Source organism: Glycine soja, chromosome 17 (assembly GCF_004193775.1).
Source record: "Glycine soja cultivar W05 chromosome 17, ASM419377v2, whole genome shotgun sequence".
In the NCBI taxonomy this organism is placed as follows: Eukaryota; Viridiplantae; Streptophyta; class Magnoliopsida; order Fabales; family Fabaceae; genus Glycine; species Glycine soja.
In genome coordinates this window covers 6,639,050-6,700,414 of record NC_041018.1, presented here as the reverse complement: position 1 = coordinate 6,700,414, position 61,365 = coordinate 6,639,050, and the positions used below count along the sequence as shown (strand labels likewise).

The window sequence follows — 61,365 nt, the reverse complement described above, 5'->3', positions numbered from 1 at the left end:
TGTAGAAGATTTTTAGTAGACTTGTCAACTTATATATAATAATAAACTGACAAGTCAAATTTACTTTATACGAGAATTTAAAATGAATTAATTTCGTTTAAAACAAATTACATAATTTAATTAACTTGTATTGCTCTATTAAGAATTATTCAAATGCCTTTTCAGCCCCCAAATAAATTTGAGACACTGTGGAATAATTAACACTTTGCCATGTTGGACCTCAACGTGTGATTATGGGATCAGAAACGTATACTTTGTAATGAAGGCATGTGCAACTTGACAACGACCAAATTAATCAAAGGGTTTGCTATGGATGTTAAGTTTTGTTCTTTTAGCATCATGATGTGAAGTTATTCTAGTTTAAGTAATCACATCAAATTTTAATATTAAATATATATCGTTATATTAAATACTTAAAAATAATTTATTTTTTCTATCATACTATTGGTACAAAATATTTATTATTTGTATTAATGATTAAATTTCGCTAAAAACCTAAATGACTATCTTGAATGAAATTTTTCTCTTAATTACCTTTTTTTTATCTATAAAACTCGTACTTAAAAAGAAATTTTTGGTATAGACAAAATAGTTTTGTTCAAATAGAGCAAAATTAAATGGTCTATCGTGGAGGATCCTAAGGCCATAAACCCAAAAAGAAAAACAATCTATTGTCTAACATACTGGACCGCTGGTTGGACTTGGGAGGGGAGATAGTGACCTATCTTGATTGCAGCAAAGTTGAGGCTGAAACCAATTGTAATTAGGGGGGTTGGGTTCAAAATTCTCACCATGAGTGAAGTTGCAGTACTGATCCGTGGCCATAATAAAATTGGTCCCGGGTCTGTGCTCCTCCATTCTGGTGCTTTCATAGGGCTGATTTCGTGGACCCTAAATCTGCCAGAGGTCCAGGCCCTTTGTTCTCTAGGAATGCAGTTGTCTTATCCCTTTCACCATAATTCCTGAGAGTGGAAGGAGAAAGATCGATGGGTGGGGTTATTAAAGAGACAACAACAAAAGCATGAACTCTCATTTGATGCCTTAAGCTGGACCTCACTTGACCAACTTCGTAAAAATTCTGAACTTGTTTACACTTTACATTTTAATTTTATCATCTTAATTATAATCATGGCAATGAGATTGACTCAAATTTTGTCACACAGATAACAGAGATTATATCTTCAAGTTCATTTTGTTTTGTGTGTATTGCTTTCGCCACATTGCATCAAATTTTAACAAACAATTTAAAAATGTTGACTCAAAAAAAGAAGTCATCAATATGGGTACGAGGCAAAGTTGCTTTATTACATTTTCACTATACTTATTACTCATTATTTTATCTTTTGGCATAGAATATGAGATGAAGAAACCACGATTTGAGACAAAGTTACATGCAATGCGAGTAGAGTTTCCACAAGTAACAAATTGGTTGGATCAAATTCTCAAGAGTAAATGGACTCAAACCTACGATGAAGGAAAATGATATGACCATATGATTACCAACCTTGTCGAATGTATGAATTTAGTTTTGAAAGGAGCCCGAGCATTATCTATTACTGCCTTAGTCAATGAAACATTTAATAAAATAAATGATTCATTTGTTACTAATGACATCAAAATCATGAATATGATAAAGGCAGAACATAGGTACTCTAAAGACGTATATGCCATGATACAAGAAAATTAACACATTGCTACCTTCAAAATGACTACAAACATCAAGCAGGTCAGTCACTACTTGAATACATGAGATAGACGAACCAATTCTAAATAGACCTAAAAATGTTCCTTGTGTAAAAGTGAATGACATAATCGTACTAACTATTCATACAAACAAGTACATGACTAATATAGTTTATACTTTTTATGTTTTTCTTTCATTTGTATTATGCATTTTATATTAATGTATTAATTATGTTGTTTTAAATTTTATTATGTTTTTTATTAATAGATTATCTAAATTTTAAATAAATAAAAACATTTAAATAAAACAATATTAAAAATATATAACATATTTTAAATAATAAAACCATAAAAAATATATTATTAATAAGTAAAATTAAAATTATTTATTTTACATTTAAATAATTTTCTAAAAAAATTAAAAAATTAGAAAAAATAAACCGTAAAAAAATTATAAACTTTGAAAAAAAAAACTAAAAACTTAAACATTAAAAAAAAAGAGGTTTACGACTTCAAAGTTGTTAAAAAAATTTCAACTAAAGTGATAATAATTTTACGACTTCAGTAAAAAAAATAGAAAGTCATAATAAGTGTTACAACTTCTAACTCAGAAGTCGTAACACCTGTTACGACTTACTCCCTCTTGAGTTATTTTTTAAAACTCACCCCTATTAGAAAATTATCCTTAAAAATACCCCCTTTTAATAAAAAAGCCCTTTTATAAACTAGATGTTGGGCCCGTGAATAAGAAAGAAAGTATGAGAGTAGATAGATTAAAAAAAATTAATTATCCATTTAGTTACTATAATTTTTAAATTTATCTCTTTTAGTTCTTATAGTTAATAAGTATATTTTTTAACTTATGAAGTTTACATTTTAATTCTCAAGAGGTCTTTGTCGTTAAAATTCTTTAACTAATAGAGTTAAAAAAAATTTAATAGCAGTAACCTTTTGAGAATTAAAATGTAAACTTCATAGACTAAAAAATCTACTTATTAAACTTAAGAGACTATAACATCCACTTATTAACAGTAGGACTACAATGAATATATTTATAAATTATAGGGACTAAATGAGTAATTAAACCTAAAAAATAAGAAAAAAATGTGAGCCCACCCACACCATACAAAATAATGACATTGAATTTCTTATAAATAATTATCGATATATTAAAAAAGGCTCAAATAAACTTATGAAATTATCCTATATTCTTTATAAGTTTTAAAAACTTATTTACTCACATATTATAAATTAAAATATATAAATTTTTTTATATTATAATATTGGTATAAAGTATCTATCAATTTTATATTCGTTGAAAAACTTAATTGATCATCTTTAGTGAAATATCTTATTTTAACTACTTTTTTTTCAATCCACAAAATTTAAACGGTAGATCTTACTTAAAAGAATTAAGTAAAAAGTCACTCAAATAAGCAACTTATTTGATTATCTAATATATATTTACGAGGTTAAAGTGACAGAAGCTCTAGCATTACGTTGTGCTATATATATGCAATTGGCATTAGTTAGGTCTTTTCAAAATACGATTTTTGAGACTGATATCCTTCTTTATCAGGCGTACGTGGACATTAACCAACTCATCTGCAAGGCTTTTTCATATAGCTATTTATCTAGCTAGTTGTGTCACTCGCCTTTGACATGGGAGGCCAAAGAGCAAAGTAATTATAGCTTGAGTTTTATGCTTATTAAAAAAAATTATTACTGATTTTTTAAAATAAAAAATTTTATACAGGTTAACTAAAAGACTTTACAGATGATTTTTTTATTTAAAATAAATAAAGTTTCTCTCAAATTTTACTTTAGACTTCAATTTTTATTGAGTTGTTGAAAACTTGAAATGTTAATTTAGTTGTAGACCATATAGCAAAATTATCTTTTATTAATTCAGATCCTTGTGTGTGGCAGCTGTAATGTCTTAACATTTTAGATCACAAGTCTCTTGCTTTTTTTTTACTATGTATCTCAATAAGACATTCTTAAAAATCATCTCCAAATTAAGGCCTTCTTTTATTAGCTAGAAGCCAAACATGATCTCCATATTAATATGAAAAATCTTAAAAAAAACATTTGATCTTGGAGCTTTATATGATTTCATGCTCATGAAAAACCCTATACACCTTTTCCTTTGTAACCAAATGAGTTAATGTCATTCTGTCTTGCTTCCTCTGTCAATTAAGTATATAGGATTGTATCAAGGAGAATGATATACTATTTCAGCCTCAATTATAAGAAGTAAAAAATGATTTAGGTTAATTAAGAAAGTTAATTAACCACATTTAATTATAACATTCTTAATTAAAAACTATTTTTTTAATTTTTCTTAAATCTTGTTGATATAAAGAATAAAAATGAGTTATTGAAATTAAAACTTCAACTAAATAAAATATATTTTTTTAGAGATAATAACATATAATGAGGCAAATTTAATCAAGATTTTCTTATATTTGAGATTAAGAAAATGTGATTTTTTTTTTTATATAACAAGTTTTGAATTGCTGGACAACCTTCTCTCTCAAAGCTTCCCCCTCATAACACCAACCACATGAGGGTAGATGAAAATAAACTTATCTTAGATAAATTACCTTCAATTACTGCACCATCTTTTTTGTTATTAACGAAAGTTTCACCTCCTTCCTTAATTTCCCCCATTATTGTTATTTAACATATTGAATTCATTACTATCCGTTTTGACACGCTTGATTGACGCCCCATCATTATGGTTATGGCCTTTAAAAGTACACTAGTATCATGTTAGGAAGATTTGTTTATTTGTTTTCTTTGCATAAGAACAAGACAATGCTCGTAAAGATGATTCTAGCTTTTGTTATTACTTTCATGGTTAGGGTTTGCTTGTTCACCCTTGTCATATGCACATGCTTGACTTGCCTTTATTACCTGACTGGGATGCTTTAGCCACTACTAAGTTGGCCACCATTCCTTGTAGTATGACCATAGTTGCCACATCTCTTACCCATTTTAGGATCACTTCGTTCTTGTAGTATGATGGTGTTTTTATCATGTTAGCGAGATTTGTTTAGTCATTTTCCTTGCATAACAACATCTTTCCATGATAGCCATTATTCTTGAAACATACTATCATTGTTGTAACATTTAGGCTTGATCCTATCGCCATCCTTAAACTCTATATGTTAATAAGATTACTTCTAAATAAGATCAATGCAATCACATCTTGGAAAATGTATGCCGAGAATTTGGTAGTTTATCATGAAATGAAACTTTAAAAGGAATATAACCACTCCCTCTATCCAACAGCTTCGACGAATGTGAAAAAGGGAGAGTGCAAAAAGGTGTATTCTCTCTTTCAAGACAAACCATTCAAGGATTCTCTTTAAGATCGAAAATATGAAAATGGGTAAGAATATAATTTGATAAATAAAATAATATATGTTTATTAATTAATACTACTTTCGGTTTTATATATAAAAAACAAATACATAATTTGCCAAGACCTATGAAACTAGTTAATTATAGTAATTAATATTGTCATAATTTAATTTTTATTTAAAAAAATTCATAGCATTCGATGGTTTAATTAGTAATTATTATATTTAGTATTACTCATAATTCAAAGGGTAATATTTTCAACTAACGGGTATGACTTATACTCTTTCCATTTCAAAATGACCGATGTTTTAACATTAAAAAAATGTAATGTTTTCAATTTTCAATTTCTAATGAAATATTAAAACTTTTCTTCCAAATTTGTCCTAAATAAATTACATCAATCTAATTATTTTAAGTATCGTGTCCATCAATTTTTGAACCACCACTATTAATCACCTAATGGTTTTCTTTTTTTACAGGTCACCTAATGGTTTTCTTTTTTTACAGGTCACCTAATGGTTTATAAGTAATAAATTTATGAAGAATAAGAACAATTTAGTAAAATCGTTTCAATAAATAACTTATTTATTATTATTTTTAATACGTGTTAAAAACTTAAACATATTTTTTTTTTTTGCAATGGAGAGAGTATCGTTAATAGCGGAATGGAAGCATTTAGTTTCATGAGAATGAATGAGTCATTAATAAACATTTAAAAGTATATCTAATTTCTTATAATTAACATTAACTTTTATAATAATTATTACCTTCAAATACAAAGATTTTGCATTGGTTAATATTGTAATTTCACACTAGAAGTACTATTAAATTCATAGTCCTATTTAATTATTAAAAAAAAATTATATCCTTCTCATTTCTCAGGTGGGTTCACTTCTTATAAAGTGGTTCTTAATCCATTTTTAGTGCATTCCACATGATTTCATTGAATAAAAAAAAAGTATATCAAAAGTCAAACTGTCATCTTAATGTTAAACGTAAAACATAAGGAACAGGACAAACCTTTTACTGAATAATAATAATAATAATAATAATAATAATAATAATAATAATAATAATAATAATAATAATAATAATAATAATAATAATAATAATAATAATAATAATAATAATAATAATAATAATAATAATATTTAATTATTCATTTGGTCTTTATAGATTATATTTTAGTTCTTTTTTAATCTTTATAGTTTGAAAGTGATTTTTTTAGTTCTTATGCTTTATATTTTAATTTTTTTTAGTCCTTATCATACTAATATTATTTATTACAATTAACTATAAAAATATTAACGTAATTCGTAACTAATTTATCACATGATAATTTGTAATGAAAAATAATTAATAATTTATAATTGATTTGTAACTAATTATTTTTATATTTTTTTATAATAATAATTAAAAAGTAATTAAAATAAAAATTATAAAGATTAAAAATATCACTTTCAAATTATAAGAACCAAAAGATAATTAAAATATAACTAAAATATTATTTTCAAACTATAGGAACTAAAAGAGAATTAAAATATAAATTATAAAAATTAAAAAAAATTACTTTTAAATTATAATAACTATATAAAGACATTATAATAAATAAAAGAATAATAATAATAAGCATGTATATCTATCCTTTTTTCCCGGTGTTATATATAGCTTCTCACTACTCAGTCAAATATTTGTTTTGCTGTGATAGTAGTAATACCACGCAGTCAATTCATGACAAGTATAGCTTTACTGTTTTCAAGAACCAGCATCGGAAAGCTGTGAATTTCCTGGTAAATCCAACTCAGGATTTTTTTATTACTGTGATAAATAATACTCAACTATACTGTCTGATAAACTTTCTGCTTCCATTCATTCTCACACTTCACAACCATTCCCCCTCCCTCCCTCAGACCACAACCTCCTCATTTAATTTTTAGGAATGTATTATTATGAAGTGACTTTTATTCCTTACTTTGCTTCAGCCATGCTTTCTTTAATATTATCTTCTTTGTCCATTGCCACTTATGATCATCAAATCCCGCAAAACTTTTCTGAAGATTTTGAAGACTGGATTCAAAATCTAAGGCTCCCTCTTTCACACTTTTTCTGAATTTCAGGCTTTCTAATTAATTCAAAACCTTTTTCCGTTTCACAAACGATTCCTTTGAATTACCATTCAGAAGAATAACGCTTTTGGTTCGGGATTTCATCAGCATCACCGCCCCGAACCGCTATCTTTTAACATCTCCACCGAACACTTGTCGCAAGAGCTCTTTATTGCTGCCATAGTTTGTTTATTGAGTGAGTTATTTCAAAAGCAATATAAATATAGACCAGACCCTGTTCACTCCAAGGTGTTATCTGTCTCACAAGTTGTGTGTTCTGTTCTGTATCGATTTCAGATTTTAGATTTCTTCTAGTGCTTTTGTGTTTTGTTGGAAGATGGCAAAGCTTGCAGTTCCACCTTTGCTTTCTCTAAGGCACTTGCTGGTGCTATCACTTGCTTTGAATGTGAGTTTGATTCTGAGGACTGTGTATTATGAGAGTGAAAAAGGAAGCAAAGGGTTTTGTTTGAACAAAAACATGATGGCGGATGCAGATTCTGATGATAGAGAGGGGCATCTTATCCACAAATCACGTTTGGCTATGTCCTCTACTTCGTCTCTCGTTAATTCTACTCGTGCAGATCATCCAGGAGGAAGGGAAACAGTGATCAACTTGGATCAGTAAGTGCAACCTATGATTAATGTTTCTTCTTCTTTATTTGTTTCCTTTTGATCATGTCGAAATGTCTGCATTAAGGTTGCCTAAGGTAGCTAATTTAAGTGTTGTTTGGGTGAGCAAAGCAACTTTTTTTAAGATTTTTTTGCATATTCACTAATACCCTTTTGAGAATTCCTTTTGATCTTCACATACACAGTAAACATTTTTTACCTTTTGGGGGGAGGGGGTGACGGGTGTGTATTTCCCGGTGACAAAAGCATAGGGAATTAAGATTAGGGTGATGTCACCGGTTTTTCCTTTTTCTTCTTCAGCAAAATCTCCGGCTAAAAAATATTAAGTTCAGTATTGAAAATATAAAAATATTTCTTATTTTCTTAAAAGTATTTAGATATTTCTTAATACTAATACTTAGTTAAGGCTTCCGTTTTATATTTTATTTTATGATTAAAATTTGTAAGTCTTGGTTTTCGTCTTCTTATGTGGGTGAGAGAGAGATTTGGCGATTCTGTTACTGTTTCTCACAGGGCCCGATTGCTTACGTCGTTCGTCTGTGCTTTGCTTCCTGCTCTAGTTCCTGGGAAAGACAGGGACAACTAGAGTCTTTACTCTAAATGACTTTTTTAAAATGTCACTGACCCTATATATATATAACTAAAGAAAAGATCTTACTAAGGAAATACCCTCCATTTAAGTTGCATTTAAGAACAATGCTCTGGTCCAATGAATTTATTTTAAAAATGAATAAATGAGAATGTTTGTATATTCAGTTTAATATAAATTAGAATGTATCATAAATACATGCCATTAAATTTAACTATAAATATATTGTTATTTAATTAATAAGAATTTTATTTTAAAGATATTTTTAATATTCAATACATTTGTACTTTTTAATTATTAAAAAACATTAAATATTTTATAATTCTAATGCAATAAAAAATTTATTTTAGAATTTGAATTTCAAGATCAAAATTTTATAATTGAAAAAATATTCCGCAAGGGAAATTGAGTCTAGTAAAAGGTCAGTCTCTCACATGTATTAAACTATTGATATATAAAGCTAAAATTTAATATAAAACATATAATAAATAGATGTAAAAAATTAAATAATATATATTATGATAGTTTGATTATCTGAATTAAACATATATATATATATTGGAATAACTAAACCAATATAATTTTAATCAGATTGGTGGAATTTGAATTAGTGGTAATAATTTTCAAAATCTATCAATCTAATTAAATACGACTGATTCAAATTTAGTTTTATTATAAATTTAGACTAATCATACTCATAAACACCCATATTTGCTCCGCTTATTGGAACTTGATCAGCCATGAAAATAGACCCTGATCAGAGCGCACCACCCATTGTTAGTGTTTTGTCATCTCTGTTCCCGAGTTGGAGGGTCGGAAGTTTGTTGGGGGGATATTTTGATTGTTTTCGGTTAGTAACAAGAAATAAAATAAAATTGATAATTATATTAATTAAAATAAACTAAAACACTCGTTTCCTTTTTTTATTATAAAATATTTATTTATTGATTATACTACTCAATTTTGACAAGGATAAATTGGAACTCATATTAATCAGTTTTTTTACAATTGTAGCAAATTAAATATCCTAGAAACAGCCTCGTGCAGACAATATGTCTTAGCAGCACTAGACACAACACTAGTGCTGTGCAATGTGGAGTCTAACGTAGCACCATGGGAGGTTCTAGTATTTTTATTTTACCAACAACATTAATATTATTATTATGTTCGTTAAGGTAGTCGTGGACCTCAAACTACTAAAAGCCTACACATCGTAACTGGGGCTTTTAAGAGCACAAGAAGGGTATAGAATAGCAATATGGACTGGCACAAACATAACATAATAGTTCTTGGAAGAAGAATTCAGTTGGTGGGGGCCATGTGCCTGATGCGCACACTGCAATACCATTAAGTATGTATAAGGACATCCTTATGGTGCCCTTTGCTATGAATGAAAGTGCGCATTGGGTTGTGAATTGTGAATTGTGATTTGTGATGAGAGAGATCTTTACAACTTTTGGCCGCCCCAATTGTGAAACACTCAAATGTTGCTGTTTATATGTGTCTTCTTTTTCCTTTCCTTTCCCTCTGTCCATATGGATCAACTACTTCGTGGGCCCTAAGTAAATGGAAGTCCATGTCTAACGTATTTTGTCTTTCTTTTCTTACCTTAGCATCTGCACTTCCTTATTTCTATCCTGCACATATTTTCTAAAATGTGTTTTTCAGAATACAATAAGAGGTGTTAAATTTGATAGTGGGAGTGCAGGAAACAAATGTCCTTAGCATACCATGCCACAGCCCATTGATATGATGTATTTCAAATGTCAAATGCAATCATCTACCTATCTATCAATAATCTACTATTATCTATTCTTCTAAGTTCTATCTAATCCTATAGATCCTTCGACCCAACATTTTCCCCTTTTTTTTCTCTTATCTTTTCTTTTCCAGTACCTTACCCCTCATCCATAATCCATGCAGCCATTAACTCAACGTTGTTTTCTTCAAGGAGTTCATCGATCACTCCTCCTCCTTTCTTTTCTTACCTGCCCCACTGTGCTTTTACTGTTTTGAAATCTACCCAGCTTATTTTTAACATATACTACTTTTATAGGGCCAAGTAAAGATTGTTCTAGGCCATTTATTCATAGCACCACGTTGTTTCAGATTTCAGATATCAGATCATGCCCTACATCTACATGGGTCGATTATATTATATTAGGCACTTTACAAGAAGGAAATGACAGATACAGCATGCTACATTGCTACATGCTGGATGGAATAAAACAAAACACGGTGCAATCATATGCCAACTTTATCTGTAATAATAGAAAATGATGATGAGCACAACATAATTAATAATGAAAAAAATGTTGGTAATTCTTTTAGTACATACACCTGTTTTATGTTTTGATTATTTTCCCTTCACGGCCATGAATTTTAATAAATATAATTAATGATGAACCTGTTACCTATTAGGACATTTTGTTTATATAGTTTGATTCAAGATGTTAATTAAATTTAAAATGCTGATGGTATGCAGTGGAGACCCAACCATATATGAAAGATTTTGGAGACAAGTGGGTGACAAGACCACAATCATAATTCCAGGATGGCAATCCTTGAGTTATTTTTCTGATGGCTCAAACATTTGCTGGTTTTTAGAGACCGAGTTTGCAAGGGAAGTAGTGAGGTTACATAAAGTGGTGGGGAATGCTGTGACAGAAGGTCGCCATATTGTTGTTGGGACAGGTTCCTCTCAGCTAATTCTGGCTGCCCTTTATGCCCTGTCCTCGCCTGATGCTGCTGAACCAATCAGTGTGGTATCTGCCGCACCCTATTATTCGGTGAGTCATATGCATGATCTAAAAGTATGCTATTAGGGTGATTGTTTAAGAGAATTTAATATTTCTATAAACTTTTTTATGTTATTTTAAAGGAATTCTATAATGTGCTCACTAACCAAAGTAATAATAATATATAATAAAAAAGGACTCGGCATTTTATATTTTAAAAGGTTAAACAGCATTTCTTTTGTTTAAATTGGTAGTATAAAGTGTTTGAGAGAATTACCAACATCATGTGTTATAGTTAGTAGAAAAGTAAATAATTATGTTTCTTAAACATGTGGTCAAAGATTTAATATTAAGAGAGATGAATTGTTTAAATAGATCTCAGTAATAGTTTGAAGAATTAGTCTTCGACTATCGACCTAAGAGATATTGTATTTCTGGCAAAAGAAAAAGTGTTTGATAGAATTTAGTATTTCGTTACTATTTTGAAGTTGTTTGCTTCTCATGTGCTCATACCAAATCTGCCTCCACTTTTGGTCCTTCTCGTTGTTTGCTTCACCAATGCCTTTCCCTTTCTCTCTATCTCTCGCATGGGCCTGAATCTGATCACATGAAGACTTGTGGTGAACAGTCGCATGTGCTGAACTGAAAAGGAGTAAAATTTAGCTACCAGACTATCAAAGATATTTTGAATCCAAACTAAACGGTCATTCTTGCAATTTATAAAGTACGTAAAGGATAAAAAAGGGTCTGGCTAATTAATTATTTAGAAAGTAACAAGCTATGCATATGCACCCCCTGAATTTTTAATAAAAAAAGGTTTATATGACTGGCAAGTGGCAAATTTAGATGCATTTAATATTTGGGGACAACATAAAAGCGTTCAATATTTCTATTACTTATATTTAGGGGAATGATTATGTATTGATTATCACCATTCAAAATTATTCTTTCTGATTTTGTACATGCACTTGCAGAAGATCGAATAACTCTAAATTTTCGTAATCAATCTTTCTAAAATTCAATAAAGGTAGTATTAAATATTTTCATGTTTTTAACATCTCAATTAAATACTTCCATTTTGTTTTGGATTATACTTGTTTTGTTAGCTAGGAAGACATAGCAAAACTCCTTGGAGAATCCTAAGAGTGTTCTACTTCTATATTAAAAGTAAATTTGTTACCTTGTTTTTAGTTTGATAATAAGTTCATGGTTTAATGTTGTATTGAATTACTTGCAGTCCTACCCATCAATGGCAGATTATCAGAAATCAGGCCTTTACAAATGGGCTGGTGATGCAGAGAATTTTGACAAAGAGGGTCCTTATATTGAGCTTGTTACTTCTCCCAATAACCCTGATGGACATAGAAGGGAAGCTATGGTCAACCGAAGCCAAGGACTATTGATTCATGACCTTGCCTATTATTGGCCTCAATACACTCCAATATCATCCCCTTCAGATCATGATCTCACTCTTTTCACTGTCTCAAAATCCACTGGTCATGCAGGAATGCGCATAGGGTAAGTTGATAACAATACTTTTTCAGCCTCAATTGTTCATGTGGACTACTCCTTTTTAGAAGTTAACTCAATAACATAAAAGAGGATAATTAAGGATAGCCATCTGGGCATGACTAGGATCTGGTGGAAATTACGATGTAAAGATCTGGTATAGTTTTACACAATTATTGTTATTACATCATTAAAATACTTTTCATTTAAAACCTTTTGACTATGATAATAGTAATACAATAATACTCATCCTAGCCCCTAGGAATATACTGTTTAATGATGAAGTAAAACATGACAAATGCTTAAATAATAGTGCATAAGATTTTTATCAAAATTAAACTGAAATGTAATTGATGATATAAATAATTTTCTTAATTAAAATTTTCGCATTTATTTTCTAGGTGGGCTCTTGTCAAAGATAAAGGGGTAGCAAAGAAAATGACTAAATTCATAGAGATAAGTACAATCGGTGTCTCGAAGGATTCTCAACTCAGAGCTGCCAAAGTTTTAAAGGCAGTGTCTGACAGCTGCGAACATGAAAACTCCCAATATGAGGAATCATTTTTCATGTACAGCTACAACATAATGTCACAAAGATGGAAGCAACTGAGAGCAGTAGTTGAGGCCGGTGATTTGTTCACTTTGCCACAATTTTCTCCTGCATTCTGCACCTTCTTTGGTCAGGAGACGGAGCCTCAACCAGGTAATTAAATTAACAAATTTGATTCAGAAACTTTGTCTCACCATGTATTTTCATGTGTGGATGTGATTTTTTATTCCTTTGTTAATTATTTTGTACCTACCTTGCAGCTTTCATATGGCTGAAGTGTGAGGGAGATATAGAGGACTGCGAAAGCTTGCTTCGAGAACACAAAATTATATCAAGAAGTGGGAAACACTTTGGGGCTAGCCCAAAATACGTAAGAATTAGCATGCTGGATACTGATGAAACTTTTATACAGTTAATAGATAGACTATCAGCCATACAACAAGGAGAATAATGAAAAATTTATCCTTGATGTATATGTATAACGAATAAAAAAGTCATAGTTCAAATATAAATATTCGGCCGTGCAATTTCTCATTCCATACATAAGAATATTTTCTCTTGGGGTTCAAATATGGGATGCTTAACCGATTCTAAAGAATCAAAACAATCCTAATTAACAACATATGGAAGTTATCATCTCAATGAATAGAAAGACTATATGTTCTGGGTCACGCTATGGATTTAAAATCAATGATGGGTGAGACAACTGATTGGATCATTTAAAAACTTATTTTGGTGTTCAAGATATATAGAACTTTAGTGTGGTTATTCGATCATATTTTAAGTGAACAATAATGAGTTTTTTTTTTATATTTCTCTAACCGTAATAAATTGCTGTATGAAATAAAGTTCTCATATAAAATATCTGCAGAGCTCTATTGTTTTAGGTTTTTGATAATTTTGTGAAAACTTGATCTCAATCAACTAAAATTGAAATTGAAGTGTAGTACACTTTACAAATTAAGTAACAGTAATTGGAAAGCATAAGCATTGCATTGCATTTAAACTCTATTGCATACAACACACTAGGTTTAGGTTTACTACATACTAATACCAACACTTTGACATCACAATCCACAGTAAAGCAGGCTTTAGAATAGTTACACTAAGGAAACCCTCTTTTCCTTCATGGGTTAAAACTTTCCGCACTCCTATTGTTACTCCCTGCACTTCCTGTTGTATTATGAAAAGCTTATTCCAAAATAGGAGTTGCATTTCAGAATGAACTTTTCATAATGAAATAGGAAGTGCAGGAAACAATTTGGGAGTGCATTAAGCAAAAGCCTCCCTCATGAACATGACTCCTTCGTGGCCATAGCATAACCGAACAAACTCACTCACGAGGTTGCTACGCTTTCTTTGTGGGCTTTTCTTGTTTCACTAATGTCTTTCTGGGCCTTGGTTGCGGTCTCTTTTTGGGCCTGATGGACTGTTTCCTGGGCCTGACGCACGGCTTCATCGGTTTTCTGGGCCACGCGGTCCGCGTCGTCCCGAGGACGTTGCGGGTGTTCCGGTGAGTGTGAGCGGCGGAGATTGGTGGCTAACCAAGCAAAGGAAGAGATGGAGGTGATGCCGAAGACTCCGGATGTGAGGAAGCCGGCGACGGCGAGAGCGATGAATAGGGCCGCGGGGAGCAAGACGGGGCTGAAAATGACGAAGAGTGGGGTGACGACGGTGAGGCTGATGACGGTGGCGGAGAGGGTGAGGCCGACGAGGATGAGAAGAGAGACGCCGAAAGGCACGAGGGCGGCGAGGACGAGAACATTGGAATTGGAAGGCTTTCGCTTCATGTAGTTGTCTTGTTGCTGTGGGTCTGCCATGGGAGGAATTGAAGCTAGCTATGTATGTGTAAGAGGGATTGTGGGGTATGGAAAGCGAGAGAGGGGTGGTGATGAGAATTTAAGGAAGAGGAAGGTGGTGACACGTGGAGAGGGTGATGAACACTTGGGAGGAGGCTTGCATGGGAAGAGGTACATGTCGTTTGATAGCGAGGAAAGGTGTTAGCGTTGCACTGTGTCAACAGTGAACGTATACAATGCTGATCCATCGGTGCATGCAAATTCATTTATATATTCACCGCATTATATATACCGTCCTTTGATGAAAAGACAAATATATTGTTTTCTTGGTCATAAAATCTCATATAGTCATACCTAAATAGTTTGTGTTGGATGTGGATTGTTGATTATCTTTCCCTTTTCATATTTTTGCAATAGACTTATGTGACCCGAATCTTTTATGTACTAATTATTAAAATATTTATTATGAATTATTGAAGATATAATAATAATATATGTGAATTACATATTGTTTTAGATGAAATTAAAGATAAGATTGACACCCTCTAATGAGTTGGGCGAATCATCCAGAGAATGGTTCATTGAGAGGTTCTTATCCATTCTAAGAGGATAATAAATTTGTTATAAAATTAAGTAAAAAAAATTTTAACACTCTATGACGGTCTCTCTTAGTCACGTTCTCCCGTGGAAAGTGAGGAGTAATCCTTTCAAGGATTTCTATGGTTAAGCTACACTCATGGGGATGAATGTGAATCGAGGTTAGTGTTTCATAACCTTCTACGTTTTATCATTATACTCACATGTTATAATTTGTATTTATGAGATGATTGTCTTATTATTTTTCATCACTAACAATAATTAATAAATAAAATTTGTTAATAAAAGAAAAACAAAAAATTGCTCATAAAAAAAAGAAAAAAAAATCGAAAAAAGAAGAACAAGCTCGAAAATTTATCTTAAATAATCTTAGCCTGTCCATATTCTAACCGTCATAATATACAACAAATGTTATCTCTGGATACTTAATTTGCTTTCTACTTTGTGTATACACTGCACCGGAGTCATCTATTATTGTTTTTATAATGATTCATCTATTGTTATTTTGATATATTGTGGAGAGCTAAATAATTCGAAGTGCTCTAATGTATGTTTTTGGTACAAAAGCTTAATTTTTTTTTTATCTTAATAACGATATTATTTTTATATAAATTCATATAAGGAAATGAGTTTACATATTCACTATTTTTGTGTCTTTTTAATTTTAAATTTTCATTATTCTTAATTTTACAGGATGCAAAAATTAAACTCATGTATAGCATTTTTCTTGCATTAATTGAAGTGGTCGCGCAATAATTATAAAAAAGAATATATTTTAGTATATATTTTTCGAATGAAATACTAATAAAAACTAGTCAGATAACTTCAGGACTTACTTCTTTTTAATGTCAACATCAAAATACTTTATATTAAATTCTTAACAAGATATATAAATTGAAATAAACAATATTTTTATTTTTAAGTCTGATAATTTTTATTCTACATTCACGTGTATAAAAAAAGTGCACAGAGGAAACTATATAAGAAAAAAGAGGCTCTTGGCCCAACTTTAGAAGAAGAAATGTCCAGTGTTTTGATCCATCTAATTCTTTAGTTAATGGTATCAACCCCTACCTGCAAAATTTAAGCTCATGATTTTGAACCCATATGTCCAAACCAAGTGTTCCTTATTTAACGGGAGAATTGGGAGAATTTTATTTAATTTTTATTGTGTATAAAATTTTGTTAGACCAAATAATAGTCACCAATCACGAGTGAAATGAGACAAGTGCAAGCCACGTTGAAATGACCCATTTTCTTAATTATGTCAGAATATAAATGGCCGGATATCATCCGGCATCTTTGATTTCATGTTTCGGATGTAATACTTTACATTTCAGATATATTTTTTAGAAATTAATAATTATAATTTTTACATCTCAAACCTAATTCTTCCATACTCAGTTTTCAAGCTCATAACATGTGTTCTCAGAAAAAAAAATTACGAGATATTTTTTCTAAGATACAATCAAACATTAAAAATATATATTTTTTGGACAAGTATTTTCAACTGTAGTTGGTTGTTTGTAAAAAAGAAAAAAAATCCTTCTATTAGATTATTTATTTATGTATAAATTAATATTAATTAAATATTTATGAAAACTGTATATACTATATAGGTTTGTTCCGGCCAATACCTAAGAGGCACAAAATTTATTAAAGCATATTGACCCATTAATTAAGCATTAAGGGGATGCACACATGGATCACAAAAAAATATGAGAAAATATTAAATATCAATCTCTCTCAAAAATTATAAAAGGCGGGAAAAGTGTATTAATGAGCAATGCATTTGATGACACCCCTCACAAGAAGTGCAGTATAAAAAGAAAGTAGAACAAGTATGGTAAGTATGAATCATTATCAAATTTGTTGGAGTCTTTGCAAGTGACTTCAGCTACTTTGGAGGACAAGAGCAACACGAACTTCGAAGCTCTAGCAAACTTGCTACTTTGCTAGGCAACACACATTGAGACCATTTGGTTGGTATCGAATAGGGCATTTATTTGAAATCAATCCCAACCTGATTAAACACAATGACATATGGAAAAAAAGTATAATTTTTTAAATAGGTATATATATTTTTTTGGGTGATCATAAATAGGTATATATTAATAATAAAATTTCTCAACTTAATATATATTGTACTATTTTTGTATATATGATATGTTATTTATACTAATATTATTTATCTTGAACTGTAAAAAAATATTTATCTTGAAATATATTTTATAAATATACATTAATTGTATTTTTATACTTATTTTATTATGATATAATTATATTTAATGTTAAGATAATCATATTCACGATCTGACCTATGTATATCAAATTCAAAATATAATAGAAATTAAATTTAAGAAACACCCTGAAACCCAATTTTGTTACAAGTAGTCCATGTAGACGCATGCCAAAAAAGATGACAAACACAACAACTTTTTTCTTTAAAAAAAAAAACTAAATTGGATATGATAATTAAAGATATGTTATCATGCGAGAACCTAGAATCCTTAAATCATGCATAAATATGATACAAATTAAAACTTATTCATCAATAGACAAGGTAGGAATACATGATGACTATCTTCTTCAAAAGAAAATCCCATCACACAAGACATATGCCCTACACTTGAGGCAATATTCATCTTACATAGATTAACTCGAGTTAGCAACCTATCCAAAATAACCCGCCAAGATAATGTGTAAAAACACTTTGAGTATAATAGAGCTCTTCCCAAAAATTTAAAGATAAAAGGAGAAGAGTGCAAACTCCTTTATATCATATATGTTAGTAGAAAATTGTAAGCTGATTTAACTAAATAATGTTCAAAGGGGTCTTCCTTTCATACCAATTAATCCAGCAAACTTCTATACAAAGAGAGAGATCTCAAGGACTAGATCCATGGGTACTCAGATTGATGTTTTCTATGACTCGTAAAAAGTAATGTCAGGTTTAGAGATGTAAGATCTCTCCCCACTCCTAAACTTGTTCTGATGACATATATGAATTAAGATTTTTCTTATGCCTTCATTTTTTAAAATTATTAAAAAATAAAATAATTTTTAATAGTTAAATAATAAATGTAAAATTATAGATTTAACTTATAATATAATTCTTATTTTTTTATTTTTAAGTCCTTTGTTATTTATTAATTTTTATATATCATTTGAATTAAATTATAATTAATATATTAATATATAATAATTTATTTTAAAATGCATAAATAAATCAAAATTTTTTAAAAAAATTGTGGCGGGTGAGTTTCTTCTGACCTCATAAAATCTGATAGATATGAAATTTGAGTTTAAAAATCTCAAACATACCTCTTTTAATATGAACCTGCCTTACCTTAGTGAAGGAGAGTAGAGAGACTGAGAGCCTAACTGCTCCGTTGTCATGCCTTGATTGGCCAACAACTTCTCTTGGCAGACACATACAAAAAAAAAATAAAAAATCCTTCCTTCACTTTCAATTATTATGAAACTACTCACCCATTTCAGCCGCACAAACCTTCCCTCTTTATAAGGACTTGATACAAGAGTGGGAAAAAGTGCATCAGACTGATCATATAGGCTGATTGCACTGATATAAATTATTGGAAGACTACTGTTTGATTCTTAGAGGCAGAGAAGAAGAAAAAAAAAGTTTGACTAACGACTTAATAAGTGAGTGATAAGAACTGTACCATATGAATGATCTCGGCGTCCCCCTTCCTCCTTCAATAAATATTTTGATTTTCATTTATAGTAAATCAGAAATTAAGAACCAGTTTCTTACAAATTAAAAAAATGATTTTGATTTAAAATAATCTAGTATTTATTTTTTAGAGATTAAAAAAAACTAATTTATGTTTATTTACCACGTAAAATTCATTTTTTTTAAAACAATTGATTTTATGAGAAACTATTTAAAATAGTTTCTGATTTTAATCATTTTTAGATTCCTTTAAACTTATGATTATTTTTAAAAACTGAAACAATTCTATGAAAAACTTCTAAAAGTGATAAAAAAAATTAAAAAAAATAAGTGATTTTTACAACCAAAAAAAAATGTAACCAAACGGGTATAATTTATATATATGAATTTCCTTAAATCAAGTTCAGCCATTTTAAAATAAAAATAAAAAAAAACTTAGATACGTTTGTGTAAATAAAATTCATAAATTTCATTAACAATCATAACATTATGGAAAGCTTTATAATTGCTCTAACCTAAGGATGGAAAAGTTTCATAATTTCAATAGCAAGTAGCAACTATCATGTCATCTAAATGTGTATATCATGTGCTAGTAAAACTAGTCAATTTCCTTATATAGACCTCCTTTTTTGTTTTTTAGTCTAGATTTATTCCGGATTGGGAAGATTTTTCATTTTTAAATGACCTAATACAATGCGATAGCTTAATTATGAACAGCCCTTTTATATAAACAAGGCGATATGTAGAGGATTAATATTATTTGATCTTTACATCAACAATAGCTTAATTATGCATTTGGGATGATTTATTTGTTTACACTCATGAGCATTTATAGATGCTTCAATGACTAGGACAAAATGTGAAGAACTTTGAAGGTATGCATTCTTCAAGCCGTATATAAAACTTCACATGCATAAATTTGAAATGAATTACAAGGGTATGAAAATGATGTTCAAATGAAGATGGCAAGTGTAATAAAACCCAGTCATGATATATACGTTATTATCAAGACTCACAGTCACCTTATGAATGATGACCAATTTCATTAATTAGCAGTTTGAGTTATGCTTTTTCAGACCTTGGAATATTTTTGGTACATACAATTGAAATGGACACATCATATGTGCACGTATACTTGTCTCAACGACTGTCTGTAAATACTATTAGGGTGACAATAGACTCGTTTGTCTCTCTTGACCATAATGTGACGAATGACGAAGTACATTAGTACACATGTTTGGGTCTGTGTGTGTGTGAGAGAGAGAGTGTGTGGAAATTAAACCACATAACGCGAAAGATACAAGTCCCTGGACCCATTGTGGGCTTTTCTTAGGTGCACGAGGACATAAAGAATTTGTTGTGGGGGCTTAAATAGGGATAGGACCCCCCCACCCCCCTCCCCACATGCTTTGCTTGTCCTTTCTAATAACTTCACCCTGCAAATTTTCACCTGCTCTTTGCTTCTTTTCCACGTCTTAGTACTGCAGAGAGTGAAGAAGATTGATGGGTTTGATGGATTCTGAAATTATAACTATTGCATTCATTCAGAGAAACAACAAGTTCAGAAAGCCATACTCACTTTTTTCTCTGAGCCACAACAGTGTATGTATATATAACATTCACACCCCTTAATTTCCTTTGGTTATTTATTCATTCGCCAAAAAAAAAAAATTATTTATTAAACTTTTTATTAGTTCCAACCGCAATATTGCTATAATCTAATCTTATTTATACCCATTAAAAGGGACTTGACGGTGTAAGGGGGGAGATATTCTGAGTGAAAGTTGATCAGGGATTAGATTTGCTTCACAAAAAATTCCAAGAAAGAAAAGGTTGAGGCCTTTGGTGATCTCGAGGAGGAAAGCCGGGTCAGGGTGACTCTCACAGTCATAGTCATATCATATATTATAGAGTGAGAAAAGAAAGAGAAGGTTATGAATTGGAGGTCTTAATATGGATGTGACTCTCTCTCGCTCGTGTCCCTTATATTCTTTCAAGCACAAGAGAAGAGAGGGTGGGGGGAGGAGGGTGGCTTCTGACTTTTTCTTGATTTTAATGAGAGTAACAGTGTCTGTGTGCTGTCTGCTGAGTGCTGAGAGAGGGTGTAAATAAAGTGACTGACAAAAACTGAAGGGAGAAACAGAAGATGTTTTCAGCATTTAGCTCTGTACTTACCACTGAGACTGCAAAGACACATGAATATTATTCATAATTTAGAGAGAGAGAGAGAGATAAATAATCGAAGGGTTGTTCCAATTTTCATGATTTCAATTGAAGTTCTCCTCCTCTTTCTTTCTTCTTATCTTTGGAAGAAAATAAAAACTATACAATTAGGCTAACTTTGTAGCTTGATGATTTATAATTACACGTATATAGGATTAAATGAATGACCCGCTTGCTTTCTTTTGGTAAGATGAAAGGTTTCGTTGCTTTTCTTCAGGGAACTGAATTGATCGTGGAAATAAAAAACCCTAACCCTATGCCTAGCTATATTTTTTCACTGGGATTAAGATTTTTTATTTTTTTTTAATGCTGCAACTTCTGGGATTCTGATCTCACCAGGATCGGATCAGAATTTTACCTGCCAAATTGCAAACTAACATTTGCCTAGATAAAAACAATCCAATGAAGATGTATAAAGGCAATTAATGTTTTCCAATTATATTCAATGAAGCTACGTACATAACATTTTTATATCTATATAGTTACAATCTAAAATAATTTATATTAATTTGAATGCATGCAAGTTGTTGTCAATGTAGCTGCAGTATATGAGAGAGAGGGAGAGGGGGTCACATTCATACTGTTTCACAGTATTGTCTGGAGGTGGTGTTGGTGGTGGATAGCAACAGTTTCGAAGGGCTACCCTGCAGGGTACATATATATATCTTCGAAGGATATAGATGAAAGAGAGAGAGAGAGAGAGAAAGAAAAGCTGAAAACCCTAAGGATGTATGAACTACTACTAGCATTACTTTATGTATTGGATCCAACAAGGACAGCGACTGTGGCTCACTATTTCAGATATTTTATGACTAAAGAAAAGTGGAGATGGAGCTAAGCCTCAGTCTCACGGGAAGACAATGTTTTAGACCGAGATATTCATCATCTTACCTTTTTCTCAGTACATGATGAAAACTACAATTCAAACTAGCTTAGATTACAGCAGAGACACAAGTTCAGAAAAAACACTGCTCGTTTTTCCTGTTAGTTGAGTTCATCGAACACCATACCCGATGCTACTAGCTCAATGTATCTCTTCAAAATTCTAAAAGATATGGCTGGCTAGCAACATGATGATGTGTTGGATTATATGATCAGGAAGACATACTTTTACATGAAAACTACATACATGATAGCTGAACTGGAGCTTAATATCTTGTCTTTGTGTCTGCAGTGACTGTGACATTTATTATATATTGCAAGTAATTAACTCGATCCCCTCAAAAGTCTTGACAGTATTAATACTTGGGGAAATTACTAAGGCAAGGAAAATTATAATTTTATGTGAACTCACAACGGATGGTTTAAGAATTCGAATCTAGGTTAGAATCACCTATATAAACCTGGTAATTACTAATTAGATGTAAAAACACAAAAATAATTAAAAGGGTGGTCCACAAATAAGACTAGGAAAACCAGGCAGGAATATATAGCCTGAGTTGGACCAAGAGTCTAAACCATAGTTTTTACTTATTAGGCGTTACAACTAACTAATGTTACTGCTTACTTGTTTTTAATCATAAAAAACAATATGACCGAGAAACATGTCAACTCAGCTTCACATTGCACATGCCTAGAGTTGCATCAATACACAATAAGAGGTCTAGTAGCCACATACATTACACTATGCATGTTCTACCAACTTATTTTAGGCTCTAAAGAAAAAGACTACCTAACTCCCTGGCTACAAGTTTTTAAACAATACAAAGTCATCAAAGGAAACAAATAAAATTAAGAGTCTCATAGCTAGAAGTAGAAGAGTCCAGCACTAAGGCTACACAGCTAGCCAAGAGTCCAAAATAGACACATATAATATAATAACACCACACCATCATCAGAATATTGCAGGCCACGCCTCAAAAAGCATAAAACCCTAGAAGGGTTAATACTGCAAACTTAATTTTCACAAATTACCTCCTCCTCCTGCTCCCTCACTGATATCCTCCGAGGAGGTATCAGTCCAAGGAAGAGCATAAGGAAAGGAATAAGCAGTAGCAGTAGTAGACTGGTGGCGATAAAACCCACTTGCTAATTCGTTGCCAAATCTTGCACTAAACTGCCTCTGGGGAACATGGTGAAATGAAGCAAGTCCTGGTGGCACAGAAAGTGATGCTGGAGTGATGTCAGTGTAAGAATAGCGTAGCAGATCAGCATTTGCAGCATCAAGCTCCTTTTGGAGCCTTTGGACTTGTCTCTGAAGGAAAGAGATGGCTCCTACACAGCCATAAACTGGGTCCCTCACACGTGCCTCTGCCTCATAGGCGAGGGAGTTCACTGCATCCTCCCTCTGGTGAGGGAGGAGTTCATTGAGGAGCTTGGTTACGTTGCTGGCACCAAAGATTTTGTGGACGTTTGCGAACTTTTGAGGCTCTTCGGGTGGGAAGTATGGCGCAAAGATGCATCCTGGCATGCATTTCCTCCTCAAGAACTTGCAGGCTGCACATGGAGAGTTGTAAGAGCTGGATGATGCCATTTTCCCTGCACTAGAGAAAGACTGGCATGAAACCAACAAACAACAAACTTCATATCTATCTCAAGTTCTTCAGTAAGCAGTTCTATATTCTAACTTCTTAATGTATATCAAAGATGAATATGGTCCAAAAACTGGATCTGATGCAAGTTTAGTTGCACCTCTTAATATGTATTCCACTTTTTTTTTTTAATATAAGCCTTAATGTATTCCACTATTCTTTGTTCTCGGATCTTCATTATTATGGTTGCAGAATACATATATCAGTGATACTATAGTAGTCAGAAAAAGCTTTTCTAAGGACTTACAATTGGAATAGTATTAGTCCTATTATATATCATTAGTGATTACCCTTGAGGCTTTTATTCATCTCTCCAAAATCTTCCCAGACAAACAACCCTTAACTCCCACTCTTTCTTTACATATGTACATATATACATGCAACAAGATTATATATGCTGGCTAGCATAAATTCAAAGATTCGTTGTCGCTTTCAAGTATAAAATATTATATATGATTATCTTTATCCTTGCTTATTTCCTTTTCTGAAAAAGATGTGTTTTCCTTCTTTCCTCTTTTTCTTTTTCTTTTTCTGTTCATGGCAAAAATAAATAAAAAAGAATCAGTAAAGAATTCTTAATTTTAAGCATGTTATCTTCAAAGTGTTACTCTGAATTTCTCCTTAAGTTTATGGGTTTGTTTCTTCTGCTTTATTTTTACCTTATCTCAGGAAACATTATATATTGAATGTTTATACACTGCGGTGAAAATAACACTTTATCTGTATAAATGTTTCTTCTGCTGAAGAATTAATTGAGCTGCATGACGAGGTAGCAAGTCATAATTTCCTTCTGAAAATATTAAATAAGTCGATCAAGCTAGTAGGGATCTGGCTTCTGCAACAAGCCATGATAGTATTTCATGACTGCATACAAAAAAAACCATAAAAATGGAAAAGCCCTAAAAAAGCATCGTTTTACTTACTTTACTTGAAAGACACACAAACAGAGAAAGAACTATATATGCATAAAGAAAAGGAGTAGAGAAGAAAGCAGCACAACACATAAACATGATTTTACCTGTTTTTGATGTAGGTTTCTTTGGTATATAAGATGAACTAAAAGGGAAGTACCTTTTTTCCCTTGTTGGAGGTCTTTGAGAAGCTGTTCTCTTTTTCCCTCTCGAGACAAAGTAGCCTAAAGCCAACGAGAGGTATAAGCCTCAGATTTGTTAAAGGATGGAGCACTCCTAAAGAGGAAACCCTAATTGAAAGTGAGTCACAAGGGGAGAGCGACAAACAGATATAGTGTGTGTGTGTGAGAGAGAGAGAGAGAAAGAGAGTGAGTGAGAGAGTGATGAAAAGCTGATAATTAAGTGGTAAAAGGTGATAGTAGTAGAGGGGGGAAGGCAAACAGCATTGAGTGGATGGAGAAAGAATGGATGCAAAAGACAAAGGTAATAAATGGAGTTAGACTAGAAAGAATAACCATGACCTTGCATCCAATAATAATATGTATCAGGAATGTGGGTGGGGATGTTTTACATTCTCCATCCTACTCCAATTCATGCACTGAAACGGATTTGTAATTTTGGAGAAAAAAAAACCATCAAACCTCATTTCTTAACACAGGTAAAGGGCATTCACTAAAAGGCCCTAAATGGTGTTTGAAAATCAAATGAATAGGAAGGGTTAATAGACTATAATAGAAAGAAAATAATTAACACCGTAAAAAAGAGTAAAAAAAAAAGGGAGTGGTGTCACATATATTATTGAGGAAGATCGAATTGATAATTATTAACACCGTGACCAGCATATTTTCAAGCCTGTCGAGAATTGCTTAGTGGTTTGCTTTACTATCGTGTTGTACAAGGCCACAAAGGGTAACAACGATGCGTGTGTACGAACGATCATTTTTGGCACCAGGAGCAGAGATGGTTGGACTTTTGTGTATCAATAGATCATAATCTTCCCTATACTCTAAACAATGATGATGCAGTTGTTATTATATTTGCAAAATCCGCATGATATATACATATGGCAATGTGTTAAGTACACTGCACCCCAACTGCCCTCAGTATTTAATTACATAATGACAGGAAGTAGCTTATTTCCACAGATTACTACAGTAGCCGGGAGATTGGCCGAGGATAAAGTTTCAGAATATCTACTAATTGATCGTTTGGTTCATTTCTACTTTTATCTATATTATTATATGTAATCTTTTACTATATATGTGTTTTAATTTTTAAAATATTGGATAGAAAGAAACAGAAACAATCAGGAGTTTATTTATTTTTCAAACCTTCAAGAAGCTAACTAAAATTGGATCATTTTCTCAAGAATTATAATCATTTTAATAAAGTATCATATTATTTGAATTATTAATTTGAGTGGTATTGAATTTGATTTCCGTAAAAATAAAATTTTAAATTCAAGTCTTTTGAATGAAAAAAATATAAATAAAAAAAAGAAAAACTCACTAAAAATTATTAGTCTATTTTTTTTAGGAAGATTAATTATTATCAAAGTTGATAAATAGTTTATACAATAATAAAATTATAATTATTTGTTACACAATAATATATGTGATAGAAAAATTAATTAATTAATATATATACACTTGCAGGCAGTGAATATGTTGTTCATTAATATATAGTAGTACTTATGAATGAATTACGAAAATGAAAGTACGTAGTTACGGAACCTCATTTACGTTGATGGTCGAATATGGAGAGAACATGACACTAAAGAAGCTGCTCCTGTCAATTTAAGGCACTGTTGTCTGTAGGCAATCTAGTGAAGCCAGAAAATCTCTTTCCATATCTGAGTGATGAATAATTTCGTATATGTGTTAATAAATGCTGCCGGAGTTGAAGCTCTAGGTCAAATTTATTGACTGCGGCTACTCCTATATTACACCCGTATTATATAACTTATACTCTTCCTGTCTTATAGCAATTGCCATCGTAATTTTTTTAAAATATTTAATAAACAAATAAAATAATAATAATTTTAGAAAAATTAATTATATGATTATTAAATTATTTATAGTTTCTATTTCATATTATTAATACTTATAGAGTAAAAAAATAATTAATATTCTCTGTGTCTCATAATAATTATTATGTAAAAAAAGTCTAAATAATCATTATTTCAACTTTTTTTATGTAAAATAAATTATTATTTTTTTACTTATATCCCTTAATATACTAATTATGAGCAACAAAATTAATAATCCAATTAAAGATAATAAGATTAATTTTATAAAATTATCACTTATTTATTTATTTATTAGTTTTTCTTTATCTGCATAAAAAAAATTAAAATGACAAGTTTATAGGACATAAAGTGTATGATAACTATGAAATTTGAGTTAAATTAATAATCAATTTTAGCTAAGAATGATTACAATTTCTTCACTTTGACGATGTTTTTAATGAAATAATGAAGAAATTAATATCATTGTAATTTTTTACCAACAAAATTCAAAAGAAGAAAATTGATACAAAAACGTAAAGAAAAAACTTTGAAGAAAAAGTTAAAAATTGAGACAGCTCGCTTAGTGCGCAAGACAGGCTCAGCGCATCTCCTCGCTCAGTGGTCAGATCAGGCTTAGAGTGAAGAAGACCCACAAAGAAGTTCAAAGACGTGTTTAACGCAAACTCCACGCTAAACGCGTGTTCATCATCATATTCGCTAAGCCCAAAAGGCCCGCTTAGCGCAAAGTTGGGTGAATTTTAAACTACCTTATAAGGCAGTAGGAAGCAAAGGAGAAACACACATCGAGTCTCAAAGTTCTCTATTGAAGATATTCAAAGTCTCAGTATCTCTAATAGGATAAACCTTCCTTTTCTAGCCATTTTTCCCTTATTTTCTTTTAGTCATCCAAACCTTTCTTTCATCTACATTAGTCCCTGAAGTGTAAAACCTTTCATGGTTATGAGAGACTAAACTCCATCTATTGGGAGGCTATGTTAGCTCTTTGGCAAGTGTATCAAATCGCTCGTAGTAATAATTTCTCGATAAGCCGAGTGTCGTACCACAGGGATTTTGTTGCACTTATGTGAAATACTTTTTAGTTTATAAATTGTAAATTTAGTAAATATAATCTAAATCTAGCAAGGTATAAGAAATTTAAAATAAAAGATAAAGATAATAGATAAGATAAGATAAAAGAAATTTAAAATTTAAAATAAAAGATAAAGATAATGGATAAGATAAGATAAAAGATTTAAAGATAAGATTAAAAGATAAAATTAGAAGATAAAATATTTAAATTGCGATAAAGATAACTACTTCTACGAAATTCAAATAGATAAAATCTAAATCTACTAAATCTAAATACTTACTCCTAAAACCCAACAGTAAAATAAGGAATAACTACTTCTAAGAATAACCAACAATAAAAATAGGGAATAAAATCTATATATTAAAATCGCTAAAATCTGAGAAGTCTAATTAGACTAGATATATGGAATCTGGATTTGTCTGTTATCAATACCAGTGAACTAATTCTGCCCCACATCTATCCATCTACTTGCTCCTGATGCCTCATGATGACAAATCTACCTTAATTATCTATCTTCCAAATGTCCTTTGCGAAGACTCAATAACTAAGATGCATTATGATTACATTCTAGATGTTTGCTAAAGCATGGGCATTGAGGCATTAAGTCATACTAACCCAATGATTTCTTTCTTTTATTGTTCTATTAAGCGTTACCCTCTCCCGAGTGGCCTAACCCTTAAAACCGATTCACGCATTCATTCCTTATCCCTAATTAGGCTTTACCTTCTCCCGAGTGGCCTAAAGACTAATAGAAAACAAGGTCCGAGATGCAGAATAAGCAAGAAAGAAAAGCAAATAAAAGAACCTGGAAGGAAAACCCTCTAAAAGATAACCCGATAATTTCTTCCTTTTAGTGTTCTCTTAAGCGTTACCCTCTCCCGAGTGGTCTAACCCTTAAAACAGATTCAAGTATTCATTCCTTAACCCTAACTAGGCTTTACCCTCTCCCGAGTGAACTAAACCCTAACAGAAAGCAAGTTCAGAGATACATGATGTAAAAAGAAAGAACGGTAAATAAATAAAGAACCTGAAGGGAATTTCTCTTTTTATTGATAACTCTTGAAATGCTCCATACATCATTGGCTTTTTAGGCCTGCCAGGCCCTATCTAGAGGGAAAAAGCCTGCCAGGCCCTAGCTAGAGGGTTTAACCACTCATAGTCATGAGGGCTTTACAATGAGAAGAGGGTGAAAGAAAGATAATAATAATATAAGAAAAGGGAAGGAAAATGAGAGAACTGAGTACCAGAGGTCTGAAAACTGAGCTCTCAGGAAGTGTGTGTTTTCCTAGGCTGACCGTCTTATTTATAGGTGCAAACTTGGGCTTGGGCTTTTTCTGATTTTCTTCTTTTTTTCCTTTATTTCTGCTCCTTTTTGCTTGTTGTACCTCCCCTTTTCACATCTGCAATTAAAATTCGAAATTAATTAAATCTTTCCAAATTAAAGTATAAATAACTGCTAAATAATTAATTCTAAGTTAATTTTAGACCGATTTTCCACTATTAATTCACTATTATTTAGTAGTTATCAGTCTAGCAGCCAACACCCTTGTAATGTAACTTCTTTTACTATCTATTAAATGCAATTTATGTTTCTATTGTTCCTTTTCTACTCTTCATTTTATTGTATGGTTTGATCATCCATGCATTTATTTTAGGCATTATACATTGAAAAATGATAATTTCTAAAGAATTGGAAAATGACATCTAAACAACTTATTGCTAGGGATAGAGTGATTTTGTTTTGTCTCTGCATACATCTCCATACTTCAAGTAATTTATTATTCTATCTTTGCAAAGTGATTTGGGAAAGAAAATAGATAAATTAGGGTGTGCTTGGTTTGCATTTTCATTTTCTGTTTTCATTTCCTATATTCATTTTCAAAAGATTAAAATTCTAAAAACATGTTTGATTTGACTTCTTATTTTTTATTTTTTGTCGAAGAAGGAGAGAAGCGTGTGAAGGAAAGGAAGGAAATATATTTTTAGATTTGCTTAAAATTACATTTCTTACCACCGCATTTTTATTTTACCCAAAATGAGGTTCCTGTTTTCAATTGAAAATGAGATTTTATTGTTTTCATTTTTTGGTTCGTTTGGGAAAATATTTTTACTTAAAATGTTTTCAAAAATTCAACCAAACACATTTCCATTAATTACCATTTTCTATTTCCAGTGAAAATGAAAACAAGAAACAAGCAAACCAAATACCCCCTTAGGTTCTTCATCGTGAGGGATCAGGATTGAGTATATCAGTAGATGTGGATGAAAATTGAGATGACATTAAATAGAGAAAAATATTAATATTGCATCAAGGGTAGTTAGGCATGCTAGACTCTAACATATTTAAATTCTTAAATTGTCATTCGCATTTAATTTTGTTTATTATTCTTGTCTTTTAATTTCAAATTCTTTCTTTCCTCTCTTTATTGTAATTATTTATCTCTTATTTATAAATTAGGTATTCATCAACTCAAATACAAAGAAAAATCACGTGAATTCAACACTCGAACTTATTTTAACTTTACTACTTGTGACAAATTAGTGCGTTTATCAATGAGTTAACAAAATATTACATTAAAAAAATCAAAATGTTAGTACTTATTTTGATACTTACTATTTCTTCTTAAGAAATAATTATTATGGGATGAAAAGAATACAAATTATTACATCATGAATAACTCTAAAAAATATAATATTTATAACCATTAAATTAAATATTAGTTTAATTAATTGTTTATATCATTTTTTTTCAAAATTAAACAATAACAAAAAAGTAATTGAATTATTCATATCTAAAAATATATATTGCATCCATTTTATTTATATGAATGAAATATTAAATAATTTTATATTAATTAATATAAAACTTTATAAATATAATCTACATGGATGACAACAACTGTGGTTTCAAAGATAAAATTATCCAACTATAAATTATTGAATGACATAATAGTGATTGAAACTTAAGCCACTGTAGAATTTGATATCATTTTATATATACGTGGTGTATTGATAAACTAGGTTTTGAATGTCTAAGAAATCACTTTTTCAAACACAACTATAATGTTTACGGACATAGCCTTGTCCTAGTCAAGGGAGTAGAGGTAGGAGTTTGAATTTCAAATTTGGCCGCCCAAATAGCACAGTCGTGCTAGGCTTAGCATGGTCATGCTGAGCTCAACGCTCTAGTCTTGAAATTTTGTTATAAATAATAGAAAACTGGAAGCATCAATTTAGGTTATCTTTTGTTTTGTTCTGAAATAGAGAGAGCTAAATGAAAGAGTATCTATGTAAAGGACTTTTGGCCTAAATAAGTAGCGAATGTAAGGGGTATCATCGGGGTTCGATTCTGAAAAGTTTCTTTCCTTTGTTTTCTTTATATTTTTAATTGGAAATTTTACTTTCCTGTAACCATAGTTGACTGATTTCTTAGAGCTAAAATTTTGATGCAACCATGTCTGTGTACCCGAGTTTTACTTATAATTGAATCCCCTTTGTTATTTAGCCAATTGTATTTTTTCAATATATTTTATGTTATAAAATTCGAATTGACCTTCTCGATCTAACATGAGTTGGACTATCATATGAAAGTCATTATATTGGTTTGATTATTGGACTATACATGTAATTAATCTGATTTGATCCTATTAGTTTAATGATTAAACAAATGATCCACTTTGATTAAATTAGTGAATCGATTTGATTGATATAATTGAATCAAAATTAATTATTTTAAAATAAATATAAAAAATATATGATATACTAAAACCTTAAACCAAGGATTTAAAATTTATTTAGTAAATCAACTTACCATCAAATTTTTATAATTAATTATTAAACTTATAACATAATTAATATATATATATATATACATATATTATGTTACTTATACGTTTGAATGTCAATGATCGGTCTTATTTTGTTAAAATTATGACTATATTAATTGTTATATTATAATTTACCATTAATCTTTAGTTAAGGATCTTTTATAGAATCAAATAATTGTGAAAGTTTATAAAAGAATAGTTGAGTTGAATTAATCAACCTCAAATATGAGTCCGTTAATTTTTTATAATAACAATTATTCAGGAGGACAGGATCTAATTGAAAACAAAATAAAAATCCAAGAACTAATTAAACTCAAACTAAACATAGGATAAAAGTGAAAATCTTGTTTCTCGCATGATCATTTGACACGTAAATTTAGATTAAAAAAATCGATTATATACCAGAAAATTTTATATTTAATAGGTAGTGTACGTAGTATCACATGCCCGCCTATTCTTGTTTCTTACCCCATATACCAAAAAATGAAAATTGTTCAACTCATACCCTTCAATTTTTATATGACCCACACTCATTCCTTTTATAGAAAAAAATGGGAGTGAAGTTAATAAAAATTCTTTTTCAATCTTTTTACCATAAAATATGGGTATAAGAGCAGTGTAAAGATTTTAAAATGTGAAAAATATTAGTATTTCTCAAAAAATATGCCCTCCTGTTCCTAATGGGCCGGGAATTCAAAATTTCCTTGACTTGGCCAATCAACATTTATCGTAAAAAAAAAACCATGAGAACCAGAGAACCACTTGGTTATGTTTGGATAAATTAAAAATTAGGCACTAAACGACCTACACTAATTCTAATTTCTAAGCATCGTTCAAGTTCAAGGAGCCTTTTCCTTTTCCATATGCCCCACCAGGCCACTTTCCCATGCCTTCCCACTGTCTGCTTTTTATTTTTTATTTTTTAAGAGAACCCACTGGCTACTTAAAGCCCCATAGATAAAATCTTTCATAATTCATTATTATATGGAAAAACTCAATATAATACCCCGGCTGTAATTAATTAATTAGCTAGGGTGCTAGGTATATTGTCGCGAAATGGGAAGCTAAAAGACTCGTTTTGTGGGCTATATTTTATGTTGGAAATTATTCAAGATAATTCCTTGTTACATTTTGATATTACACCTACCTTAGTATAACTGGCAGAGTCTCGAAATTCTTAAGCTGTTAATGTAAAAGGGCAAGCAATGGTTTTTTTTAATTCTTTTTATAAAAAAATGGTTTTTGTCATGTATCTACATGTGCTTAAAACTTTCAGGTTAGTGTACAATTGAGTACCCCTTATAGTATTTTTTTTTATTCCTTTGCTTTATAAAAAAAGTACTAGATCAAACACCTGTTTTATATTCAAGTTCTTTTTTGTTACAAAATATTTGGATTATATTTATATTCAAGTATATTGCTTTCAGTTTTAATTTTATATTTTTACTATTTCCCGACAAAACACCAATAAGTATGATAAAGTGAAAAACAATGCCCCGACAAATAAATTTAATATGAATTAGTGATTATGACTCCTTCAATATAGAACTCGATCACTACCATTCATCATCCATTTCTGCTCCTAGCTATGAGCATATTAATCTTTGTGTGAAGTTTTTGTTTCTTAATTCTATGTGGTTTCTTAATTATGTTGCTAAGGGATATAATCAAAGAGACACATTAATTATAAGGAAACTTTTTTCTCCAATTTTACTAAAGACTCTTTCCCATTGTGCTCACTTTGGTATAGATATTCTCAATTTATACTCTCTTGTCTCCTTGAAAGACATATTTCACACACTACTCTTGCAAGCAAAAATTTATTTCTCGCAATCATCTCAAATTATCTTCTTTGATCTCTAATCTTATAAGAAGTGTTGTACACTCTTTAACACGTCTCCTTTTTTTTCTCTTATCAATTAAAATTCATTAAACACTATAAAATCATGGGTGATATTTATTAAAAAAAGAGAGTGAGACTTACACTATTTTTGTAATTTCAACAAATTTTAGTCGACAATAATAAAAAAATGATAGAAATGTTGCTAACATTTTTCTTAACTATCTGTCTATTTTAATTTAAAAGTAAGCTTATATCACTAATTAAATTATTCATTATACATATAAAATATATTCTCTCCAGCTGGTCCTTAATGTAATGCATTTGGGTCAAATTTACACAGACCAATAAAAATAGTTAATTCAATTGATTTTATTGATTGTTTTTAAAATTATTATTAATGTAACAATTTTACCTTCATTAATAATAATAATTTATTATTGATGATGTGAAATTATTAAATTCTAAAAGTACTTACAGTATTTAATAATGACAACTACTAAAAAAAATTAAAGGCCTCATAGGAATTATAAAATGTCTTATAAAAAAGAACCATTGATTTTATTGATTTTTATTTTAAAAAGTATTATTAATGTATCAATTTTACCCTTATTAATAATCATTAATTTATTATGGATGATGTAAAATTATTAAATTCTAAGACTGCTTAAAGTATTTATAATGACAACTAGTAAAAAAATTAAATGTCTCATAGGAATTATAAAATGTCTTATAAAAAAGATCATTAATTTTTTTAAATTATACCTTATATTAAGAATAAGGGAACATAATTTATATATTCAAAATATTTATTTATTATTTATTTATGTATAATTTTTTATCTTGTACTTATAATATACAAACTGGAATACTACTTAATTAATACCAATAATTCTGTGATTCCATGTTCAGATACACAATCACACCTGACTAATAGTGTGTTAGGATAATATCAAGAATTAACTTTACCCTTAATAAAATTAAAATTATAGTGGTACATGAGAAATTAAAATTAATTATTTATCATTTTATCTTCACTATGACATATTTTTTACTATAAATCTAATCCAAACACACTATAAAAGAAGAAAGAGATGGTAGGAAGTAGTCCACGACTGTTGCAGCTGCACTTAGTCCTTATTATCACTTTCCAACCCTTTGTTGTTATAACTTTCAATTCCCATGCTCTCCCCTAGCCACATCTTCGAAGAGTCCTTCCCCGACAATTTGGACCCATGCGTTGCAGTTGCAGATCGAGGCTAACCATGGAACGAGATTCATTTTCATCTGCTACCCCGGCTTGATTTGGAAGCCTGCATGCACTGCCACTACTCAGACTTGTGATGTGCTTGTGCCATAATTTTCATTATTTTTCATCTCAAAATCAATAATAGAACTTCATCTATTTCTTTTTATTTATCATTTTATAAGGTTATACTTATAATACATAGACTAAAAAAACATAATTAATTTTCTCATTTATATTTATTTGTATATACTTTTCCCCTACCTTTTTTGTACTTTTGGAATATGTCATTTCTCTTTCATTTATTATTTTTGTCAGCTATTTGGTATGAATAGTTACTCAAAATTTGAGGAATTTTAATCTATCTCTGGTGAGACTTATGCACTAAGGGTATGTTTGATTTGAGAGAAAAAGGAAAGAATATAAAACAAGATGATTTTTTAAGTTGTTTAATAAAAAAAGAAATGTTGATAAAAAAAAAATTGTTACTTTAGGTGACGTGCCCTATTATTTTTTTACCCGTACAAAAGTTGCATGGCTATATTATAACAAATATGAATATGAGATAAGTACTATTTAATTTTGTATTGAAAACCCTGTACCTGCATAACAATTTAATTTGATCCTCTTGAATATGTTGCAATGAAAGTTCAGAGGAATTATGAGATTGCACGACACGACATATCACCACTATTCCTTCCTTTTCATACATTCCTGGGAGAGATTATGACTTTAGATGAACATTTCCGATGTAACAAAAAAAGGGTGTGTGTACCCGTAAGAATAGGAACACGTTATCTTTATATCTTTGGAATAGTATTAATTGATATTCCTCTTTTTCACCAACACACTGTTATCTCCTCACTATACAAACATGTGAGACTGAGGACCAACATTGAGCCCAGGCAGCCATGCATCCCACGGATACTTAATGGGTATACGTACGCTGTGACGTTTTCATATTCCACCACTCCTTGTGGTTTGCATTATTCTCGTTATTCCATTTTCACCTTATAACGAATGGGAACAAAAAAAAAAAGGCTCATGTTAAATCATTCAATAGATTCAAATCGCCTGGTGATTTTAAACAAAATTGACTTTAAGAATCAATAAGATATATACTAACATGTAGAAGTAGAACATCACTAGAATTAAAATAAATTTATGTATCACTTGAAAACATCAATTAAAGAACATAATCTCATTGATTTGTAGATTTGCAAAAATGTATGTATTTATATATCAATATCAAGTACAATTTCTCTTACAGCTAAGCTCCATTATAGGAAGAGGACGCAATTATAGCTAGCTAGTGTTAAGAGTGAAGACAAGATTATGACCTTATAATAATAATAACAATAATAATAATAATCCTAATTTCCACTCATCATAGCTAGCCTTAATTAGTTACTTGATCATACACAAGCAGTTAAAAACAGAAATAGGCTTGCGCGTGCATGAGATCGTGTAGCGCAAATTGTCTGATGTTTCTACCCTTGCATCCATAGTCCCACAGTAATGGGACCTTTAGTTATTGTTTTTTAACTTGGAACAATTTCCATTTTAATGCCATTTATGTCATACATTAACCTTGTTTGGAAGAATGATTAGTGCTAGCTAGATAGCTTCTATATTTCTTCTAGCTTAGGCTAGCTAAGCCAACCATGAATGTGTAAAGTTTCCCATAGCTAGGCTGCGAAGTTTTCAATTGAACAAGATTCTGATTCCTGTTTTCAGAGAAGAATCCCATGCGTCCCATTCACTGCCGTGCCAAGTGCCAACTCCAATCACAATTTACCAGCAGCTGAGTTATACAATTATATTGCCCATGACTCCAGTATGTGAACTCTGAAGTTAAAGGCGTAGTATTAATTACGTAAACAATTTAGTTAAGAACATCTTATCACGTGAGGAAATGTTATAAATTAAAAGGAGTTTACTTTAATAATTTACACAAACAAACAAAAATTATTGAAATGAGTTTTATATATACATGAAGAGTATGAATGTATCTAAACATTCATCAGTTGGTTGGAGCATGTCCTACCCTACATCTACATGTGGAATCTAAGCGCGAGATTAGTCCCCACCCACCCATGTGCGACGCTCGAGTAGTTAAAATCCAGATTATTTCCAAATGCTTGGTGTTGATTCGGTGTTATATGCTTCTTATTTTATCCATACGCAAATATACTTGGGTAGAATATTTCGAAAATTTTGATAGCTGGTTCGTCAAAGACTACATTTAGAATTGGAAATTATTAAGTAATCTCGGATTACCAACTATATATATATATATAATATACGTGAGAACATTTTTTATGAGAATAATTAATAACAATCATTAGATTGTAATTAAAAATAATAGATGGTTGAGATTTAAATATTTAAAAATTTAAATTAAAATCTAATATAACCATTAAATTTCTAAAAGATTTATCAAATAAATCATATATTAAAATATTTTAATTATAGTTAATCTATCATTATCATTATGATTGTTACCATCTCCAATAGTATGATCGTCGTTGTTGTCACCTCCATTGTTGTCACCGTCTCTGCTACCATGACCGTTGTCTTCGTCGTTGTCATCGCTTGCAATGGTGGTGTTGACAACAACGATAATCACAGTCATGATGATATATTTTAATCTTAATCATTTATTATTTTTAATTTTGATATGATAGTTGTTATTAATTATTTTCATGCTTTCACATAAGAGTCATGATATATATAAGAACCATTGTTTTTTTATATAAAGATTTCATGTGTATCATTTACTATTAAAAAAAATACATTTTACGTCGATTTGTTTGTTTTTCACATTTTGCGTCGGTTATCAACTATTGTAGAATTTTCATATCTATGATGACGATTTTCAAAAAATTGTCTTAAAAAAGTTATAATTCTAATAAGACGATTTTTTAAAAAATAACCGTCTTAAAATGATGACATTTTAATATGATTTTCAATGAAAATCATTTTAGAATGTATTTTTTTAAAAAAATATTAAAAAAATAAAAAATTGATAATTTTAAGACGATTTTAAAAAATCGTCTTAGAATGAATTATTTTTTTTAAAAATAAAATAACAATAAATTGAAAATTCTAAAATAGTTTTTGATAAAATTAAAAAATAATCTTAGAATGCAAAAAACATTCTAAGATGATTTTTTAAAGAACCGTTTAGAATTTTTTTAACAAAAAAATTAAAAATAAATTGAGTATTCTAAGACGATTTTTTAATGAATCGTCTTAGAATATTTTTTTTAAAAAAATTAAAAACTTTTAAAATAATAATAATTGTCAAAAGCACTTAGACATCTTTATACTATATTGAAACTAATTGATCAAACATGACTAAAATCCAAAGCATAGATAAGCCAAGATAAATTATCCAAAGTTAATATCAACTATTTTCCTTGTTAGTATATATAATGTTGTGGCTAATAATAATAATAGAACTATGCGAGGAAAAGATACGTGCAAGATGCGGTTTATTTACTACGTAGTGTGATGTGTTAATTATAAAGGGAACCTGCAAAAACGAAAAATAATGGAGGTACACTAAAAATGGGTATAAGAATAATTGAAATAATTAAAATTTATATGAAGTGTCTAAGAATTGAGGTCATAGGAAAAAAGGAAAGGATAAAAACAACCGGTGTAAATGTAATCTCTTAAAGCTGAGTACCTTTGCTCGGCTGAATTTATTAAATATGTGTTCGACATGTCAACATATAAGAAGCTGGCCAAATGAAAGTGTTTTACTGTTTAATAAACAAATTTATTTGGCTAACTTATAATTTAATTATGAATTATGTTATTTTAGTTAATTTATAAGTTTGTATTTTTATTCTTACCATTTTAATATATTTTTTTGTCATTTTAATTTTTAATAATATATTTGATGTGTGAACTGGTTAATTAATTATTTCACCTCCTTCTATTAACTTTTCTCTTCAGTTTTACCAATATTAATTACAAGAATGCATAATATGACATAGATCGATACATTAATAGATAAAACTAAAGCATAGCTTAATAGATAAAGCATGCATACCTTAATATAAATATTTGGACCCATTCCATGTTATCAATTGCATTGGATGAAGATGTGTTGCCCTTCACCGTTTGCTCCAAAAGACAAACAAGTGACATAAATATTTCCGTCCTTGTTATATCCCTGTTTGCCTGCATATTAAATTAATAACTACATTGGATTCGTTAACATATCATGCATCAAACTGATTCAGTGGTGTAACAAATTGAAAATAAAAGGGCTTGTGGCCTAGTGCATGAGGCTTAGATATACATAGCAAGTTATAATTTTGGTTGAAGGGTCACTAGGACTTTTTGTGTAAAAAATGCTTTTAATTGGAGAGTTTGAAATACATGATCAATTAATTGATCATAATAGACAAATAACATGTTTAGATACCCTTTAAAATCATGGTGGCTATCTCAAAAATCATGGTGTCGTCATGATTTTTCCAAACCATGCTATAAGTGGCTTGGCTTCCTTAGTTTTGAATCCATTTCAAAATATGCATACAACAAAATCTAGAAAAAAAAACAATATTCTAAATGAAATTGAATATATATGTTCATAATAAAAGATGAAAAACATACTTTTGAGATTGCAGAAGAGATTGTCATTAACAAACTATGAAGCCTCACTTCCATCATGGCCATCATAAACACCTATAAAAGTCCCTTGAGGACCCAAGTGATTAGAGCTTAAGGGTCTAGACTCAAGTTCACCTCGATCCTTCGATGAACTATGGGCCTGAACCACAACCATTGAGAATTCCCCATAAAGGTGGTTCCCCAAATCCTTGTACCATAGAAGACCATCAACTCTCCCACTCCCATCTCCTTCATCACCATCAACAATTGGCTTCCAACATGATCTAACCATCATTTAGAAACCCCTTATATTTTTAACAAAAGCTTCTTATGCTTCACAATCACATCAATAGCCCAATGATCCACCAAATTGAACAAAGATCAAATTGTTCTTGATTTTGCTTCTAGCACACGACCTCAGTAGCTGACTTCATGCATATACAGCCTGCAGAAGCAAATACAATTAGATAAGAACAAAATTGGGATAAAGGCCAAAAAGGGTATGGGAAGAACGAACAACTAAGTCTGAAATGTCCCTTGGAAGGTGGAAAACAAATAGTTTTTCATGCAAGTACAAAAAATATGGAGGCGTGTAGGTACTTTGTACCTTTAAAATCCTAGTTGAATGCGTTTGGACTTGAAAAGTGTGGCATGATTCAAAAACAAATATAGTTGTAAAAGCCCCCCCAAATTACAATCCTATTTATTGATTATTCCCAAAGAACAACCTCAATGACAAACATTAAAATTAGAGTCTCAATTAAATAGGGAACAACCATAATCATCCCAGATCTGACTTCAATTAACCTAAACATAGCCGAAAGGCAAAAACAGGAAGTTTTTTACCAAAAACCTATAACGAGAAAAAAAATCTAAAGGGGTTAAAGCAAAAAATGACCTCAAGCAACAATTTTGAAGCATACCCACCATGCGAAAACATCAAAATAACAAAAATAACTATAGCCCAAAAACAAAAACTTCAATATTTTCAAATAAAAAAGTAGAGAGATAGAGAAAAAAGTTATTAAGAAGAGACTAACTAGTTATTCTATAGTAATGATTGTTATTAGTTATTCTCTTGTTGAAAAGTCAAAAAACAAGTGTGTGAGGATGGAAAGGTAAGTAGGTAACGTCTAAGGCATGTTTGCCAAATTACTAGAAACCATTGTCTTTTGATATAAAGATTTCATGTTTATGGTTACAAAGCAGCAGGAACATTAAATCTTTTAAAATAGACGGGATAACAAAATATCATTTTATTTTATCTGTAAAAATTAAAGATAATATCAAAAATTTATAATAACTCACTTATTGTTCAACCAACCGAGATAGATTTTTTGACAAAAATCTCTTATCATATATTACTAGTTGTCATGCCCAATAAGTCAAAAATGGATAGTCACTCAACTCACTTCCAATAGGCCTTAGTTACAGACGTTGGTAATAAAAGGACAGAGGACGTTTGTAAAAACACCTACATCTTTCCTTTTGCGTTCAGTTTGTATTGGATGGTTGAATTTATCTCAAAATTCGTACGGCAGCAAGTTGGATGAAAAATCAAATATACACTAAATAATTAACGTTTAGAAGCTTACCAGGCCCCCAGGATCTTTCTGTAGCTGGCAAATAGAGCGCGACAACCTGATCCAGGGCATTTTGCGATACACAGGACACGTGAGGCCACCAGAATAGCTAGAAAATACTCTTCTCTTTTGCTTTGGGAGAAGTTTACTATCACATTAACATGTTTGGATACAAATTAGAAGTGTTGTTGAGAACTTTTTTCATTAAAAATATAAAGTTTTTTTTCCATATAAAAGCTTTCAATTTGGATACAAATTATAAGTGTTTTTGAGAGTTTTTTAAATTAAAAATATAATTTTTTTTACCTGATAATAACAATTCTATTTGAATACAAGTTAAAAGTGTTTTTGAGAATTTTTTTCTAGTATAAAAACTTTCCAGAACACTCCTAGTCTTATATCTAAAAAGATTCTTATGGTTATTAGAAAACAATTGCACGTTAAAGTTGAGACTTCATGGGCACCAAATGACAAGGACACTCAAAAGCAAACAAGTTGAAACAAACAAACTCCTCCGCCATCCACTTTTTTTGTCACAAGATAGGACTCCAGAAAAACAGGGCAACAATTATATGGCACACCCTGTGTGCAATTTACAGGTAAGGGGAAGAGAGAGAGAGAGAGAGAGCATCTAATGGCTCATATAATTTATATTTCATCATGAATCAAAATTGTATATGTAATTTCATCAAAGAAAAATGGAAAGGAGGGAAAGCCAAGGTAGAGAAATATTTAAAAGAAAAAAGACAGAAATGCAGTGGATGCTTGGTGTAGAAGAATGAAAGAACAAGGAGTAGTAGTATTGACAGCATTGTGGAAGAAGTGTTCGTGGAATCTCCGACATGTCGAAGCTGGGCACCCTATCATGCGTAGTCTTCATTCGTCCCAACAAATACAATTATTAAACCATTTATGAAACCTTCCCACCTTTGTTGTTGTCGTTTTCCCAATGAATAGATATGAATAGCAGGATTGGTTCAAAACTCAAGATAAATTCAGAGACAACACTAAAAAATTTCATTTAATTCTCGGATGCAAATCACAATAAGAAATGCCCTGCTTATTCCAATTTTATAGCTAGGATTATTTTCCTCCAAAAAGAAGTAAAAAAAATATGACAACAGTAGAGGTTACAAGACAATTCTATTATAGTGCATCAATGAGTTGTTTGTAACTCAGGAGATATAGGGTTTGTTTGAATGGGAGGAAACATGGTGATGAATTTGAATTTTTTTGCTAATAAAAATTAATAAACTAATAATTAATATTTGTTAATAAAAAAAATTGTATGTAACGACTGATGGTGATTCATGGTTTTCACGCCCTGCCCCTCCTTAGTAATAATGTGATAGTTTATGACCCGTCGTCATCCTTTATCATCTCTGCCGGGTTGAACAAGATTTGCATATTCTTGGTATAAGTTCTTGATAGTCTCAAATTTGACAACTTTCAATTGGGGAGTAGAAAGCAGGGCATGACAATATTTGAATTTATTGGGCCACAAGGGTGCTAACTTGATATTCACTCTATCTTTACCAAAGGACTAAAGTATTTGTAAATCATCATACAAGGCACGATAGTTATATAGTCAAGGTCTTTCAAGAAGATGACATGGATCCGTTGGAACAACAGCACACCATACATGTCTTGATATTTCCTGCCCATTGAAAAAGACACAAGATAACTTTTACTTCACTTTCCTTGTTGAACCATTGCAACTTGTATGGATGTGAATGCTTTTATGTTGGCAATATCAACTTGTCCTCCATGTAGTTTGATACTACATTCTCGCAACTTTCCTTCTCTATGAAAAATAGCATAATTTGCCTTTGGTAGCGAAAAAGTTGTGAAAAGCATAGCTAGGACCCTTCTTCTGTTAGTGTTGTGTGTAGACTTCACTTAAATACCAATGATTCACCATGATTAGCGAGAGTGAACTCTTCACCATGCACAGGCTATTCTTCATCAAATATTGGCTCTTTATCTTCAAAAGATATCTCGTGAACTTCTCCTTCGTTCAATGATATTACGTGATAGCTTTTTACGATTTGCACAATTAGAAGTTATGTGGCCAAATTCTTGGTACTTGAAACACTTACTTTAAGATTAGTCTCTTTGGGTGGCATTAGGAGAGGTTGAGTTGATGGGCTAGACAAGTTTTCTACGAGGGAAAGAGGTTGTATGAAGATTGCTTAAGTTAAGAAGTTGCTTCTCGATCAATTTTAATTGCTAGATAGTCACTATTACAAAAAAAAAAAATACTTTATGCAACGCTAGTTAGTTAACATGATCTAAGTCGGTCCAATAATAAGTGAGACCTAAAATAAATTTTTAAAAAATAATTTTACCTTAAATAAGAGGATTATATAGGAGCTTTTTTGCCAACATATGTCACCTTTTTCTTAATAAGTGAAGTCTTTTTTGTTTTATAAAAATTCAAAACAAATATTTTTTGGTTGGTAAGTTTAAAGCTTAAGCTTTAGTTATTTTAATCTTAAGTTGACCTTGACATCATCTAAGGTCCAATATTGCTAAAGTTGGACTAGGTGATCAATGTATAACAAGAGAGAGAGAAGAAAGAGAGTGGAGGAGAGAATATTCAAAAATAAAAAATAATTTAATTTTTAAAATATATTAATTGTGTGAATGGATTGAATATCTATACATAAAAACTATATATGGATGAATTTGAATAGATTTTATTAGATGAATCATGGATGAATTGAATTTTTTAAATAAACTTTGGTAAATCTAAATAAATTAATAGATTATTTTAATCCATTTATTCAATTTGATTATTATAATGAATTAATTTTAGTCTAATTTTCAACCCAACTCAATTATACCGTCGAGTTAGGTTAAGTTTACCTTATTTTATTTTGTAATTCAACTCAATTCAACTTTAATTGGGTTGAGTCATCATATTGAATCATTAAAAAAATTATAATCTCTTTAATTATTGAAATAAAATTAAAAAATACCTCAAATTCAAAGGCAATAAGGGATATTTTTAAAATCTATTTTACAACTTTTTGAAAAGAGATCCAAGAGAGGAAGTCAAATACAATATTTTATTGTAACATTGATGTTTACTCATAAAACATTGTTTGTATTTATAGAATAAATTATAAATTTGTCATTTATTTAAATAACCCCTTCATAGTGATAAAACATAAACAAGTAACCACTTTTAACTACTCACACTATTCATAAAATATAATATTAGTATTTTTTGTTATATATTTAGTGCATATTATGATTGGGTTGGATTTGATGGTGTTTTGAATTCCAAATTCATGACTCCAAATAAACTCAATCAAATTCAACACACAATAATATAATTAGATTAATTTGAGTTGAGCGGATTCATAAATTGGGTGTGATTTGCTTACACCCCTAAGTGAAAGGACTTAATTAATAAAGATATACTTCGATTAATGTAATTTGATTCGAGCTTGAAGTTGACCCTATTTTGCACATAGGCTATCTGGGAGGGTTCAATATCTCTTATACATATAAAAATAAAATTTATTAGTGTTTTTAGTTATTAAAAAAATTTCAAAATTTGATTTATTTTTCCCGACTTTTAAAACCAATTATTTTCGTTCGTGTACTTTGTAAAATATTCAAATTTTAATCTTTGAAGCTAACATTATTTTTTATATGGGGGACCAAAATTTGTCCATTTGAAGAAAAAACAGAGACAAAAGTTAATATTTTCAAAATTAGGAACTAAAATCAAAGGAAAAAAACTATACAGACCCGTTACTCGCTAACCCAAAAATAGAATTAACAGTAGGAGTAGCGCTTTGCTAATGTGTGTTCATTGAAGATTTTGTATGAGCAACTCTCTGGGATCCGTTTTATCATTGACATACTTAATTTGAAATTGTAAGACTAAGACATTCTCTTATTCCTGATTTAATTGGCTATCAGAACCTTGGTATTGTCTGGAGGGGACGTGATTTTGTTGGCCAATCAAAGCACTTGTTGGGGGAGGAATGTCAAACTGATTTTAATTCTCGGTACATTTCGGTTATCAGTATTTAATTTTGTGGTGGGATTGGGAGTGATGTATTCCCCATTTACGTGCTATTCTGTTACTATTTGAGGGTTTGAGGGGCTGTTATTTTCGGTTATACTATATTTATGTTCTCTTATTTGGGCTGTTAATATATATTAACCGTTTATTTCCTTGATCCAGGCTTTTTGTAAAACCTAAACGAGGTACAACTTGTGGCTTTCGTTATCTTTATTAAAACTTTATTGGCTGTTAAAAAAAATGGAGGACCAAATGTTAATCAGTGACGGTGGTGAAGTAGGCCTAGCCGAGCATGTCAAAACAAAGCAACATCACTCACAATCATCATCAATTGATATTCAATTATTTGATAACATATAAAGTATAAACGTGAAACCCCAATTATATCAACTAATAATTAACTCTTCTTTTGAGAAGCCAAAGAAAAGAAATTTTTGACAACCCAAGTTTACCTTAGGAACGAAGTATTGCAGGAGCTTCTAGTGCCACTTGAGGGAATGTTATTAGTGCTGCAGCCACCAACTTCGTTTGAAACTGAAGTACACCCATTGTGTTATCAAACTTGTGCTTCCACGTTGAGCCTGCAAATCCAAATCCAAATCCAATTTACTTTTGTTAGTGGCACATGGTCAACGGATGCCTTTACAAAAAGAAAAAATTGACCGATAAAGGTTGTTACAGTCCATAAGAAACAAACTCAAAATTCACAAAAACGTGGACCTTGTTGGTGATTTATTTTGTAAGTGTTCTTAAATCTTGAATTCTGTCTTTTTTTCTTAGTTTCACTAATTTAAAGTTGGCTTTCAGTTCAGGAGCAACAACTATTTCATGGTTTCATTAAGAAGGACGCCCGAAGGATATGAGTTGATTTCTCAATTAATTTATTGAGTAAATTTGAAGATGTGTTTAGCTTTAGTTTTTTTTTTTTTGGAAGTATTGTTCCTTTTATCTGCCAATCGCTCAAATTAATGTTTTAAAATAATTCCTTCAAATTTTCTTTGAGGCGTCTCTTAGATCTCACTTTTACTCAGGAGGAGTAAATCACAGTTATTAACAGAAATGGTTCACAATAAAAATAGCAAACACAACAAAAGAAAATAATATACTTTTTTGTGGCTTTTTGTTAGTTATAAAGATAGTGAAAGTTACTGAGTTATTATTCAGAATCAACTTACTTAAAATCCAACGCCCAAAGCCGATGGTGGTGATAACAGTAACAGTAACGATAACGACAATCATAATGATGACAATAGTGACAGTTGATGATGATGGTGATAAAAATCATGATAGTGGCTACAACAATAATCATGGTGACGGTGATAGAGACGACAAGGAAGACTATGATGGTTAACTAAAATGGTGGTGGCAGCTAAGCTAATAATGATGGTGATGACAGTGGTTATCATAGTGATGATAACAACAATTATGATGATGATTGAAATATTTTAGGAAGTGATAATTGAGATCTTTTTAGTTGTGTTTGTTTGGTTAATTTTTTAGAAATTTGATAATATATTAAATTTTAATTAAAAATTTTAAATATTTTAATCCCATTCATTTATTATTTTTAATCTTGATCCGATAGTTGTTATTAATTGTTTTTTTTCTCACATAAGATAGTGTTCTCAAGATTTGGGTGAGAAAAAATTAACATATAAATAGAAGAAATCAAAAACTAGGACAAACAAATAGATCAAAACTTAAGCTTTTAAGGCGCAAAAAATTACCAATACAAATTTGTCCAACCATCATTGTGAACCACACTCCAACATCTGTCAAAATTGCAACTCCACAATGAACTTTCTTTTTTGATCTCCTTAATCTCAACCGCCACACAACCATCAAAGAAGAAAAACAAAAATGAGAGAAGTTGAAATTTTATAATATAAAACTCAAATAGTATATAACAAATTTACCCGAAAAAATAATGTATCAAATTAAACATGCCACTCAAAATCTAATAACTTAAGTAAGACTTGAAAACCATATTAGTGAGCACCATCATATTAAAGCTATATCAAATCAGACTTGCATATCGCATGTACCTGTAGAAACAATATTTATATAACCCGAAAGACTTGAAAACCATATCAGTGAGCACCATCATATTAAAGGTATAATTGCAGGCAGCTAGCTAGCAGATACCACTAACCATAGCACGTGGGGAGAGCAAATAAACATTAATCACATTTGTCAAAGTAATGTAAAACAATTAAAGCCTTACAATCAATATAAGGAAGTCCACTGATCAATAATTTTGTTACTCGTTGTCATTGAATATCAATATCAACTCCCTAGGAATCAACTCATTGAACCCTTCCAAGAAAGAAGGTGATGCTTGGCAACAAAATCAATATTGATGCTCGTTCTCCTCGGTAACTTTGATATTCTGTCCACCACCAGGAATGAATCACATGTTCATCACAATTAGACAGATTTATTATTTTTATCAATGCAAAGAAAATATAAGAGCACAAATGGTATGCAAACCATTGAAAGGAAAGAAATGAAAAACCAAGATGAATAACAGGAAAAGCCCATCAAACTTAATTTCTGATCTTTGTAACAGTAAAATGACACGTTATTGAGTTTCTTGAGTTTCTATAATCCCTTATACCTTTATTTCCATCTCGGTGTCTCACCATGTCTTTCTTTCTAAAACTCTTGACTTTATTATATAAGCTTGTCTTGAAACATTGACCATATGTAACTTTCTCATGAAAATGGATTCTCCCGAATTTTTCTTTTGGAAAAGATAACTCATGAAGAAACTGGTTAACTTTATAATTTGATCAGATTATTGAAATTGATCTTACTTGTTATTTATGTATACTATTGTTCTAGTCATTGAAGCCAATACAAAAACTGTATAAAGTTTATATGATATTCAAATGAATGCTAGAGATACTAATTGTTGGTGCCATCCCGTCTTCTTTTTCCAAGAATGACTTGAATTATACTGAGTATTCATGAAACAACATTGTATACTTAGTATTCATGAAACAAACATTATAAGAATCTGTACTAATCCCAATCCCAATTCATAAAAGAAATCAGTGGCATTGCAAGAACATTGCAAGAATGAGGGGAGAAAAGTGTTTCTGAAAACAAACATTGCAAGAACCTGTGTCATTGTGTCAATCCCAATCCCAATTCATAAAAGAAATCAGTGACAAATATGGTCAAAAGAAAGAGAAAAAAAAAGTATTCATGAAAACCAACATTTAAATAACCTGTGATCACAAAAAGAAAACAACCTGACAGGCCTAAGAACTCTGCATTCAGTAACACTGTCTGAGGAAGGGGTGCAATTTCTTTTCCAAGACAAAAACAGCAACACATTTTAAATTGTTCACTAACAATTTGATAAATTGGTGCAAAGGTGCACCATGAGGTGTGAACTGTGGACATATACAATCCTCTGATAGAGTTTTCATTGGATCCTATTTGTGATCATGAACTCAAGAAATAAAATTATTATATGCATAAAAAAAACTGAACCAAAAATGAGAATCAAAAGGATAGCACAACAGGAGTAACAAAATCAGTGACAACAGTCAGAAAGAGTTATAAGCCTAAAAAATGAAAAATTTCTTAATCTAACTTTGCAACAAAAGCATTAAAAAAAACGAAAGCAAGGAGAAAAAGGAAATAAACTTACCAAAGGGGGATTTCAAACCCTAACAATAGATAGAATGGGGATTTCATCTAATAAAAAGCCCTTACCTGTTCTAAGATCAGAGACCCCTGCATCAGATACAGAAAAAATAACCTTAAAACCCAATTTTAAAAAAAAAATCAAAACTGAAAAGAAGTTGCCGGAGTATCTAACCGAAATCGCACTCAATGGGTAATGTTGTCGAACCTTGATCTTGGTTGTTGTACGGATGAAGAAAAAATCCTTTTGTCTGTGCTTTCTCCTCAAACGCTAGCACCATTTTTTAGAGTTCTTCGGTCTGTGCTTTGAGGAAAGGAATAAAAAAAGAAGAAAAAAACAGAAAGGAAAAAAGAGATGGAAGGAGAAGAGATGGAGGGAGCGGGAGATGGAAGGAGAAGTGTATAGGGAATTCTGAATTTTGAATTTTGAGAGGGTCTCTGAACACGTAACCTCTTTTCAGCACTCGAGTCTTTTTCTTCAGCCCAAAAATAACCCAAAAGACCAATAAACCAAACAAATTAATACGTGTCATTAAAAGAAAAGAGGGTAAAATTGAGTTTTCCACAGCCTATTTTATGCATTAAGATATAGATAAGATAAGATATAGATGTAAAAAAAAGACCTGAGTAGAAAATAGTAAATAACAAGAAGTTCACACAAAAATATGGGGAACAAAAGTAGTTGACAGTTGAATGTAACAATAAATTACACATCCAGACCTTGATACAATCATTAAAAATATCCGCTAAACTATGTTTTTCCCTTTAAAGATCTTGTCTTGACACAATTTTTGAGTCAAGCAAACAGGTTCTAACAACTAGGTGGATCTGCCATGCAAACACCAGGGTCAGGAGAAAAACTGAAAGAGCCCTTTTCAAGAACCCAACGCCCTTCTTTCCACTTTACTCTGCAGCAGTTTCGTCACTGTCATCTCCTTCATTTCTGATATCTGGTAGTGTATCAAGATCAGTTAGAGCCTCAGCCACATCCTCGTGTATATGAGTATCAGAAGAATCAATTGCATCTTGTTCAGCTGAATCCATAGTTTTGTTGGCAGAGGAAGAGTCTGATGTTTCATCAGTTTCACCTGTTAGTGTGTCACCTTTGAACATCTCATCCTCTGTGGCATCAACATTCTGATTTTCATCTGTTTCACTTGTTTCAGAGTTACCGTTGAACTTGCCACTTTCAGAAATATCAGATTCAGACCTCTCATTTCTGTAAGTGTTCTCGGTTACATTCGAAGCTACTAGATTAGATGATTCTCCTGCATCCACACCTCCATTTTCAGTTTTAACAGAGATCGTCGAATTGGTATCATGCAGGTTTTCATCTGAAGTTCTATTGCCACTCTGCTCTAATCCCTCTGTCTGCACATTTTTTATATCTCCAGGGATTGTTGTGTTCATCGTGCTGCTTTGAGCTTGGTCAGATTCAGATAACATCACTTTTTTATTTTGTTCAGATGAACTTGATGTGTCATTACCAGCTCCGGTCAAGTTATTGCTTGCTTCAGTGGTCACTACTGTCAGGTTACTGCTTGATTCCAAGTGACTGTCAGAGTTTGTTGCAGTTGTTTTATTTAGTAATGAGCTATCATCCACAGGGTTGGACAAAGTGTTATTTCCAGTCTCTTGAACAGCAGTTGTGTTTGAAGAAATACCATCTATCATGTCACCTTCTGAAACCTTCAAATCTGAATCATTTTGCTTCCCGACACTTTCGTCTGAATAAGTTGTCTCATTTTCAGGTTTTGGAATATTCATTTCTAAGTTTACATCAGAGTTTTCCAAACTAAGTGTCTCAGTTTCAGTGCTAGTTGCATGAGTATCATGAGCCACAGCACTAGAAGCATCATCCCCCTTGTAATGTTCCTCCCGGGCCTCATGATTGTTGTGGTTTTCAACTAAACTCTCCTTTTCATCATCCTCGTTTTCATTCTCCTTCTCATCAACCTCTTCTTTTTCTTGCTCTCCATCCAATAACTCATCATCACGATCAGTATTATCCAACTCTGATTTCTCTTGATCATTTTCATCTATATCATCGTCTCCTCCTCCTCCTCTTCCTTCATCTTCATTTTCGTTTTCAGCTTCCTCCTGGTCTTCTGCTCCATGCTTATTTTCTTCGTCCCCTTGTTCTCTGCCTTCATGCTTGTACTCTTCACGTTCCTCAGTTTCATGCTTGTTTCCATCTTCTTGTTCTTCATGGCCATGTTTATTTTCTTCATCCTCTTCATTATGTTCATCTTCCTCTTCCTCCTCATGTTTTTCATTCTGAATTTCTTCATGCTTACCTGGATGAAGGTCTCTCCTACCAAGTTTCAGGATCAGATCTGTCTGTGTACTGACTGACAGTTTTGAATCGTTGGCAAATTCATTCTGTTTATCATGATTGTGCTTAACCTGGTAGATCAACCAGAAGCAAACACCAAGCAACAGAACAATTTGCAGAACATGCTTTACCTTGATGCCTTTGGACCTCTGGTTGTTCCTACTTGGAAACCGTTTTATCATGTTTAACTTATTTGGAAACCCCTGATTTGTCTTGTCCAAATAGCAAGGGCAGGCGACCTGCTTTGGATTGGAAAAGCGATATTAAGGATCCGTGTAAGCCTATGCTCATTATAGATTTTTAGTAAAGATATAATTAAAAGGAAATACATATAATAAGCTTAAAATATCACAAGTGTTTGTATCTCTAAAACATTTACTAGAGCCTTCATTGACCACATTAAAGAAATGTGACAACTAGAAAGGGCTATTAAAGGGGCAAACAAGATTTATGCTCCATTTCAATACGTTTTTCCTGGTAGGTACAAGTTGTAAAAACTCCAAACGAAAACAGTTCACTCAAAAAGCAGATTATATGAAAAGAAATTTTCTACAGATGTTGATATAACAAACATTTCAATTGAAGTACTCTTTTTCAGGGCATTTTCCAATTCCAGAAAACAATGTTAGATAACACATCATCAACAAGGTTCGAATTTTCATTCTCAATTTCCATGGCAAGTGACATCATCAATTATGCTACTGAGCAAATCAACTCCGGAAAGCAGTGTAATAGTTAATTTTGGTGTTATGCTATGCACTTCCACCACAAAAAATCCATATAATTTGCAAAACAAGATAAAACCAAGTCACTGTGGGATTTCAGAAAAACACAGGAGCAAAACAAATTTCAAAGAAGGCATAGGGAAGAAACCACACAGAATCTCTAGAAGCCCATTCTTCATTAAGAGCATGATTGAAAGCAAAAAAATTGAAAGAAGCAAACAGATATGGGGTAACGTATTATACATATCTATTCAAAGTAAGAAAGCAAAAGATTGAATTTTGAATAAAGATTCAGCCTACCCTTGTTCCAGAAATGAGTGGAGCAGTAGAGAAAGGATAGAAAAATACCTGAATGAGCAGAGCGAGTGCTGAGGAGGTGAGTGAGGCTAAGACAAAAGTGTTGTCATTTAAGGATTTAGGTGTCAAAGAGATTTCATTCCAAGTATGAGTGGTAGTGAGCAACACAACAGCGATCTAAAACGAGGGAGCTCCCCTGTCTTGTCCTTTGACCGCATTCAGAGTCTTAATTAACCGTCCGTACACTTAACCCCACTACCACAAAGCATCCTCCTTTTCTTGATTCTTGTTTCCACAACATTATGCAAAAACAGATTTGGAAATGTTTGATAAAATTAAACAAGAGTTCAGCAACAAGATATTTTCAGTTTCTTTTATTTTTATTTTTAATCTCTAAATAATCCTAATTGATCACTTAAAATTTTGTACCAATAATATCATTGTCAGAGAAAAAAAAAACTATAGGGCAGTAATACTTTTTTTTACCAATATAGGACAGCAATCTATATTTAAGTGGGGTCTATATATGTGCCCAAAAAATACGTTTATAAAAATAAACAATTTTATATTGTTGAATTTATATATTTTTTTGTCTTTGATTGCTTAATTCATTGAATTGTCAAATTTAAATTTGTTTATTACTGAAATTTTTTTATGAATGGTTTTTTTTCATGTGTAATAGTGTGTGAAAACTAGTGGAGAATTAGCATAATTTAATAATGTTGGTGATTAATTTAATTTTCTTTTTGCGGACTTTCTAATATCATTTCGTGAAAGAATATAAATATATATAGCTGTTCTTGTCAACAACTGGCGAACAAATTTCAGGAATTTATAGATGGTGGGACTTGGCAGTTGGATCCAACATGTTGACATATTCATAACTCGTTTTCTTTCAGTAATATTTGTCATACAGGAGCAACGTACAACCAACTAAATGACGAATGCTTGTCAATTCATTTCTAGCTTCATGATAAATTTTCGAATTGATTTGAAAATAAACTTTCGAATTGAAAGGCTTGTAACCCAATGGATATGGAATAATCAGGTAAGACCAAACATATAAAAGAATTAAACTCTATTTAAATATTTTTCTTAATAGTCAACTATAAAAATAATTGGTAATTAAAATGAATGAATTTTTTCTCACAAGTGAAATTAAAAACAACTTATGTATTTCACCTATTATCTAATTTCTTCAAAATTAAGATGTATAACTTAGTTTTAACTGAAGACAATTTAACTAATTTTACTTATATGTTTATTTTCTAATTAACATTTATTGAGAACTTTATCCAAAATAATCTTAATACTTGTTTGGCTAAGTGCAGCAAAATATAACAAATGACAATTTTACATATTTGTAATTTTGTATAGTTTTTTGTTCAAAATAATCATTCTGAATGGTCGAATTAGTTATGAGATTCAAAAATATTTGTTTTGATGAGATTCTCCCAGTAAACAATATAAGGGAGGGGAGGATGGAATAGAATTTTTGTCGAAAGTGCAATTCATTTTCTGATTTTACATCTAATACACTCCACAGTATGTCAAAGAAGAAAATGTAGTGATATATAAGTTGTAGGATAACTAACACGATAACGTCCCTACAAAGGGAGGGAAGGAATAAATCTTGTGAGCCAATAGAAAAATGGAAGCTTTGAAACCAATTTATCTAAGAGAAAATCTCAGGAGGCAAGAAAGCAAATTTGTTGTCAGCTTCTCATTTTTGTAAACTTTCTGTTCAGAAGGGAGGGAAAAGGCTTTTCTTGAGCAAGCACAAGTGTGTCCAAAGTCTGGTACATATTTTATTATCCTTATTCTGATCAATGTGATCAAAATAAGTTTCCTTCCCCCAAGTTATTAAGTTGGAAAAGGATTCTTGGAAGACAATACTCTCGAATTCATCTTTCAACGTGTTCCTTTGTTTGCCAGTAGCAATTTAAGCGTGTTCTGCTCATGAAACTCAAGACAAAGAAGAGAGAATCTCTTAAAAAAAAAAAAAAAACCTTCACTTGATTATTCAATACAAATGACAATGAGAAAGGCTCTATCTAAACTAATCCTGTAGGGCTATTTTCATCCAAAATAATTGAAAATTCTTGAATCTAATTATGACAAAATGGATGTTACAAGACTATATCTTTATGGTGCATCAATGTATTGTCGTTAGTCACTTATATAACGATAGGGAGTATTCATATTCATGACATCCTTAGTTACTATTATAACAGCATGGCCCCTTATCAATTTAATGTTGCAGTAGTCATCACTTTAAGAGTATCTTAACATTTATTTATGTTGTAATGTGAAACTCTTAACGAATCCCGTAGTCTCAACCATGAAGATTCGGACAGCTAAAAACTCCTTTGCTTCCTTCTAAAGATATTCTGAATTTAACAAGACTGCCATTGTTCCTCCCAAGCAATACCTATATATAACTCCTCAATTATGAGTCACAAGTTAGAGCCCTCAGACATATATTCTTTCATAAGAACCATGAAAAACTTCCTCAAAGCACTACTTATCTTCTTCATTGGGTTTGTAATTTCCTCAAGTCTGTTTCAAGTTTCAGTTGCATCTGTTGTTTCAACAGGAGACTTCAATAAGAACTTCTTTGTGATATGGTCTCCCACCCATGTGAACTCCTCTGCTGAAGGACAAACAAGAAGCTTGAAATTGGACCAAGCATCTGATACTAACTATCTATAGTGTAATTTAACTAGCTGCAATATCAAAACTAAAGATTCATTTCTTAATTATGAGTTTGGGTTAATTATTATTATTGCAGGAGCTGGTTTTGCATCAAACCAGATGCTTTTATTTGGGCAAATTGACATGCAAATCAAACTAGTGCCAGGTGATTCTGCAAACACTGTTCTGGCCTATCATGTAAGCAACCAAAACTTTACCCTTCTTTTTTCTGATTGTTTTGAATAATAATAAAAAATGTAGACTCATCATTTTAACTTGACAATATATTGTTTTGAATAATATAAAGTTGGGAACTAAATAAACATCTAAAAAAAAAGAGGAACTAGAATAATATATGCTCACAATTTCATGAAGTATTTTGGATATTTACTTTAAAAATAAAAATAAAAAAGATGGAGCCAACCCATTACATTACACAATAGGCTCCCACTTAGTCCATAAACCATCAAATTTTGTTGCCAAAAATGGATTTACTCTGCTTGAAAAAGGAGTAAACATGACGAAGATTTCACAGAGGAATAAACACAAACAGATGAAGAGCAAAAGAGTAAGGTGCTACTACTGAGAGTAAGGTGTCCACATGTCAGCGTAACATTTGAAGGGACCAGGAAGGCGGTTCTTCCATTCCTCAAGGTGAGGCAAATCCCCAGTGAGAGCAAGCGAGCTATCATCCTTACGATTCCCCAGACTCAGAACAAAAACCTTCTTTCCGAAAACCTCCTTCATCGCTCCGAGAGTCTCTTCCATAACAACCTTCCCATCTCTGAGCCTATTCTCCGCCTCCACGCAGCTCCCGCCAACGTTCACCATGATCCTCCCTCCCTTCCTCAACCTCCCCCTCAGCATCCGCCAAGTGGCGGGATCCTGGAGCTCGGGGATTAAAGAGCCCTTCGAAAAGAGGTCGACGACGATCCCGGAGAAGCCGTTGGGGACGGTGGCGTTGAGGGCGTCGCCGACGTAGATGAAGAGGCGGTCTTGGTTGTCCCTCTCGAGGCGGGCGAGGTTGAAGTACTCGCGGGCGACCTGGATGACGGCGGGGTCGAGCTCCCAGCAGTGGAGGAGGGCGGAGGGGTGGTGGAGGAGGAGGAGGCGGGCGGCGGTGCCGGCGCCGAAGCCGAGGAGGGCGAGGGGGCCGGGGGGAACGATGGGAGGGAGCGTGGCGAAGACGTCGAAGTAAGTATTGGTGAGGGACTTGAAGAGGAAAGATATGCTGTGGATGTTTCCGGGGGTGTCGAGAAGGAGGAGCCTGGAGCCGCGGAAGGGGTGTTCTGCTTTTCTAGAAACTTCTAGAACGCGGATGTAGTTGTGGCGGGACTTGAATTTCGCAAGGATTTTAACCTCGTCCGCGGGAATGCCGTCTTCTTGAGTTTTTTGTTGTTGCTGGCATTTTGCTGTTAATGAAGAACACGGGGTTTTGAGAGAAAGGGACACTCTGGTTGGGCTGGGAATTGAATTTCGGAGGAACGCTGTTTGTGCTAGGGTTTGCGGGGAAGAAAGCACCACCATCCACATCCTTGCCTTCTTTCTAGGGATTCTAGAATTCGAGGAATTGTTTCTTATCCAAGTGTTGTAAAAATTTTGTATTGAATAAACATTTTTTAAAAGTTCTCAGCTCTTTTGCTGTTGATTCCATAGGAACTTCCTGACTGTCCAATTACGACTCAGATCAACGATTTAAGGGACCCATTCAATGAAAATAATCTTTTCAATTTTATGAAACGATACAGAGCCTATAAAATGAGGTCAAGCTACACCAACCATTTTCAAACAAATTTATATTTTTTTTTCGACATTCACATTTCACAGAACAAATGTAGCATATTGACCAATCCAATCCCCCTCCACTCAGCGGCAGGAACGACCATGACAGAAACATCATTCTGTCCAAAACTCGTGTAATTCTGACTCCCAAGGCTTGAAAGTTGGAAACAAAATTACTCCATTTGCTGTTAACTGTAGTGCTTTATCCAGGTCACGTACACTTGTATAGTTATATTTTGATCACTCAAATTTATTTTTTTCACGTTTTGAGTTCGTCATATACGAGCAAAATATACATGTTGATCCTCAGTCTCAATGTAAATACTACTTTGGTACATAGAAGTTAATTTTTCATTGTTTTGATCATTGAATCTTCATCCTTTCATTCTTCCACTTGCATGGATAACATAATTAATTAACTAACAATTTAATTAAAATATTTGGATTATACATAAGAATCTTTCAAAAATGAAATAGTAACAAGAAAACAACATTTTGCCCCTTCATCACTTTCTTTAATATCCTCATCATACATGTAAAAGAAATATACATGAACCAAAATTAAAGTGACGTCTCCATTTGACCAAATGAAAATATGCACAAATGAAAATATTCAAAATAAACTAAATTCACTATGAGACTAAAACGAAACTAAGTGTAAGTCAGGGACCAAATAAAAGAAAATGACTTAAATAAACAAAAATAGTTTACGAGGGAGACCAAAACAATGTTTTACACTATATTACATTTGCACAATGTGTTGTTTATATTTGCATTCTCAAGTGTTGTTTGTGTACTATTTAGCAATGATCTCCCCCATAAACAGAATAGTATACGATAAAGATTACAATACAAACATGCTGTGCAAGAACTTGCTCTGTTCTATCAACTACAAGATGATGGATGCTCTTCTGGCTTCTCTTCTTCCATTTCATCTGCAATGTCCCTGCAGCAAAGAGAGTATTACTGCTTTAAAAAAAGGAGCCAAATGATTATTAAATTCACTTCAAACGGATAAGAAGAAACTTGTGTAATAGCATAGTGAGTACAGTGAGCTCCATTATCCAGACAAAACTTCCATTCAAACTGGTTCTAGAATATTTATCAAGCTAGATGGAATCACAAAGGTAGCGGTCTCCAGGACAAACCACATTTATCAACTGAAAGAGAGGGACTTGTAAACTAAATGAATTTATATTCAGCTTCAAAACAATTATATAATCGTTACCTCATATGGGCAGTGATGTTTGAGAACTTGGAATTATCCTTTCCACCTTCTTCGGGATCAGAATCATAATCTTCACCATCCCATTTGCGAAGTTTTGGTCTTCTATCCATGTTCTCTTCCGCCTGAATATATAATAAAATAAAATTAAAAAAAAAGAGTTGCAAAGGAACAATAACTGCAACTGTTATTAAGTACTGACCTCTTCCGGAAGTTGCAAGGTAGGTGGTGTTGTCTGAAAAGGTACACTGGGAGCATGTGGAAGTCGGGAAATCTGTTCTAGTAGTGTGTTCCTAGAAATTTAATGGGGTGAAAAAAACCATGTAAGTCACTGCTTAATCCAGGGAAATGATAGGACATCTGAATATTTTATATATGAGACAAGGGAAGTATAAATTCTGGGCATCCTGGCTTCTGCCAGATACAGAGGTAGTGAGGTACAATTTCCATGAAAGCCTTACTAAGTATTTTATATCTAGACAATACAATATGTCTTCACTCTTCACAACCAATATGAAAATAACAATTCAGGTATGAAATATAGCTTGTCTGTGCAACTACTAGTAAGTTTCTGAAAACGCCATCATTTGCAGAAAGGATGTGACATGGATGCAGCAAAATGTAATGCATTTAAGGAATTACAGTCTTAACAATTTATGGCCATTAGTATTTCCCAATAATTAAGAGAAATAATAAAATTGAAATGAGAATCATCAATTTAACTCAACCATATGAAATTAATAGTATAAAAACCTTAATTTTTCCAAATCCTTGGATGTGTTTAGGTTCTCCATGTTGCTTGGATCGACATAGAGAGTATAATCTGGGCCAAAATATTCATAATATTCATTATAAGGCAACTTATTATCAGGCTCCACTCCTACTGCCACTGCTGTCTAAAACAAAGAAAAACCATGTAACCAAATAAGTAAATTTACCAAGTCACATTATAATCCAGCCTAAGAGAGAGAGAAACGGACCTCATAACACCAACAACGGGCAACATTCCGAATTGTATATCCACCCCCACCCAAGACCATTAAAGGAACATTGAACGATCTAAGAAAACGAAGGCAATCTGCATGACCTCTCACAGACAAGTTGAAGCAACCCAATCTGTCACCAGACAATGAATCAGCTCCACATTGTAGAACAACTGCCTCAGGTTGATAAACCTCCATGACTTTTTGAATGATGGATCGAAACAGACTACGGAAACTCTCATCATCCATTCCATCATTTAATGGGACATTTACTGCATAATTCTTTCCTGAGCCCACCCCAATGTCTTTGACGTGCCCTGTGCCAGGGAAAAAGTCCCCAAACTTGTGGAAAGACACTGTCATCACTCTATCAGTGGTGTAAAAGGCCTCCTCAACACCATCACCATGGTGAACATCAATGTCAACATACAGCACACGCTGCCCAGTAACATACAACAGATAATGAGAAAATCAATTCAGCAAAGGAAGAAACTATCAATAAATTCAGCAAGTGTTATCCATGTTTGGTATAACGGCAAGTTTTATACTTTTACATTGACTGCCGAGGGTCTAACACAACCCTCCTCCTTAACCTGGGCTTGGGACCGGCTATAAACAAACATAAAACAGTAACTTATATTACAAGCAATAGAGTTTCTGTATAAGAACTGTACTATCCGAGAAATCAAGGTCAGCACAACCCGGGCTTAATAAACAAGAGGTAAATACGCAAGTTCATAAGAACGTATTAGCCAAGGATATACTTGGTTGGTCCGAGCATGTACCTCAACCCAAATAATGCAACCAATGCAATTAAGCTATTAATGGGATTTAAATAGCAATTAATGACAATATACGTTATATAAAGGGGTGCACTGCACAAGTAAAAGCTAACCCAATTCCTAATCTAAAACCCTAACATCCCCTGCTGACTTGAGTGTCAAAGTTTCATTGCAAGTACCAGCCCGCCACCAGGTGGAAATTGAGCAACCAGAGAAGGAGGGACAACACCATACACGCCACCACACCTCAGCGGAAGAGTACTGCAGATTTTTGCAGGTACAAGAACAAACAAATTTGATTTTTACACACACAGAAGAACTATATAATATTGTATAGACGCGCACCGTTGAGGAACTTGAAACAAGGAACAATCCAATATTGTACTGTTTGATTGGGTTAGGAATGAAATTTTATACAATTCACGTTTATTCTCGTGGGCATATGAAATTAAAAAAAAAAAAAAACAGAATCGTGTTTGGGGAGAGCCAAGGCAGGCTATTTTGGCCACCAACACTATCAAAGAAGGTAAAAAAGAAACACAGTATATATAAACATAAAAATCAATCACCATTCACACATAACAAAGGCATAAAACAAAGTGTTGCTATCACCTAGATTTTTAGACAACCTTTGTAGATGTATTAGGATAAGACAGGACACTTAGTTGTTTACTATATTTTAAAAAAGGAATAAATTTAACACAACAATACTAACAAGTAATATTTGCGGATAAAAAAAAAAACTCATACGTACCCTGTGAGCCTTGAGAAGTTCGAGGATGCCGAGGACAATGTCGTTGACGTAGCAGAATCCAGAGGCCTCAGACTTCTTGGCATGATGGAGGCCGCCGGCCCAATTGATGGCGATGTCGGCGTCAGCGCGGTTGAGTTTGACGGCGGCGCCAAGGGAGCCACCGGCGGAGGCCTGGCAGAAGGGGAAGAGGCCGTCGAAGACGGGGCAGTCCTCGCCGACGTTGAAGCGCTTGAGGTGACGAGAGAAGGCGGAATCGGCGAGGGTCTCGGGGGAGACGGAGGAGAGGAAGTCGACGTAGTCGTCGGAGTGGAAGCGGCGGATGTCGGCGGGGGAGGCCGGGAAGGGGCGGTTGATCTCCATGCGGCGGTGGAGGGAGTAGTGGACGATGAGGTTGTGCGCCATGCGGATTCGGTGCGGCTTCATTGGGTGCCCCTGACCGTAGTAGTAATCGCCGATGGTGGGCTCGTAGAAGTAGGTCACTCTTCGCTTCTTGGCGTCTGAACCCGACGATGGAAGCGAAGCACCACCTTCTATGATGCTACTCTCCTCTTCCATTCCCATACGTCTCTCTTTCGCTAATTTCTAAAGTGCGAGATCCAATATACCCAAACCAAACCCTCCTTACCACTCGCCCTGGAAGCCTTATTTATTTCTCTCATTATTCAACCCTCAAGGCCTTTCTTTTCACTGGGATTTAGGTTCTGTTTCTTTCACAGATTCACAAATAATATACCAAAAATAATTCTATTATATTATGTGGGATTTATACCTCTTATATTTTATTTTAATTCAAACACATCTTTATTACCTCTTCCGTCACTATTGCTAAAATAGGGGTTTTAAGGATAACTACTAGAACAAAATAATAAATGTTTTTTGTGTTGTTGAGTAAAATTAGAATTTTATTTTGATGGTTCATTCTGTTCGTTAATGTC

General features: G+C 32.0%; 6 protein-coding genes across 8 annotated transcripts; 1 reads left to right on the top strand and 5 right to left on the bottom strand.

Moving 5' to 3' along the window:
- The first annotated feature begins 6,865 nt into the window (after positions 1-6,865).
- On the top strand, positions 6,866-13,716 carry LOC114392876 (tryptophan aminotransferase-related protein 2-like). 2 transcript variants are annotated; one of them, XM_028354124.1, is made up of 6 exons: positions 6,866-7,353; positions 7,455-7,778; positions 10,862-11,165; positions 12,352-12,632; positions 13,025-13,326; positions 13,434-13,716. In XM_028354124.1, exons 2-6 carry the CDS (start codon positions 7,495-7,497, stop codon positions 13,622-13,624), a joined length of 1,362 nt encoding a protein of 453 aa, XP_028209925.1. In that variant the 5' UTR covers positions 6,866-7,353; positions 7,455-7,494; the 3' UTR covers positions 13,625-13,716. The 2 variants fall into 2 exon arrangements, with proteins under 2 accessions (XP_028209925.1, XP_028209926.1); XM_028354125.1 differs by lacking the exon at positions 6,866-7,353 and having other exon boundaries at positions 7,378-7,778.
- Positions 13,717-14,089: 373 nt separating this feature from the next.
- Positions 14,090-15,060, bottom strand: LOC114392885 (P24 oleosin-like). The gene has a single exon (XM_028354140.1). It carries the CDS (start codon positions 14,991-14,993, stop codon positions 14,511-14,513), a length of 483 nt encoding a protein of 160 aa, XP_028209941.1. The 5' UTR covers positions 14,994-15,060; the 3' UTR covers positions 14,090-14,510.
- Positions 15,061-22,976: 7,916 nt separating this feature from the next.
- Positions 22,977-25,361, bottom strand: LOC114393280 (LOB domain-containing protein 25-like). Its single transcript, XM_028354557.1, has 2 exons — positions 25,092-25,361; positions 22,977-23,972 (listed from the first exon to the last, which is right to left on the bottom strand). Exon 2 carries the CDS (start codon positions 23,960-23,962, stop codon positions 23,393-23,395), a length of 570 nt encoding a protein of 189 aa, XP_028210358.1. The 5' UTR covers positions 23,963-23,972; positions 25,092-25,361; the 3' UTR covers positions 22,977-23,392.
- Positions 25,362-49,458: 24,097 nt separating this feature from the next.
- LOC114393473 (dentin sialophosphoprotein-like) lies at positions 49,459-52,545 on the bottom strand. Of its 2 annotated transcripts, none has more exons than XM_028354826.1 (2): positions 52,262-52,545; positions 49,459-51,430 (listed from the first exon to the last, which is right to left on the bottom strand). In XM_028354826.1, the coding sequence occupies exon 2, from the start codon at positions 51,368-51,370 to the stop codon at positions 49,757-49,759; it is 1,614 nt and encodes a 537-aa protein (XP_028210627.1). In that variant the 5' UTR covers positions 51,371-51,430; positions 52,262-52,545; the 3' UTR covers positions 49,459-49,756. The 2 variants fall into 2 exon arrangements, with proteins under 2 accessions (XP_028210627.1, XP_028210626.1); XM_028354825.1 differs by having other exon boundaries at positions 49,459-51,427.
- A 2,686-nt stretch (positions 52,546-55,231) lies between these two features.
- On the bottom strand, positions 55,232-56,614 carry LOC114393069 (probable polyamine aminopropyl transferase). The gene has a single exon (XM_028354331.1). It carries the CDS (start codon positions 56,435-56,437, stop codon positions 55,484-55,486), a length of 954 nt encoding a protein of 317 aa, XP_028210132.1. The 5' UTR covers positions 56,438-56,614; the 3' UTR covers positions 55,232-55,483.
- Positions 56,615-57,296: 682 nt separating this feature from the next.
- Positions 57,297-61,141, bottom strand: LOC114393068 (histone deacetylase 6-like). Its single transcript, XM_028354330.1, has 6 exons — positions 60,431-61,141; positions 58,892-59,332; positions 58,665-58,807; positions 58,114-58,204; positions 57,915-58,036; positions 57,297-57,632 (listed from the first exon to the last, which is right to left on the bottom strand). Exons 1-6 carry the CDS (start codon positions 60,989-60,991, stop codon positions 57,572-57,574), a joined length of 1,419 nt encoding a protein of 472 aa, XP_028210131.1. The 5' UTR covers positions 60,992-61,141; the 3' UTR covers positions 57,297-57,571.
- Positions 61,142-61,365: the final 224 nt, after the last annotated feature.

Bases quoted from the DNA above. Each gene is read 5' to 3' on its own strand.
- LOC114393069 (XM_028354331.1), bottom strand. From the start codon at position 56,437: ATGTGGATGGTGGTGCTTTCTTCCCCGCAAACCCTAGCACAAACAGCG.
- LOC114392885 (XM_028354140.1), bottom strand. From the start codon at position 14,993: ATGGCAGACCCACAGCAACAAGACAACTACATGAAGCGAAAGCCTTCC.
- LOC114393473 (XM_028354826.1), bottom strand. From the start codon at position 51,370: ATGATAAAACGGTTTCCAAGTAGGAACAACCAGAGGTCCAAAGGCATC.
- LOC114393280 (XM_028354557.1), bottom strand. From the start codon at position 23,962: ATGGCATCATCCAGCTCTTACAACTCTCCATGTGCAGCCTGCAAGTTC.
- LOC114393068 (XM_028354330.1), bottom strand. From the start codon at position 60,991: ATGGGAATGGAAGAGGAGAGTAGCATCATAGAAGGTGGTGCTTCGCTT. The intron at 59,333-60,430 runs GTACGTATGAGT...GTTACTGGGCAG, and splicing joins AACTTCTCAAGGCTCACAGG to CGTGTGCTGTATGTTGACAT. The intron at 58,205-58,664 runs GTTTTTATACTA...TTAAATTTCTAG, and splicing joins AAGGATTTGGAAAAATTAAG to GAACACACTACTAGAACAGA.
- LOC114392876 (XM_028354124.1), top strand. From the start codon at position 7,495: ATGGCAAAGCTTGCAGTTCCACCTTTGCTTTCTCTAAGGCACTTGCTG. The intron at 7,779-10,861 runs GTAAGTGCAACC...GATGGTATGCAG, and splicing joins ACAGTGATCAACTTGGATCA to TGGAGACCCAACCATATATG. The intron at 11,166-12,351 runs GTGAGTCATATG...AATTACTTGCAG, and splicing joins CTGCCGCACCCTATTATTCG to TCCTACCCATCAATGGCAGA.